The sequence below is a fragment of the Akebia trifoliata genome, unplaced genomic scaffold, assembly GCF_017979445.1.
Source record: "Akebia trifoliata isolate Shusen 1 unplaced genomic scaffold, ASM1797944v1 Contig00372, whole genome shotgun sequence".
NCBI classification, from domain to species: domain Eukaryota; kingdom Viridiplantae; phylum Streptophyta; class Magnoliopsida; order Ranunculales; family Lardizabalaceae; genus Akebia; species Akebia trifoliata.
The window spans coordinates 37,946-99,986 of record NW_028236992.1 but is presented as its reverse complement, the minus strand read 5'-3'; the positions used below and the strand labels follow the sequence as shown (position 1 = coordinate 99,986).

Genomic DNA, 62,041 nt, shown 5'->3' with positions numbered 1-62,041 from the left:
TAAAAAAAAACTCTAATAAAATTGATATTGATCCCAAAGAAATCAATATTAACCTCTAAGAAATCTATTTCTAACGAGTAGCCATAGAGTTCTCACTAAGGACTTGATAACGGATTCTTTGATTTATATTTCCATATTAATTACTTATTGGACATTGGGACATAAGAACAACAAGGGAAATGAGATTTCAATACAATAATTAGCAAAAAAACATAATGCATCCCAAAAGCACAAAATTAAATTAAAGAGAAGAAGAAAAAGAAATAAGCTCATCAATAAGGGCAATCCACACATATCATAATGTATCCCACAAGCACAATTTTAAGTAAGAGCGTACCTAATATTGTTGTGAAATGTGCTCTCTATGTAAGAGTAATGTCGTGGATAAAAGTATTAAAATTAAAAATCATATATTGAAACAAGTTAACAATACATTAAAAGAAATCAGAGAAAAAAATATGTAATTTGAGAGTATGGTTTTAAATCTTGTACGAGATTTGTTGCCTTGTTGGTCAATGTGCGTCTTTTATTTTAATGGGTTTTGCTTTAAAACTCCATTTTCTTTAGGGTAATTATAAAAGCACCCCACAGATTAATAATGCAATCCACACATAGCCGAATTATTTTTCTAACATGGGTTAAAGTTTTTGGAATGAGCTGATTTTTGGTAAGGGTGATCTCTACGATTAATAGATCATCCTCACAAATAATCAACCCATTCTAAAACTTCTAACCCCATCAAAACTGATTTACAAAAAAAATGGACAATTTACGATTTTTTAACTTGTTTTAATGGGGATATAAGTTTTGAAATGAGCTAATTTTTTGTGAAGATGATCTCCTCATCATAGAGATCATCCTTACAAAAAATTAGCTCATTCTAAAACTTTTAACCGGTATAAGACAAAATAATTCGGCTATGGTGTGGATTGCCCTTATTAATTCGTGGGGTGCTTTTATAATTACCCTTTTGTTTGGACTGAAATGATGTTCTTCTCAAGCTAAAAGGCAAAAATTAACCCATATCAGATTCTACTTGTTTGGTGGTAAAAATTCTATTTTTTCTTCATCTTCATTAAGGGTTTGACAAACACATTGTCTTCCTTAATTTCCTTGATTGTTTAAAATCATGATTTAAGAGAGAAAATAAAAATAGGATAATTGGAAAACAAAACCTGAGAAGATTTTTACCGTGCTCTTCTTTTTCTTCTTCTTCAAAGATAAGAGGCAAGATCGCAAGTCACAAGTGAAGTAGCAACTCGCAAGAGCCAAGAGGAGAGAAATGAGAGGTTAGACTTGAGAGGCAAGAGGAGAGACGAGAGACGAATCGAGTTGCAAACTCGTTCTCTAGCAAGTTGCAAAGAACGAAAGAAAACCCTAACTTTATGAAATTGAAATTAGACCCCTTATGTTTGTTAAAAATATGTAATACTTCCATTTTCTTTTTAAAAGTTATAAAAATCTTTAACTTACGTGAAAATATTACATATAAACCCTTAGTAAAAATAAAATTCTAAATCCCCCCCCCCCAGCTCTGCCCCTGATTATTACAATTTTCTAGGATTCATTATTTGACAATCCCAAGAAAGTATATACTAATTTCAACTAGGGCTGGCAAAGGATAGGTTTGGTAGGATGTTTGGCATCGAATTATTACCAAAATGTTAACAATCCTAAATATTTTCCTATGATCCAAATCTGATCTAATCTAATCTAATCGGATCAATGAATTTTTTAACCAAACTCAATTCGATTAAAAGTACATCAGTCCAATGTTAGAATTTTTGGATTTATAAATCCAATCATCCATTGTGTCAATCGTTCAAAATCAACTATATATCTCAAAAACCTATCTTGTTCATGATCTAATTAAATTAAATTGGATGAATACCTTGTTGAGAGAGAGAGAGAGAGGGAATGCTAATGTCCAATACTTTGTGGGGACTTTAGTATTGTCGAATACCTTTTTTTTAATAATAATACCCCTCTTCAGTTTGTCTTTTAGTGAAAAAGACAAGGTTATGTTAGTCTTTTATACAATAAATATTTATTAATTTACATAATAAATGCTATGAGAATTTAAGTATTTTGAATTAAAAGTCTTTGTTTTAATAAATGTTTTGGCAATCAATGCCAACATAAAAAATACATTTATTAATGACATAATAATGTATTTATTGTGTAAAAAAATAACATAACATTATCTTTTTCACTAAAAGACAAAACAAAGATGGGTAAGAAGGGTATAATTGAAAAAAAAAAGTATTGGACAATACTAACGTCTCATGAGGTCTTGGACGTTAGCATTCCCCATATATATTGCATTGGGTCGACTAGGATTTTTTGTTAGTGATGGTTAATGACCAAATTCACTAGAGGAAGTCTCCAAATTATTTGGTGCCTTAATGGGGGTGTCAATCCATTCTTTTACAAATGAAAGCAAAGGGCCTAGAGTTCCATTTTTAGTAAGATTCTTTTCCATGAAGATTTTCTAATTAAACCTAATGAAGACTCTTTCCAATTTTCTACGACTTAAGGTTTTCCAAATATTGACATACTTTTATTAAAGAATCCAATTAAAATAACATTTGTAGGCCATTGGGCAACAACCAAAATTGTGGTCTAACCTTATCTCACTTGGCTTGTAGTGCAAATTATGCTATAGTGTATTTTATTTAAAACTTTGTGCTTTTCAAAATGACTCATTTATTAGATTTTTTGTCAAATACAGTATTATACATGTACACGATTTTTCAAAACATATCAATAAGACCAATCAGTCATATACTATAATATTGTATTTCAGTTAGATCATCAATATGAATCATGGTGGTTATATGTCATCAATGTCATACTTCTCTCCATGCATCACACCATTGATAATATTTCTTCGTACAATCCAAATACTTGTTATCATAATTCAAAAATCATAATATATATAGAGAACACTAGGGCTATAAATGGATACTAATCGAATCAAATGTGGTCATATCCGAATTCGAATATGAAATTCTTTTATAGCCTCCGAATTCAAATCTAAATTTGAAGGATCTTATGAATCAAGGCTCGAATTTGAAAAATCTATCAAATATCTGATAATATTCGACCCGATAAAAAACCTCAAAAAATCGATTCAATCTATACCATCATCTTCAATTTGTACCAAAAAAAATCTTGATTTTCCTCGCTCTTTTCAACTTCAAGAGTTGTCATCTTCAACCTTACCATCAAATAAAATTTGATTTTTGGGAAAGAAAAAAAAAATGGTGAAAATTTCAAGTAAAACATCAAGTGTTTAGCAAATCAATCAACGTTGAAGATGAGATTGAAGATATGGATTTTCAACAAAAAAAAAAAATCAAGGTTTTTTTTTGGTTTGAAGTTGAAGCCTATGGATTTTGAAGGAAAAAATAGAGTTTTAATTTGAGATTGAAGATGAGAGAAGAGAGAGAGAGAGAGAGAGAGAGTACCTACATGGATGTTTGTCGGCTGGAGAAAATGTGGTCATCGGACGTTGAAGTGATTCGCACACATGAAACCACTTTGCTTTGCTGGTTTTGTCCTTTAGGTTTGAGAGAAAAGATGAAGAGGGGTAAGGAAAGTTTTGTTATATAACATATGTATTTAAATTAGGTTGGATATTATCGGATTGGATTTCGCAGCATTTGGATCTTAAAATAACATCCGAATTCGAATCAAATATTCGAAAAATTCGAATAATATCCAATTTTTTTAATCGAATTTGGATTTGGATTTTCGAATATCCATTGACAAGCCTAGAAAACACAATTAGAAACAGGAAACCAAAAGAAACATATTTATTAAGTATATTATATTAGGGTAGCGTTCAAGGGCAAACTTTTTAGCAAACTTTTTGGCAAAACATTTTCAAAACATGGGTTAGAAGGTTTTGGAATGGGCTGATTTTTGGTGAGGATGATCTCTATGGTGAGTAGATCATCCTCACCAAAAATCAGCCCATTCCAAACTCCTAACCCATGTTTACCAGTTGAAAAATCGTGGACCGTCCATTTTTTGTAAACTATTTTTGATGGGGTTAGAAGTTTTGGAATGGGCTGATTTTTGGTGATGATGATCTCCTCACTGTAGAGATCATCCTCACCAAAAATCAGCCCATTCCAAAACCTCTAACTCATGTTTTGAAAAATGTTTTGCCAAAAAGTTTGCTAAAAGTTGGCCATTGAACGCCCCCCATTATATTAATATCAATTACCAAACCACCTAAACTATTCCATATTCATCAAGGTTTCTCCAAAAGTCACATTCTGACAATTATGTTCCTCTTGTTGGACTTGAGTTAGGATTAAACGAATTCTAGCCGCATCAAATCATCTTTGTGGATTTTCTTGGGCAACTAACTTATAAAGAGAATCGTTTAGGACATCTTACTAGGATGCCACTCACTCATTCCCCTGTCGCACTTTCAATTTAATAAGATTTTCTTGTCTACAACGCATGTACGCAAATGATTTCTTTCATCAATTACATAAAACACACAACTTTTCTCCATTTGTTTTTGTTCCTTAAGGTGTGTGCAACGAAGTGAACCCCCTTAGGGGCATGAGTGGAACGGTCCTCATTAGCAGCTGCAGGTTATCATCCAAGCCTAAAGCTGAGACAAATGTGGTTACCCCAAAGGTCAGTAAGGGGCGAGTGAGTGCAGAGAAGGGTTAGGTTGGCTTTCCGGCGAATGTGGTTGTTCATGTAGCTGAGCATATCATCCATCTCATGTAGACGAGAGAGAAGCTTAATAACCAAGTTTATAACCAGAACTTATTTAACTAATGCCACCAATCGTAAGTTTCTCTCTTGGAGGAAAAAGTGGTGGATTCGGAAAAGAAATACAATCTGGAACAACAAAGGGAGGGATCTTTTATTTGATGGATGGGAAAATGATGACCATTGAAAAACCTTCATCCCAAATCTATAACCCTCCACCTCATCCTTTACTTCAACCAAATAGAAATTATATATGATTTACAAGAGAAATTTAACATAATATGTCGCTAGTCAAATGTTATTGCTTCACAATCCTAGATAACTTCCATTCCTTGAATCGCTCTATGGACACATTCCACATCTAATCTTAAATTGTTTCATACCATGGTGATATATATATATATATATATATTTTATTATTATTTATTATTATTATTTTCTAATTGGGGAAAATGATAATGAATCGAACCCGCTACTACATCTTTTGACAGCAGAGCTGATGGTAGACCTTATTGTTTTATATATAATTCTCATTTTCATTTTTTTCCTTCTCTTTTAATAGTTTGATTACCCTTCCCCATTCTTAAAAATCACCTCTGGTCAAACTCCATCTCTATTTGGTCAAATCCTAGACCCGTCTTTCACTTGTACACTTCCTAGTTCCTACATATCATCCCTCGCCTCATCTTAATTGGCAAAATTCATCTTGTTCATCGCAAATTCTTAGTAGGTTAATATCTACATTTAAAACTATAACGACCATAATTCTTGCAATCCTAGCATTGTATTCGAGATCGATCATTCAAATCTTCATTAATAGTACCTTCTCTCCTCTTCCTTTTTGTTCAACACCAAGTCCTCTTTGCCTTGTTGTGTCAAGCAATAATATTTGTTCATGGCTTGTATACATCCTTTAAATTAATCCATAGTCATAGTCTCCAAAGTCTTTTGATTCTATTGGAAAAATTGACCTTAAAATCGGGAGTAATTCAATGAAGGAAGAAAAATAACTTCTAGATTTAAATTTGATTTGATCTCTTTTAGACAAATATTCTCCTCTACTAGTTAGAACCACAGTATACAAGGGGTCAAAGAACAAGTGTCTTCAAGGTACAGAGAAGTCTACACTTAAGTTACTAAATCGGATTATGTACGATCTAATTTAATCTAGAACACTCGGGAATAATTAGAAATTAGGGATGCCAAGTACTTAAGCTTAGAAAAAGAAAAACACATAAATTTTCAGTGAAAAAATATGATTTCTAATTGACTTTTTAGAGCCATTTTTGTATCTGTTGACCAAGAGCCATGATTTAATGTATTTTATTTTAATAGTCGTTGGAGTGTGTCTAATCTCAGATCTAATGATCCAGACCGCATCCTATCGAAGGTATATGTCTCATGCCTTTTAATCAACACATATTAGTTGAATCTGCATGATCTAATGGCTTTGATAGCGTCTAATCAATTGTCATTTGATCTAATAGATCTGATAGTCCCTGATCGGATACCAATCATGAATCAACACACCTGATCAATTCTGATCAGGTACTAACTTGATCCAACACACTAGAACGTTCTCAATCAAGTATTATTTTGATCTATCATATCCGATCGGTTCCCTATCGAATCCTAACATGATCATGCGGTACAGATAGCACCCGATCCATCATATTACACCACACTCGATTTATCACACGTGACGGATCAACCATAATCACTGGATGGTTTCGTATCCTAAAAAATTTAAGACTCTACAACTCCTCGCGACTATGCGAAGTGCAAAGTGTGTTTCAAAGCGCTCAATGCGCCCTAAACGTCCAATCACCCTTTCGCACGATACACGTGCACGTGTGCGGGTGTTGCTTCTCACCACCTTATAGCACCGGATCAAAGTCTTAAAAGTGTGACACAAATACAACTAACTATATTGACTACTACTTATAAGATACACCATTTTCTCACTTGTGAGCTTATATACACAAAAATTCTCTAAATCTAACTTAAGAAAAAATTAAAAATTAAACCACAAAATCTGAATTTTTATTTTGAAAATATTCAACAAACCTTCACTATTTCAAAGTATAAATAGAAATATATATATATTTCTAAAACATCGCTGCGCCACTTAAGTGGCTACCTACGTAACCAAATAGGGATCAAATTTTCATATTTTTTACAACTAAATAACGATTAATCAATTACATTGATTTAAAAAATTTTGGCATCATCGTAAAGACTAGTATATAGATGAGAGGTATCTTTTGGATTTGAACATTCACTTGGTGTAAATAATCATAACTTTGTCAACGTGCTGTGGTGAACTTATCTTGAACCAATAACTCTTATAGACAAATCAGATTCTTCTCACATACTTTTCTCTATGAGGTTGAGTGTTCAATTTGCTTTGCACAATAATGGCCATGTATTATATCCTATTTTCATGAGCACTATTAAAAACGGTCTAGTTTTCGTAGGGAATAACCTAATTTTCTCACTCATATAGGTAAGTTCACTTGGAGTGATTCTACAAGTCATTACTTAAAATTTCAAAACTTATTAAGATTTGCATCCATATTTTATCTTGCAGAAACTAACACTAGATATTAAAGATAGGGTAAATTAGTTCTAGTGTCCTGCTAAACCACTCATTTGACTTGTTTGTATCTGTTGAATCTTGTCTATCTATTTGAGGACAAAGATTGAGTTCCCCTCAAAAGTAATTGATTTATTTTTATAGACCTTAACCTCAATCCTTTTGAAGTTTTAGATATCATATCTTTTGGAAGTTCTTTAGTTAAAGGGTCTACTAAATTCCTATTGGATTTCACATAGTCGACTGTAATTATTCCACTTTTGAGTAATTGTCTCACAAATTATGTCTAAGGCTTATGTGTTTTGATTTTCCATTGTACGTTTTACTTTTAACTTTGTACAATATTGCTTGGCTATCACAATTAATCATTATAACTGGAGTGAGTTCTTTTCATAATAATATATCCATTAATAGATTTCTAAGCCACTCTGCCTTTTTATATGAATCTACCAATGCTATCATTTCTAATATCATGGTAGAGTCTGAAATACAATTTTGTTTTTTAGATACCCAAAAAATAACAACTCCACCTAATGTAAAGATCTAGCCAGTTGTAAACTTTGAATTGAACTTGACATTATTCCAACTTACATCTTGTACCCTTCAGGTACATTTGGATATCCTTGATAATGTAGTCCACAAATATGTCAGAGAAAGACAAGTTGTTCTCATTCCAAGAAGGACTCAAGCCTTGGGTTCAAACAGAGCTCTAACGGTAACGTGTGTAAGATCTCGTGTCTGCAATTGCAGTAGCCGAGTGGTTGACTGATTATAATCCCGTGGAAGGGAGCCAACAAAGTGTATACCCTCAGTCAAAGGGGTATTACTCACAGCAACATGAGCACACCAAGAAGTTCTCGAATGGCAAGAATGGAGGGCACAGACAGAGTTCTAGTCAGGGATCCTCACGGAATTCCTCCCCTTCACAGAGCAGAAGTACCTCGTCAGTCAAGCGTCGTCACAAGCATGTATGCGTTTTGTGTGGTAAGCTTCACAAGACATTTAAGTGTCCACAACGAGCCAAACTAACTACACTATTAGCATCCTAGAGTGACCCTAGTCACGAGAGTACTAGTGGACGAGATGATGAAAATTCTCCTCACATGGGAGCCTTGCATCTATTGAATGCAATGAAACAGACATCTGAGACTCAGCATAGCCGGAAACGAAAGGGTCTTATGTATGTTGATATTGAAGTTGATGGCAAGACCACCTAGGCAATGGTTAATACAGGAGCTACACACAGCTTCATTACCCTTGTAGAGGCAAAGCGTCTCAATATCCGGCTCGATAAGGATTCAAACCGTATGAAAGCTGTAAACTCCCAAGCCATTCTTATCTAAGGTTCGGCCAAGTCAGTGATTGTCAATATAGGTACATAGAAGGGTAAGCTTGATTTACTTGTAGTTCACGAGGGAGAAACATCACTACGGTAGGCCGATCATTAGCGACGACTTAGACCAGGAGACCTACTTTCGTAGTGAGCTCTAAAATCTATTCTTGTAAGTTGGCTAGGGTTCCTTGGGTATCCTCCTCGAGGTCATCTACTCTAGCTTTGAAGGTCACGGATTCTTCTTCCACCATGTTTTGACGACCATCTAATTGCACAATACCATCAACGAGATCAGATAGCATGGCCATCTTATCTTCTAATGCCTCAATATGTTTCTTGTTTGTACGTGGTGGTAGTGTGTTTGGAGCGGGTTGGTTCGCAGTACTTGTAGTTCCTCTTGCCATCGTTCGCGTGAACTAAATGCAAACTGGGGAAGAGCTAGGGGATAAAACCAACGTGAATTGACGTCTTCGAGAATTTTGTCGACAACACGCTCTGGTTGAATAGCTGAATGAGAACATGTATGTGTTAGAATGCTGCTCGCGGGATCTCCTGGATCTGCATGATACGACTTGAGACTTCTTACATGGATGACAGAGTGAATGCTGCGTAACCTGTACGATAACAGAATTTAGCAAACCTGTACGTCCTTGGATTGTGTCTCCTTTAGTCTGAAACAATAATGTGAGAACTTAAATCTTGCTGGCCTGTGATAAGTTCAAAAGTACTCTTGTTGGAGAAAGAATTCTTCTGAAAGGTGGAATTGAACAAATTCGTTCAATTCTCATAGTTGGTATTGACAAGATGCCAAAAATACTCCAATGCAGAACTGAATCTCTCCGTTGGCCAATCTGATTGATGATGTCCACTAGTTAGAAAGTCAAGCTGGAACCCAAGTAACTGCACGGTCCATCCCATAACTTTCCTATAACTCTTGAATCTTTGATGCTGACAATACTCTGGGAACATCCCAATTCTTGTTGACACTCTGACGAAGTAACTGAGGGGTTTCATTTACAACTTGAATCTAACAGTAACCTAATCTCAAACCCAATTTTGAAGAGTGCTTGGCTGTCCCAAGCTTATCAAACAAGTTGGCACTTTACTAGATCGGATACCTGTTCTTGATGGTGATCTTTTTCGATGCTAGATAATCGATACAACGTTGCAAAGACCCATACTGTTTCTTGCTCAACTCAGCTAGTCTTGGAGGATTCTTCCTGAAATGCTTCTCTGAAAGAGGTGTGGCACGAGGTAGCAGTTCAGTCAGATGATCTATTGACCTACGTGGCTGTAGTGTCTTCAGAAGTTCCTTTGCTATTACGTCATCAACTCCTGCTAAAACCTGTGTAACTTGTGTAGGAGTTGAACTATGGTCATGTTCTTCGGATTTAACTCTCAAGGTAGCAATGTACGTTAGTCACCTTGCTTCAACCCTTTCTTCACCCGAAGGGCTAAAAATAACTTTCCCTCTTCCTTGCCTGTGGATACGGGAACGAAGCTTGGACATTCACCTAACATGTCCAATGTGTTAACAAATGACATTGGTATAACCCTATTCTGTCGCATAAAATCCATCCCAATGACAACTCTGAGCTCATCGAGCGAAACTGCGAGTAAATGAAGCTTACTCTTCCATGTACCTATCTTGACTGTCACTGACTTGGCCGAACCTTGGATAGGAGTGGCTTGGGAGTTTACAACTTTCATACGGCTTGAACTCTTATCGAGCCGAATATTGAGGCGCTTCGCCTTTGTAGGGGTAATAAAGCTATGCGTCGCTCCTATATCAACCATTGCTTGGGTGGTCTTGCCACCAACTTCAATATCAACATACATAAGACCCTTTCGTTTCTGACTATTCCGAGTCTCAGATATCTGTTTCATTGCATTCAATAGGTGTAAGGCTCCCATGTGAGGAGAATTTTCATTATCTCACCCACTTGTACTCCCGTGACTAGGGTCACTATGGGATGCTAATAATGCAGTCAGTTTGGCTCGCTGTGGGCACTTAAATGTCTTGTGAGGCCCACCACACAAAATGCATACATGCTTATGACGACGCTTGACTGGCGAGGTATTTCTGCTCTATGAAGGGGAGGAATTCCGTGAGGATCCCTGACTAGAACTTTATCTATGCCCTCCATTCTTTCTAGTCGAGAACTTCTTTGTGTGCTCATGTTGCTGTGAGTAGTACCCCTTCGACTGAGGGTATACACTCTGCTGGTTTCCTTTCACGGGAGTATAATCAGTCAATCGCTTGGCTATTGCAATTGCAGACACGAGATCTTGCACATGTTGCCATTGGAGCTCAGTCTGTACCCAAGGCTTGAGTCCTTCTTGGAATGAGAACAATTTGTCTTTCTCTAACATGTCACGGATATCAAGCATCAAGGCAGAAAACTGCTTGACGTACTCGTGAATGGAACATTGTCTTTCTCAACTTTATGCGGGCAATGAACTCCATGTTCTCTGGTAAGAACTAGTGCTTCAACTTTCTTTTGAGGTCCTCCCATGTATCGATAAAACATTGGCCACATTCCATCTAGGTGTACTTCGTTCGCCACCATGGTTTAGCGTTACTTACAAGATACATAGAAGCAGTTGTTACTTTTACCTCTTCTAAATACGGACGAGCGGCACGGAAGTACTACTCCATATCGAACAGGAAATTCTCGAGCTCTTTCGCATCGCGAACACCATAGAAGGTGCGTGGCTAAGGGACTCGCAAGCGCGATGGAGAAGCATCATTACTAGTAGGCCGATTATTAGCGATGGCTTGGACCAGGAGACCTACCTTCATAGTGAGCTCCATAATTTGTTCCTGTAAGTTAGCTAGGGTTCCTCGGGTATTTTCCTCGAGGTCATCTACTATAGCTCTGAAGGTCACGGATTCTTCTTCCAGCATGTTTTGGCGACCATCTAATTGCTCAATATCATCAATGAAACCAGTTAGCATGGCCATCTTATCTTCTAATGCCTCAATACATTTCTTGTTTGTACTTGGTGGTGGTGTGTTTGGAGCGGGTTGGTCTGCGGTACTTGTAGCTCCTCTTGCCATCGTTCACGTGAACTAAATGGAAACTGGGGAAAGAGCTAGGGGATAAAATCAAATACAACATTTCAATGCTCAGTACTTGGATTACTAGCAAAACGACATGACACACCTACTACGTGTGCAATGTCAAGTCTTGTGCAGTGCATAACATATATAAGACTCCTAATAACACTAGCATATTCTTAGTTGAGCTTTAACACGACTAGTATTCTTCATTAACTTGATAATATGATCCATAGGGGTAGGGGATAGATTATGATCAAAATGACCATATTTCTTCATAATTGTCTTAATATAATAAGATTGAGACAAAACCATTGCATTGTCCATCCTTAAGATTTTAATTCCTAACATTACGTTAGCATCCCCTAAATATTTCTTATCAAAATTAATAGATAGAAACTTTTTGGTTTCTTCTACACAATCAAGGTTAATTCTAAAAATTAACATGTCATCAACATAAAGACAAATAATGACACCAACATTATTATCAAATTTTGTACTAAATACATTTGTCAGCGTCATTAACTTTGAAACCATGAGACAACTTTTTTGTTAGATTTCTCATGCCATTGAAGAGGAACTTGCTTTAAACCATAAATAGATTTAATTAGTTTGCAAACTTTCTTCTCTTGACCTGATTTAATAAAACCCTATAATTGTTCCATATAAATTTTTTTTCTAAATCACCATTTAGAAAGGCTATTTTTACATCCATTTGATGGACAACCATTTTATGAATGGAAGCAAGAGAAATAAGTAGTCGAATAGATGATATTCAAGTTACTGTAGCATATGTGTCAAAATAGTCTATCTCGCGTCTCTGTTTAAAGCCCTTAACAACTAATCTAACTTTAAACTTATTCATTGATCCATCCACGTTCAATTTCTTTTTTAAAATCCACTTACACCCTATAGGTTTCTCACTTGAGGGTAAGTTTGAGATAACCCAAGTCTAATTTGAGATAATCGAGTTCATCTCATTATTAATGATTTCTTTTCAAAATGATGATTCTTTAGAGTTCATAGCCTTAGAAAACATGGAGGGTTTATCTCCCTCTACATTTAATATGAACCTAGTAATATTCTTGACTTCAAATTTATTTTCTTCAACAAGATAAATCAGAAAGTCAGGTCCAAATGTGCATTCAACTCTAGGTCTCTTATTTCTCCTAGATTCAGGATCTTGTTGGTGATTAAAACCTAGGTCACCATTAGTGTTATCTTGAACAGGTTGATTAATCTATTTAGGAATAGGATTTTCAAAAATAAGTTTATAAAGACTTGACTTAGTCAAATTCTCAAAAAATTCTACATCTATAGATTCAATAATATCACCAGTTTTCAAATAAAGAAAACGATAAGTTAGGCTATTTTGAGAATAACTAATAAACACACACTTATAGGTTTTTACTCCTAACTTTGGTCTCTTAGAGCTGTATTTTCTTACATAGGCAAGGTGACACTTTGAGACGATTGAGATTAGATTTCCTTTTGAACCATAGTTCATAAGTAACATTATGTTTCTCTGTTGGAACTCTATTTAAAATATAACAAGCAGAAAGAATTACTTCACTCACTAACGAATAAGATAAACCTGAACTAAGAAATTCCATTTCAACTAAGGTTCTGTTATTTCTTTCTGCAACTCCATTTTGTTGCAGCGTGTAAGAACCCGTAACTTGATGGATAATGCCATGAGTTTCACAGAAATTAATGAACTCATTTGGATAGTATTCACCAATCCTATTAGAACGTAGAATCTTAATTTTATGGTTAAGTTGATTTTCAACTTCTACCTTAAAGATTCGAAATTTATCAAAAACTTCATCTTTAGTTTTCATTAAATAAATATATGCATACCTTAAGTGATCATTAATGAAGGTAAAAAATATATGTTGCCTTCACGTGTTTGACTCTTAAGGTCGCATATATCACTGTGAATAAACTCTAAGATAGTAGAAATTCTTTCAATAGTTTTAAAAGATTTTCTAGTTATCTTAAATTGAACACAGGTTTGGCATTTAGAAAAGTTCTCTAAATTACACTTAGAAATAAGTCCTAGATTAGTCATATGTTTAATTGAACCATAATTAATGTGTCATAATCTACCATGTCATAAACATAATGAATCAACAATATATACAACAAAAGAAATTTCATTATGCAAATTTAGGCGAATCGTGCCTTTACAAGAATAATTATGTTCCACAAATACATTATTTTTGACAAGGTATGCCTATCTGATTCATACACAAGTTTGAAACTTGATTTGTTAAGTAGGTCTCTTGATATGAGATTCTTGGTGATATTTGGAACATGGAAGACATTGACAAGAAGGACAATTTTCCTAGAAGTGAATTTAAGCTTTAAAGTCCCAATTCCAAGAATGTTGGAAAAAACATTATTTGTCATTTTCACTTTTGCACCTTCACCACAAGTTACATAACTTGTGTAGAGACTTCTATAATTACAGAAGTGTTCTGTTGCTCTAATGTCAATCCACCAATCATTGTTGTTTGACACAATATTTGCTAGTGAACGAGCATTTGAAATTATTGCAACCATTGCTTTCTCTGTCACTATCGTATTTCCCTATTTCTTGAATAGCTTCTTTCAATGTCGGCATTCTCGTGCATAATGACCAAGCTTATTACAATAAAAATACTTACTATTTTTATTTTTGTTTTTATCAACTTTCTTCTTTAATGAGGAAGTCTTCGTAGTTGGGCTTATCACCCTCAATCATGTTCACTTTGATTTTCTATATTTAGTCATCTTTATGCCCCCTATTACGAGCATCCTCTTCTATACGAACATGATGTTGTAAAGACTCCAAAGTATACTTCTTCTCGTCATGTTTCATCTTATTTTTGTAATCTTTCTAGGATTGAGGAAACTTTGAATTGATAGCTCCTACTTGAAAATCTTCTAAGAGATTGATCTCGACAATCTTAAGATCCCCAACGATTAATTGAAGTTCATATACTTGGGACAAAACCGGTTTGTCGTTGGACATCTTAAATTCAAAAGAATTACTAATAAGAAATTTTTGGTTACTTGCCCTTCTATGTTATATTTATTTTCCAAATCTTTCCAGAGTTGATAGTGCTATAGATATCATAAATCAAATTAGAGAGTGCATTGAGATTATGATTTTTGCATAGGAAGTCATCTGCCTTCTGCTTCTTACACCTCTATACAACTTTCTTCAAAAAATAATCTTCCTATAGAAACAGAGAGCAATAGGAAACTTAAAAGTTTGACATATGCAACAACACCACAACTCTTTAGATTTCATGGCATAAACCACCCAATTAAAAAAAAAAAACTCAAACTCTCAAGTTTAAAATTAATATTCAACTGTAAAATATAATTTTAATAAAGTTTGCCCATCCTCTTTGGGGTTAAGTGGGTAGGAGAGGAAAGGCAATACATTTGGAAGGGTTTTATTAGAAAATGAATGGTAGAGTGAAGATAATAAAGTTGGAGGGGTATTTTGGAAAAATAATAAAAGTGAAAGGTAATAAATTCAAAAGTTATTCTCTTGATTTGTAGTGAGATTGAATCTCAACCCCTCTTCACAAGGAAAATAAAGGGAGTGGAGTCCACTGTGTTTTATTATATGGATTTTAAGTTCTTTCTAAAGTTCTTAAATTTTGTTCTCTATGTCCAAGTGGCAACCAATCCTATTTTTGGATGACACAGGTGAGGGTGTCGCCGAAGGGATGAAACTAATCCAAGCACCAAGTACTCATGCAAGAGGATCATTGCTACCATTCGGAGTCGTATGAGTGTCGCCAAAGGGAGCCTACAAAAATAATTTTATTTTGATTATTAGTAAAAGGAAAAATGTGTTAAATATGCAAAGTTTAAGTAAACACAGTAAAAACAGAGTATACTTGACTAGATACTCCATCATGTAATAGAGCACTTATCTCAATGGGTTCACCACCACAATGTTGACTAATGTTTGCTGCCAATGCTTCCATACCCTGATGAAGGCAGTTGACACGTGCTATTGCCAAATTGGCAGATGATAATGCCTCGGCAGCAACTCACTAATTGCTTATGGGTAGGTCGAGGCCCCCACAAAGTAGCAGGACTAACCTCCAACCCCATCGTCCTGACATGGTTTTGTGCCCATCCTCTCCCATGACTTGAAAAAGGATGTTGTCCCTGGCTGTGCTACTTTGGGGGTCCTCCAATAAACAAAAGACAATCAATGTTAACACAATTTAACATCTTCCGTACCCACCTTCACGTAACATGTTTTTATTTCAAGGCATTGAGACTTCCTACTCACCTATTTCACATTCTTTCTTTTTAAAGAGTTTACTTAAATACATGGCTTCCGAATGCTTCTGTCCAATATATGACATTGACAACAACCATTATGTACATAAACTCAAGTACAATCATATGGCATGAAAAATAAATGAGCAATGCTAGTACTGATATTTTTCATTATGTTATACTCCATCCAACAATAAGTCAAGTTCACTCCATTCCAACAAGTTTAAAACTATAAACTATAAAAAGGATTTTTGACTATAGAATCTGCAATACATTCAGAATTTAGTAAGGATATGGTAGTCAACCAAACAACTTCCAGCCATTAAATTCAGTAGAAGAATCAAACTAAAACACAAGATTGCTCTGTTTCTACTATCACAAAATCAAATATTGTTAGTGATAATGAAAAGTTTAGTTGAAGATTCATTCACTCAAAAGTTTTTTCAATAACCAAATTCTGAATATAACCCACAAAACATTACACCGAGAATTGGTAGAAAAGTCTTTTCAAATAGGGATCTAATTATGTTTATGATCAGTGCCACCATTGGAGATATCTCAAATATTGTCCAAAACATGCAGGGGAATGTCTGAGCTTTGTTTGTTTTAGACGAGTGAGAATCCTCTATGCCAATTGTTATCTATCTTTTAAGGTTTACCATGTAGGACATGATTTTAAGATACATTATAATCACATACGTCCTCCTGACATCTCCTCATGAAACTCTTCACACCAGATTTGTGGGGCATCTTTTGTTTTGAGTGCTTTGTTCTATTTTTATATTCACACATCTACAAGTTGAAGTAAGAAAATGATGAAACATTTTATAATATAACACCATTAGTTTAAATGAATTTACATGTAACTATAGACATTACTTGTACTTGGCCGACATTGCTCTCACAAAATTGTACAAGACAGTCCCACTATGTTTGCTTGACGTCCAATGGGCAATTTTTCTTAGCCGCATCCGGATCACCTTTAAAGGTCATATAGTGTGTCTTTTTCTAACAAGACTTGTAGGTTGAAGCATTCAAGAACCCAATCCTTTAGGGTGATGTTAACGTCAAACACATCCTACATCGCATTTAGGAAGCAATACGAGAACTATTGATATAAAAAATTGACATTAACAACTGTAATACTTTATGTAAACTAGATTTTATGTTACCTGGATAGTTTGTCAAATGGTATCCTTCTTCTTGAATGGCATATGCCTCCAATCGGCATGCAAGCCAAATAACCGAGGCTTGCATACCACAGTGCCTAAGAACTTCAACAGCTCGCAGGCCATGTTGTCAATAGGTTGTCCCCTGTCATTAATCTCAACCCATTTATTTGAAGCCTATGGATCAATATTCCACAATGACTCAAGATGTGAATTTCCTCGCACACATTTCATATGGGAACCTGTAAGAAAACATGCATGAGATGGATTAAACACTATTGTGTAAGTACCAAGCATCTTTGCTATTATAATGAGAGAAGGCGGGGTGAAATGGCAGGATAACTAGAGACACAAAAAGAAATAGATTCTTAAAAAGCATGTCTAAGATACTTGCATTTTTTTCCCTCTCATCTCAACCATAAAACATTCCACTGCTAGTAGTAGGCAAGAAATTATTTTCTGAAATATAATTTGTTTCATTAAACTTAACGAAATTATTTTATCTTACTTGGTGTGGATCGAGTAAGTACCAAGCATCCATGGGAGGATGGAACTTTGATCTATTCCATTCTCAGGGTGTTTTAACCGGTAGAAGTTATTCCAGGAAAGTTGGATGCATAAAACAAAAATAATCTACAGAGATCTTTTAGTACTTGGGGGCTGAAGAACTTAGTTGTATTTGGTGTGCTTTTGCTATATATATATGGAGTAGTTTGTGTACTTATGCGGCAAACTAAAACTAAGTGTATACTAAAATATTGTAGTGTGTTATTTATATACTTACGAATTTAGCAATTGTGTTTTGGTAATTTGTGCTTACTAGTGATATAATTAGGATTGTCGTCAGTTGTAATGTTTGTATATTTGCCTTGACGTTTTGTTTGCATCCAACAACTGATAAATAGGAAGGTAAAAGACTTTCTCATTTTTGATGATGGGTGGGGGCAGTAGTGGTGGAGCTATTCCTATTGTTGAGGTACAACTAATTGAGTTACACGACACATGCAAGTGCGCTTCTATGGGTAAATTTGAGTTTCATTTGGTGGATGTGTTTCAAATTCATGACCAATATGAATTTAGTAAATTGAAGGAAGAAAATCAAATGGGAAAGAAAACTATAAAAAGAAAACAAGATGTATGCCCTTGATAAAAGATTTTGTTTTGTAGTCGTTACCTATAAAAATAAAAGAAAGTATTTTTTTTTACTTGAAAATCCAGAAAAATGACTGTTAACAACAATCGTTTTTTTCGACTGTCGAAAGTAGTTGTTTAAAACGACACCTTTCCTACTGTCTGCATTTATCGCAAATAAAAACCGACTCACTTTAGAATGATTGCTCATGAGACGTTTAGAGCAGTCATTTTCCATAGAAGCGATTTTTTGGGGCAATCGTTTATGGTGCATTTTGATGTAATGTCTCCTGATCAACTACTCTAATGATGTAGTCCTTACAAATAGATTTAGGTATGTGTCTGTCTCATAAAGGTTTAGTCAATAGTTATGTGCGTCATGTGTTTGTTTCTAATTCTAGCATATGTGCCAGTCTAGTAGAAATACAGGAGTTGGATGATCCCATGTCTATCAAAACTCGAGCTTGTTTGTTAGAAATTATGATGTTACCTTTAAGAACCTTGTCTAATATTGGAATTTTATCATGTATCAAATTGTAAACTCTCCGTTGAGGTCTAGGGAGAATGCTTGAACTATTAGCATGGGTTATAGATTTGGGCAATCTCTCCTAAAGTGACCAACTAGTCCATACCCATAACATGTAATTTGCCCAGGTATCTTATCTCTAGGGTGTGGGTGGTCTGAAACTCTGCATTTGTGGCCTAACCATCAATGGTGTTGGACTTCCCAGTATTGGTGTTCATTGACTAAACTGTCCAGGCTAAGCTCCTACTAGTCGTCATATATGAGTAGTTGGGGGTCGATATGGTACATAAGTCTGTCCAAAGGCTGTAAGTCTTACAAACATAGACCTCTTAACTGGATCTAATCAACCCTGGAACTGTCCTGTAAGGCGACTAATATGTCCCTTAGCAGTCTGTAACTCTCTCAATCCTCTGTGCTCTCTTCACCATCTCCAAATAATTATTATTTTCAAAACCAACCATTTTGCTCTTTAAAAATGGCTTTAAACACCTGAAAAATCTTGTTGCCTTCATTTTTTTGTAGCCACCAAGTCTGGTGTATACCATGACAACTGAGTGAACTTGGTTTCATATTCGATCACAGTTCGTGTTCCCTGGATAAAGTTTGTAAACTTTTGATACTTCGTTTTCCTAGCTATCTTAGATATGAGCTTCTCCAAGAATAATCTCTGGAAGCCATTCCATGTGGTCTGTATATCACCTTGTACATTTTTGACTGACCTCCACCAGTGATTAACATCATCTTCTAACTTAAAAGAAGTTAAAGTGACCTTCTGTTCATCTATGCAACCCATGATAATCAATTACTCATTTGTCGTTCGTATCTAGTCTTCAAACTTTGCGAGGTCCATTTATCCTATAAAAGATGGTGGTTGTAGCCTTCGAAAGTTCTATAGTAGTATTCATGGCTGCAGTTGTCCCTAAGGTAATGGAGGCCTCATCATAATTGGTGGTTGCATAGGAGGTACTAGTTATGGGGAGGAACCTTGGGTGGAATAACTTCTGTCCCGTGTGGGTGAGCCTGGCGTCCCCTGATCTCAGCCATCTCCTTTATAATCCTAGCTTGGGTTTCTGTGAGATAGCTATGGCATCTAGTAACTATCCCATCTGATCATCATTGCCCTGTTTGGCAGGTTGACCATCATCCATTGTTCGTTTTCCTCTTCTTCTCCCTATCATATCATTAATTGTTGTAGACACCCCATTTTTGCATCTGCCTAATTTGACAATTTTCACCTAGTTGTTGTGGGTTCTTGATGATGAGTACTAGATTTAGCAAGTACAAACGCTTAGGTTTGCCACACATTTTGGTAACCTAGAGACATCACAACTCTAGGAAAATGTGACTTAAAGACTTAGAAATAATCATATTGGGACATGAAGAAGCTGCATGATGAAATTCGCAAAAATTAATAAAATGACAAAAATACCCCTTGTGGGTCCTGTACCTCTGAAAAGTTTTAAGAATACTTTGATTACTCACAGAATGTGATTGCGAGTCTAACGAGACTAAAAATAAAGAAAACGGAGATGTTTACGAAAAATTATAAAAATAACCAAAATACCCTTTGACGACTACTTGTAGTAACCTTGATATTGGTCCTTTGTCGATAATAGTTTTTATCAATTTCACCTCGATTTCAAAATAATAAAAAAATTGATAAAAATTAAAGAAGGGTGCTAATAGTATTTCGACAAATTGAACCAATCACTAATCAATCAATTGAAGAAATTCATGATCAAAGGTGAACAACCAACACAAAAATTTTAGAAAAAAGTTCACTAATTAATGTGAGATACGATCAAGTCATTAAGCCATTGATTTTAAATTGATCCAATCGACGAATTTACCCAATCATAAGCTATGGGAATGGCATGAGTAGCAAAGTGCGGGATCGAATGTTTTTAGCAATCTCATACATGGTAGGTTCAGCTAAGGGGAAGTAAGAAATAAAAAAAAAATTTGATAAAGGGAAACGCGTTTGAGAATTGAAGAAAATAAACAAAAATTATAAATAAGGAAACTAAATGAAAGAAAGGAATTTTATAGAAGGGTTGGGCAACTACGCATTTTCCTCTCTCTAGAAAAAACGTGAAAAAGGTTGTTTTCTTTTCTCTTCAATCGTTCCTTTAAAAACAAAATAATAAAAAGAAAAAAGCAAAGAGTAAGTAAGGGAGAGGGTCACTCAAAAAATATTATCAAAAGGAGTCATTCGTTAATCACCAATCCTTAATCTACCTTCAATGGGGTTTCAGGTTACTATTGCGCCTAAACTCAAACTTTCACCACCTAGTTGGGGTGGACAGTCAGGTCAATTTAGAGAAACGCTAGCACCAAGTAAACCGTCAAAAATGGTCTTAGAATCCAAACTTGCAGACATCCATAAGATCTTGGAAGTCTTCGTAATGGACATAAATAACATAATAAAGGAAGATGGAAGTGTTAGAACAAATCTCTAAGTCAACGGGAAACCCCCCTGATGATCCAAAGGGAAAGAGACCAGAAGGTAGCGTAGCCAGGAATCCACAAGAGATTTATGAACTCAATGGAAATGAAGAACCCTTCAATGAAAATCCAATGTTAGCCAACAGAATGGCTCAGTTGGAAACAATTATGAAGAGTATAAAATGGATTTATGAGTCAAATCCCTAGGATCCGTTTGCCTGAAAAATTCATAATGCTAGAGATGGAAAAGTTCAATGGAGTAAGTTATGCAAGAACATATCTCAAGGTGTATTTCATTAACATGCGTACCATGGGCCTCATCGATGAACATATGACATTATTAATTCAATGTACTTTATCAAGATTGGCACTATGATAACTGATATTTCAAGGCCCATCTGTAATTGGGACATGGGAGAATATGTCAAAATTGTTTCGCACTAGTACAAGTATAATACAGAAATCAAAACCTTCCAAAGGGACTTGGAATCAATTAAATAGAAAAATTGGAAAACTTTTACTGACTTCATCAGCCGTTGGAGAGATAAGGCTAAACAAAGATGGGATAGGCCCTTAGAAAAGAAATAAATAGCTATTATTCTAAAAAATCTCACTCAGGGGTATGCACAAAATCTGGTTGCCTAGTACCTTCCCACATTCAAGTCTTTGTTACAAGCCAGAGTAAACTTGATGATGTTTTTGCCTCTGGAGTTCTTTCCAACCCTGCTAACAATAAGTTCAAAAACCCCTTAACTAATTCCATGCCCAACCCGACCTACTAATCATGCTAGTTAATGACATCCTTAAACCCCTCGTCAATTCGCTAACCTAGGAATGACCCTTATGGTAGTTTTTCATAAATTATTGAAGAAAAGGCTTCTCATCCCTCTCTAACCCCTACTTTTGCCAAATCCTCTACCAACTTCACACAACCCTAACCTATTTTTGCAAGTTCCATCAAAACCCTTCCCATCATACTAATCGATGCATTACCCTTCGTCATGCCATCCAAAATCTCATCGATGTTAAGAAAGTCACCATCTCTACCCCAACACCACCAAATGTCACCACGAATCCATTACTCGTCTATCAACCTCCACAAACCCTAAACATGATTTTCAATACCCAACTATCATTCGATCCCATTCCTCTCATCCATCCAATTCATTTCAAACCACCCAGTTACCCCTGTTAAACATTATGAGCCACTTGATCTGGCTTTAGATGAAGTACAATGTCTATCCCCACCCCATTATGATAATCATTATTCACCCGCTACCTCTTGGCAAAAATGAACCGAGAAAACCTATTTTCTTTGATGGATGAAGATCCCTACTTATTGGTCGAAGAGAACGAGTCGTTTTTCCTTTCTTACGACTAAGTCATGCATGTGACATGAGGGGGAAGAGTCTTTAAACCATTAGAATTCAGTGCCAAAAATCTCGTAACCTTGGTAAAGAAAGAGAAGGTGGACCTCATTAAGGAAACAATCGAAGAAGACGACGTCGCCATCAAATAGTTGAAGAGATGAGGTGCCAATATTTTAGTTTGAGGTTTGCTAATGGCTTCCACTACTCATAAGGAGATTGTTTTCAAAGCACTAAGCGCAGCTCAAGTCTTCCTTGATACTTTGCCAGATCAGTTGGCAAGTATAATAGGGACCACTTATGTGGAAAATATCTTGTCCTTTTTAGACTCAGATTTCCCAAAAAAATATTTAAGCCACACGAAGCCATTGTACATTACAGTCGACTATAACAAAATGAGAGTCCTTCTAGTTTTGATAGACAATGGAAGTGCACTGAATGTTTGTCCCCTGAAGACCGCAACTTGTCTTGGGTTCAAGCAAAAGGATTTCAAGCTGACTAGCCAGGGTGTTAGGGCTTACGACAACACCAAAATGGATGTGGTGAGGAATTTGCATCTCTAACTCTCCACAGGTATAACAGACTTCCATATGGAATTTCAAGTCTTAGATATTTAATCTTCATTCAATCTATTATTATTAGGGAGACCATGGCTATATTAGATCAATAATATATCTTCTACATTGCATCAGAAGGTCAAATTCATAAACGGTAGTTTGGTGATCACCATTCTTGGGGATGCCGAAATTATGGAAATCATGAATGACAAAGAAACCAAGAACAAGCCATCGCTCGAAATTCAACCAGAACATCAGGGGGTACAACTAGTTGATTTTGAATTTAAGAAGATTTGCTCGGTTCAATGGGATAAGTGCAAAAGAGTTTTTCCCCATCCAGAATACATTCAATTGTTGTATGGCCAGTATGTTAAAAATATGAGATTTTTCCTAGGTATGGGCTTAGGTATCAGACAATAAGGGATCAAAGTTGCACTGGTTATTCAAGAGATGGTCGATGCATTTGGACTAGGGTACGAACCCACGAAAGAAGACTAGGCCTAGTATTGGAAGGCGAAGTGAGGTAAAGCAAATGCAAAAGGGGGCACATTGTAGATCTAATCAACATGAAATCCTATTGAAAAACTCTCAATGGGCACTTCATGAAAGTAGGAGAAGATTTCCCTTATTGTGGTTTCCCATAACCTTTTATTAATCATCTCACGGGTGCCGACTTGCCGAGATTTGAGTTCTTCTTTAGGATGAATTGGTCTGTAAAAGGAAGAAGACAAGGTATCTGAAGAACCTGAAGAAGCTGACGATTGGCAAGTAGTTGTGGATTCTCTCAATATCACTCAGATGTATTTCAAATACGGTAATTTGTTAGTCTTGTCAATTGAGGGTGGTACCCAAAACCCACAGTCTATAATCAAACCCGTTGTTGGGTCTCTATTTAGTTATATCATTGGATGAGTCTGTTACTTTATGTTGAGTCCAGTCCTATTAGTCTCATTGAGTCTTTTGTCTTTGCTAAATCTGTCGAGTCCATAGTGAGTTTTGTTACCCCATTTACTTTTACAAAATAAAGGAATTTTTTATTATCTCGAGTGTAATAATGAATTAACTAATAACATAGCTTCGAAAAGAGAATCTTCTGATGAAGAACCACCCTCTGAAATCATTAAATTACTCAAACAAGAAGACGAATGTCGAGTTCAACTTGTAATGGAAGAAAAAAAATGGTTAATCTCAGAACCGAAGAAAATCCTTAAGAGGTTCAGATTGGTTTCACCTTATCCCTCGAGGAACACCAGGAGATGGTGAATTTGCTCAGAAAATTCAAAGACATTTTCGCGTGGTCTTACGAGGATATGCCAAGAGTAAGCGCTGACATCATTCAACATCAAATTCTGTTGTATCCCAATGCTCGAGCAATTAAGTAAAAACTCCGACATATGAAACCAGAATAAACACTGAAAATTAAGGAGAAATCCACAATATAGATTAATATTGGATTTTTGGAAGTGGTAGAGTACCTGGAATAGATTGCTAATGTAGTTCCAGTTCTTAAAAAAGATGGGAAGGTGAGAATGTGTGTGGATTTCAGGGATTTCAATAAGACAAGTCCAAAAGATAGTTTTCTGTTACTCCATATAGATGTGTTGATCTACAATACGACGGGACATGCTATGTTTTCATTTATCGATGGATTTTTGGGGTACAATAAAATAAAGATAGATCCTTATGAGATGCAGAATACATTGTTTATCACGCAACGGGGAACATTATGTTACAAGGTTATACCCTTCGGATTGAAAAATGTTGGAACCACTTATCAGAGAGCAGCAACAACCTTGTCACATGACATGATACATAAGAAAGTCAAGGTTTATGTAGATGACATGATAGTAAAATCCAAACAACGAATGGGTTATGCGGTTGCACTAGAAAAATCTCTCATGAGGATTTAGAAGTATTAATCGCATTTCAATCTACCTAAATATGTATTTGGAGTCATTTCGAGAAAATTATTGGGATTCGTGGTAAGTCCAAGAAGGATTGAAGTAAATCTTGGAAAGATAAAAGCTATCCAGAAAATGGCATCTCGTAAGATCGAAAAGGAGATTTGGGGGGTTCTTGGGCATAATTCAGTATGTCAGTAGATTCATCGATCAATTCACCAATGTCTACGAGCCTATATTCAAGCTTCTTAAGAAAAATGAACCAACTGCGTGGATTGAGTGGTGCCAAAAGGCATTTAATCAAGTTGTAGACATGAAAAGTTCACAATGAACCTCAATGCTACATTGTTTGGAGTCGCCACCATTCTTTTTTAGAAATGGGTGTGAATGGGCACCCGAATTGATCATTTTGAAAATCATTTTTTTCATGGCATTGTAGTGACTCTCATATGTTGGAAAGGGCACGGTCTACCTAAGATCTAGGTAAGGAGGTCCGGTTAGAGGATGGGGAAGGTGTTAGGCACCCCATCCTCTCCACCAATGGTGGTTACCTTGCTTGGCCATTTTTATTTTGTAAAACTCAAGAAAACAAATATTAAAGTGCATGAGAATGTATGGTAAGAGTGGTGTGTGCATTAAGTGGAATTTCCTTAAAAAGGGATTTTGATTTCAATGTGACATTAGGGACATTCTATGGAAGAGAATGACCCATATATCACATTAAATTTATGAAATGAATGTTGGTTTGAACTCTTAGAGAGACTCCATAATGGAGTTCCCTTGAAGTCACGACCTTGATGCATGTATGCATGGCTAGAAACTTTGTGTTTCACCCCATCAAGAGGGTAACACATTTCTTCATCATTGTCATGCATAGGTGAGTGTGTGCATTGTGTACAAGATGATGCATGAGATTGGGATGAAAATGGCTTCAACCCCCATCCTTTCGATCGAACCTTAGTCCAATCTACCGGGGATGGGAGAGTGTGTGCATTACATCCTAAAGGATTTCTAAAAGAGAAAATAAAATAGAGGATTAGAATAAGAAGATGCAAGCTTTAAAATAAATAACTACATCTTAACCCCACCTTGTCCCTTAATGAACTTGAACCTTGAAGAGTAGGCTTGAGAGATGAATGAGATGGTTGAGGGTTGAGGGTTGAGTTGAAGTTTAGAAGATAAGAGAATGAGTAGAAATTTTTGTAGAGTTTTAGGTTGAGAGATGGGGGCTTGAGAGCATGCCTTGCTCATAGGAAATGAGGGTATTTATAGAGTTTTTGGAGAACTTTTGGGGATAAAGTGGTCCAACCCTAAAATAAAGAACATGGACATGAGATTTAGGTTATTTCTTTTTGGATTTTTCATTTGTATGAGGGTAAAGACGACATTTGTGAAGAAACCCTAAAAGCATGCTTTGATCCTTGGTTTTTTGGTAAATAGAGGTGAGAGAACAAAAGTACTTTTGGGAGGATGAATGAGGGAGTGACATGTGTAAAGGTGGAGTGGTAGGTAAAAAGTAGATCTTGGTTTATTTGTAAATAACTCATAAAGCAAGGGTGGAAGTGTAGTTTTGAACTGGACCAATGGGAAAATAAAAGTACATTTGGGAGGGTGAATAGGAGGATGACATGTGTAAAGGTGAAGTGGTAGGTGAAAAGTAGACTTTGGTTCATTTGTAAATAACAAATAAAGTAAGGATGGAAGTATAATTTTGAAATGGACCAATGGGAGAACTCCATGTATGTACTTAAAGATTCCTACCTTTTGAGGGCATAATGGGAAGTCCTCTCACCTTTATGGATTATTACCAAAGACCAAATAACCTTTTTGGTTTGATTAACTTTTTGAGAAGGGTATTCTTGAGTTTTCACAAAGGGGAAGTTGACTCTCCAATTAGATGATGCATTGGGTATTGGGAGCTTATGAGGTATCAACATGTGTCATCATATAAGGGTGGTGAGATAATGGACTTGGGTTTGGGTTTGGGATATGGACTTGGATTTGGACTTAGGATGGACTTGGTTTTGGGTTAGGATATGGACTTGGGTTTGGGCTTAGGATGGACTTGGTTTTGGGTTAGGACATGGACTTGGATTTGGGTTTGGGATATGGATTTGGGTTAGGATATGGGTGATGTGAGCATAGGTTTAAGTGGATTAGGGACAAGGTATGGGCATGCAATGATATGAGATGAGATGATGTATGTATGCATGAAAATGATGCAAAATAGCAATGTGGGTCCGTCGAAAATCTTGAGTTCTAAATCGGAATCAATTCGAGGAAATTTGGATCTTCCTAACTGATTCGTGCAAATTGGGGTGTCTACAGCTACCCCTCTTTGCAGGAGTTGCTTGTAAAGAACTGCAAAGAATAAATTAGACCATTTATTTGCACGAATCCAAATAATTTATTGCATGACGATTAACAACGCCGGATGGATTGAAAATTTTTGAAAGATGTGGCTGCCCAAGCACGGGGTCTGATAGGGTTAGCCTTTTTGAAACTCTTGATTTCGTGGCACGGAGCTCGTTTGAAATCTTAGATACCCCTTTTATGATTTTTGAAAGTGATTGACGTTTTGAACCATGCAATGCAATTTTGAGATATTTTTCCTTTTTCCCTCATTGGTTTTGAATTTCGAACTTAGTTTCCTCTTCATAGAAGTTATAGGATCATCTTGAGTGAGCTTAGTGTAGTGTGACCATCCTTGAGAGAGACTTGCATGATGATATGATATTAAGTATTTGGTGTGTCGTCATGTATTGGATATGGGGAGAATCATCGTTAACCAAGCTGCTCAGATCGAAGCCTTAAAGGATGACTTGATGCCTGGTACGCTTTCCAGGGAAATACTTGAATGGCTCTTTGCCCGCTATTCCTTCTTGTACCCTGCTTTTAATGAGAATGTAAGCACTATTTGAAATGAATGAAATAGGTTTTTTACATAGTAGCCTCAGATATATCTACTGCTTTCGAAAACACTTGATTTAAGAAAAATCCTAGATTCTTCATCATAGGCCAAAATAGTGATTTTGATGATGCATTTTTATTTTTTTAAAAGATTGCCTTTGTCGAATAATCTGTGACAGACTGTGTTTGAAAACTTTGAAAGTTAACGATCATGGTGCCTTTGCCAAATGTCGAGGATACAAGTGTCAGCTAATCCTTAGCCTCTTTAGAGTCATCCCCGAGATTGATAATTTTGACTCAGTTATCTTCGTTGTATCCGTTAGAATTTTGAGGATTTCGAGATTTTTGCCGTTCACAGTTTATACTCTTGCGGGCCAGGAGTTTTTAATTTTTTTTATTTTATTTTTTTATTTTTTTCATTTTTTTAATTTTTAATTTTTTTTTTCTGCCCCTGGCGCCAGTTACGGTTTTCACCAGACCGATTTCCACATTTTTGGCATCGACGCCCTTTTTGGTTTTCATCATGCCGGTGGTTTTGATCTTGCCATGGACTGATTTTTTTACTCATAGTGCCTTGCAGGTTTTCACTATGCCCTTTCAGTCATGCTTACTTATGCTTTTTTTTTTTTTTTTTTTTGCTTTGAATGTCTTCTCGATTTCTTTATGTCCTTTGTGGCTTGGTGACTCAAGTTGAGCTGCGAGATCAAATACTCTACTCTTCTAGTGGCACTCTTTCTTGAGTAACAGATCTGGACTCCCCTCTCGAGTTCCTCCGACGATTTTCATGGTGCGGTGACTCAAGTTGAGCTTCAAGATCAATGACTCTACACTTCGAGTCGCTCTTTTTTTTTCAAATATTCGACCTAGTCTCCCCTCTCAGATCTTCCAACGACTTTGGTGGCTTGAAATCCGATTTAAGTGGCAAGATAGACTGCACTGACGATGTTTTCCATGACGTGCTTCCACTGTGATTGAGTTACCTTGAACCGTTCCCTGATCTGAGAGGACTTTAATTAGGACGAAACGTAGGCTTAGGCTAGGTTGTGAAAGGATATAAAGAAGGTTGAGTCTAGATTTATTGAGGGGTAGATTGGACACGGGGTTTGTCTATTTTTGTTTCGAAAATATGATTTATGTCTCCTCCCCTCGTCAAACGAACTTGAAGATTTGGGTAGAGCTTTGATCAGACATTCGTGATTTTTGACTTTTTGATTTTTTTTTTTTGTACTTTTAGCCGTTCACAGTTTATCCTCATGCGAGCCAGGAGTATACTTTGGTATTTTTGTTTTGACTTTTGACGATTTTTTTTTTTTGTGGTGGTGACTTGCCCCGGTCCTAGGTTAAGAAATGAATGTGATGGCTCAAAAAGGATTAACTAAGGGTAGATAATTGTTCAGGTAGTAGAAAGATGGCCCCTCTTCATTTCAAGGAACGACTTTAGGCGTAATATTTTTTCACGGTATCAGCATTGATCGGTTGTGGAAAGACTTCCTCATCCATTTCTGTAAGGATTAGCGCCCCTCCGGACAGTACCTTTTGGACGACGAATGGCCCATCGTAATTCGGACGGAACTTTCCTCTCGCATCTTCTTGTATTGGCAAAATCTTCTTTAAAACAAGATCTCCTGGCGAGAACTCTCTAAGTCGAACCTTCTTGTTATAAGCTCGTGCTATTCTCCGTTGATAAGTTTGCCCATGACAGATTGCTGAAAGTCGTTTCTCCTCTATTAAGTTCAACTGATCGAATCGGGCTTGGACCCATTCTGCCTAATCCAATTCAACTCTTTAAGATCGGAGGGAGGGAATCTCAACCTCAACGGGCAAGACTGCTTCCATTCCATAGACTAGTGAATAAGGCGTTGCCCCAGTCGAAGTTCGGATTGATGTTCGATAAGCATGTAGAGCAAATGGTAACATTTCGTGCCAATCTTTGTAAGTAACGGCCATTTTCTCGATGATCTTCTTGATGTTTTTATTAGCGGCTTCAACTGCTCCATTCATCTTTGGTCTGTAAATGACCGAGTTGTGATGAGTGATCTGAAAATCCTTGCACATTTTGGACATGTCTTTGTTCTTGAGATTTTTGGCGTTATCGGTTACTATCCCGCTTAGGACGCCATACCGACATATGATGTTGTTTTTCACAAACTTCAACATATTGCCCCTTGTAACATTGGCGTAAGATGCTGCTTCTACCCATTTTGTAAAATAGTCGATGGCAACTAAGATGAAGCGATGCCCATTGGAAGCTTGAGGATTGATTTGTCCGATGACATCCATGCCCCAGAGTGAGAAGGGCCAAGGAGACGTCATATTGTGCAATTCTAAAGGTGGTGCATTGATTTTGTTGGCGTAGATTTGACACAAATGACACTTCCGAACATGTTGGTACCCATCGCTTTCCATAGTCATCCAGTAGTAACCCATTCTCATAATCTTCTTTGCGAGCATATGTCCATTCATGTGAGGTCCACATATTCCTCCATGCACGGTCTCGATTAAGCGTTGAGCTTCTGTCTGTGTTACACACCTGAAGAGGACCTCGTGATGCGACTTTTTGTATAAGACTCCGCTACTCAAGAAGAACTGTCCTGCCAATCTCTGAATAGTCTTTCGGTCCGTCATCGTAGCATTGGGTGTGAAAGCTCGATCCTCTAAGAATGCCTTGATGTCTGTGTACCATGGTTTTTCCTCTGGTTCTTCGATCTCCATAGGTAAGCAATACGCAGGCTCGTCTTGAATACCAATCTCAAGAGGGTCGACTATGGTGTCTTCGGAGATACTGATCATTGAGGCCAGAGTAGCCAATGCATCTGCAAATTGGTTCTTAGCCCTCGGCATATAGGTAAATGAGATTCGGGTGAAGTTTGAACTTAGATCTTCGAGATATTTATGATACGGAACCAGTCTCTGCTTTCGGGTCTTCCATTCTCCCGTTGTCTGGTAGACTACCAGACTTGAGTCTCCAAATACATCCAGTTCATCCACTTCGAAGTCGATCGCTGCTTTCAACCCCGCAATGCATACTTCGTATTCAGCTTCGTTGTTGGAACACTGAAACCTTAATCTGACTGCGATGGGGATATGAGTTCCGTCTGGCTTGACCAGGACTGCCCCAATTCCATTTCCCTTTTGATTTACTACTCCATCAAAATACATTTTCCAACTAGATTCTTCATCGTTACTCTCGGCTTCAGCAAACATAATGGCCTCATCAAGGAAATTTGTCTTTAGTGGCTCATAATCGGGTAAAGGGTGCTCCGCTAAGTGGTCAGCAATGGCTTGTCCTTTAATGGCTTTTTGAGTGACATATGTGATATCGAACTCAGATAATAGTAACTGCCATTTTGCGGTGCATCCCGTTAGCGCCGGCTTCTCGAAGAGGTACTTCAAGGGATCCATTCGAGTAATGAGCATGGTCGAGTAACTGAGCAAGTAGTGGCGTAGCCGTTGTGATGCCCAGACAAGGGCACAACATGTTTTCTCGAGAGTCGAATAATTCACCTCGTAACTTGTGAACTTCTTGCTAAGGTAATAAATGACTTGCTCTTTTCGACCTGTTTCATCATGTTGTCCCAGTACGCAGCCCATGGAGTTTTCTTGCACGGAAACATACATCAGTAGAGGTCGACCCGATGTAGGAGGAACTAGAACAGGCGGATTAAGCAAGTATCTCTTAATCTTGTCGAAAGCTTCTTGACAGTCTTCATTCCATTCTTTCGGCTCATTCTTTTTCAGTAGTTTGAATACTGGCTCACAGATCGGGGTTAGTTGCGCGATGAACCTACTAATGTGCTGAATTCTCCCTAGGAATCCCCTGATCTCTTTTTTTGATTTGGGTGGCTCCATATTTATGATGTACTTCATTTTAGCTGGATCAATTTCAATGCCTCTTCTACTGACAATGAACCCCAATAGCTTCCCTGATGTAGCCCCAAATATACACTTTGCCGGATTAAGCCTTAAGCTGTACTTCCTTAATCGATCAAACAATTTCTTCAGGTTTATCAGATGATCCTCATCAAGGTTAGATTTGGCTATCATGTCGTCCACATATACCTCTATCTCCTTGTGAATCATGTCATGAAATAAGGCAGTCATGGCTCATGGTAAGTTACCCCAGCGATCTTAAGATCGAATGGCATGACCGTATAGTGAAAGGTACCCCAAGGTGTAATGAATGCAGTCTTCTCTTGATCTTTTTCTGCCATTTTTATTTGATTGTAACCCGAGAAACCGTCCATGAACGAGAACATACCGTGCCCAGCTGTATTATCGACCAGAGTGTCGATGTGTGGTAATGGAAAGTCATCTTTCGGACTGGCTCTGTTCAGATCTCTGTAGTCCACGCACATACGTACCTTTCCATCTTTCTTTGGTACATGAACGACATTAGCGAGCCACTCAGGGTAGGTGGATACTGCGAGAAACCCTGCTTGGAACTGTTTCATTACTTCATCATTGACCTTAAGTGTCCATTCTGGTTTCAATCTTCGTAATTTCTGCTTGACTGGCTTACTTCCCGATTTGATAGGTAACTTGTGGACAACGAGATCTGTGTCTAAACCAGGCATGTCTTGGTAGGACCATGCGAAGACATCTTGGTACTACTGTAAGAATTTTGTCATCTCTTCTTTTTGTTCAATCGTTAATAGGGCTCCGATTTTAACAATCCGTGGGTCATCTTCGGTGCCTAGGTTCACTGAGTTTGTATCCTCTATATTTGGCTGAACACCCTTCTTGTGACGTTCTATGAGTTCCTTGATTTCTTTTGGAGGATATTCAACCTCTTCCTCTAACTCTTCTTCAATCCCCATGAGATCAAAGTCGAGCTCAGAGTCAAAGTCGTATTCTTCTCTTTCATACTCTGTTATGTCACAAGGCTCATTCAACTGAGGAGGAAATTCTTTGAAAACCTTGGGTATTTTGAAGATTTCTGATTTTTTTGAATTTTTGAGAATATTTGATTTTTTTGAATTTTGAAGGGTTTTTGATTTTTTTGAATTTTGAAAATTTTTTGATTTTTTTGGATTTTGAAAACTTTTTGATTTTTTTGGATTTTGTGGACTATCTGTATTCCTGAAACAAGATAAAGAAAAATCATGCAAATTCATTAGCAACGAAGGTGAGCCCCCAAAACAGTCTTGCTTCGAGGACGAGGGCTCATTTATGGTCCTCGGGCAGATGAGATTTTGCTAATGACATTTTTTGTTTGGAGGCCGTAGGGATTCTGGACCCCATGGCGGCCTCGTAAGTGATTGGGTATTCCTCCCAATTCTTGAAAACTTGCCCTTCTTCTGCAGGGCGGATAAGTTGGGAAGGTGACTCCCTTGATGGTTCAGATATAACCATCACTTCCGGGTGGCTTTCGTCAAATCCGGGAGCAGGAATTTGTAGGGTGGGTGGAATTATGACAGAGCCCCAATCGATTTGAAAGGGGAACAGTGATTTCTCTTCTTCGCATATTGCGACTTTCGCCTTGGCGGGCTCTCCTTCTTCCTCCTTTTGACTCCATTCGGAATCCCCGCTGAACAAGATGTCCATACCATCTGTAAAGGAATGTGGGGACTCAACGAGCGAATCTTCTTACGAATAAACGGGCTCGATACTTACAACTCTTGGTTCTCCTGTGTGGTTTGTCGGTGGCAGTTCTGCTGAGTCATCTGACTTCTTCAAGGATGGTGGGAAGCTGATGTTGATGTGTGGTACTTTGCCCAAGTTCCACACATTAGGCTCTAGGTTTTGTCTTCGTGCAAGTCGAAGCTCCCTCTTTTTATCCTTCATATCAGAGATGTCCTTCCTCGTAGGCTTGAATCCAAGACCAAAGTAGGGAATGTGTTTTCGTATGCTGATCAGAGTGGCCCTGCCTTTTCCCTTAGGCCCTAACCCTTGTTTCGGACGATGTCCCGCCTTCTTCATCACTCGTCCGACCATTAGGTTTGCTTTTGACCACCTTGCCCTTGTCTTCTCTTTTCCCCTTTGGATGTGATTGATAGATGTAAACTGAAAGGCGTGAAACCCCTCTTTATCCCCGGTCATCTCTACATCGATATAAGGCACATCCGGCGATCGATCGGCTGGTATAAGATTTTCTGCGAGGACCGATATCATCCTCTGCCCCATGATGAATTTGACTCGCTGGTGCAAGGAAGAGGGGACTGCCCCTGCGGAGTGGATCCAGGGTCTTCCTAGAAGTAGATTGAATGCAGAGGGTATGTCCAGAATCTCGAATGTCACTTCAAACGTGCATGATCCAATAGTGATTGGGAGATCTAGTTCCCCTAACGACTCAGTTTTCCTACTATCAAAAGCCCTTACGGTCCTTCTAGTTGGCCTGAGGTAAGATAAATCCGCGTTTAACTTGTGCACAGTTTGTAGAGGATAGACATTAAGAGCTGAACCATTGTCGATCAATACCCTTGCTACCATCATACCTTTGCACATTACCATAATGTGCAATGGTTCAATGTGTCCACATCCTCCGCCAATAAGTTCATCATCGGTGAAGGTGATCGGATTTGGGGCCATGATCTGACCTACTGTCTTTTCCAACTCTTCTGACGAAGTGGTCTCAGGTACATGCGCATTACTAAGGACTTTGAGTAGTGCTTCCCGATGATGCTCTGAGTTTAAAAGCACGTCCAAGATGCTGATTTGAGCTGGCATTCTGTTCAACTGCTCTACTATGTTGTACTCACTCTTTCGAATGAGCTTGAGGAGGTCTGTTGCCTCCTTGTCAGTTATCCTGCTCTTTTTCTTCTCTGGTTCCCCTTGAAGTGTTTGTTCCTCCTCTACCAACTTTCCTTTCCCTTTTTCTTTTCTTCTGTCCTCTTCCTCGTTCTGCCTTTTTAGTTCTTTTTTTGACACTTTGTAGCACCTCCCTGATCTAGTCATATGTCCAATGTCCGTGATCATCGCCTCTTTCGGCTTCTCAATCCCTGCGGATGTCACAATCATCGTCTCATAACTCCATGGGACGGTTTGACTTGAGCGGTATGGAAATGGTTTAGGGGATATAATGGTCATGGGTTGAGGATCTGGCTTTACATGGAGGATAAGAGGTGGCGGGTTGGGCTTGACGATTGATGTAGTAGTGTTTGGGATTTGTGGGTTAGTATAAGATAGGATGAGGGGTGGTCGGGAGGAAAAACTTGCAGTTTGAGGGGTCGGTGCAGTGTAGGGTATGACAAGAGGTGGTCGGGAAGAAGGGTCTGAAGTCGGTATGGTGCAAGGTATAATGAGAGGTGGACGAGCGGTAGAGCTTGAAATTGGTGATGTGTAGGGTATAATGAGAGGTGGTCGTGAAGGATTCAAAGTTTGGGAGTTGGAGTGGATGGTGAGATTGGCCAAATTGATTGGAAGTTGGGATGATGATTGGTTGGTTGTATCTGGTGGTAGCGCATTGATACTTGATGATGTTGGTTCTTTCCTCAGATTGACTCTAACCTTAGAGCCAATTGGTGCTATCAGAACTGAAGGGTTGAAGCTTGGTTCATCCCTTTCTATGGCATTGACTGTCGGCCCATTGCCTCCCCCATTATGTGTTGGTAACGGGTTCTGATTGATATTCTATTGAGGTGCTTGGGTTGCCGGACCATCTAGGATGATCATTTTCCTATCGATCAGATTTTGAACTTGGTGCTTCAGTTGCCAACATTGGTCGGTGGCATGCCCTGGCGCACCCATGTAGAATTCGCAGAATTGATTGGGATTGTACCCAGGTCCCTTTACCGTCTCTGGGTTTGGCTGCCTCTTAGTGAGATATTCTCCTCTGAGTAGTGCTGGGAGTAGTTCTGATAGAGTCATAGGCAGACGAGTGAATACTCGAGGGATTCTGTTGGGTCTACGCTGCTCTATTTGATGATTCTGGGCAAACTGTGGGTTCTGACCAAATACTGGATTTTGTCCGAATTGAAATACTGGTGGAGCAGGTGCAGCTTGAGGTGGGTTCACCTTGAAAGGGACCTGAGGTATTAGCGGCCTCTGGTTTGGTGTAGAGATGAAGAAAGGACGAATAGGTTGCACATTGTTAACTTGGGCCTCATCTTTCTTCTTGTTCAAGATTGCTGGTTTCCGTTGAATAGATCCCCCTGTTGGGGCTCCTAGACTAGACAGGTCATAAATCAGACCTGATCGAATACCGTCCTCTACTAGATCCGCCACTTGGACCAATGACGAGAAGCTTGCAGTTGTATGACCCACTAGATGCGTATAGAATGAATGGCCCAAAGTTGAGATGAATATGGTGTTCATTTCTTGTTCAGTTATAGGTGGTTTAACCTTAGAAGTCGATTCTTGCCACCTTTGGGCATATTCTTTCACACTTTCCTTTGGCTTCCGAGTCATCTTGGCCATGTCATTTCTGTCCAATCCCATGTCCATATTGAATCTGTACACTTCCGAAAAAATCGTAGCCAGTTCTTGCCAGTTCTTAATCCATGAATGATCTAACTGAGAGAACTATGAGAGGGCCGCCCCTGTTAAACTCCTTTGAAAGAGCTGAACCAACAACCTGTCATCATCACCAAATTGGCACATAGAACCACAGTAGAGTTTCAAATGGGATAGAGGGCATCCAATGCCGTTATACTTTTCGAAGTCAGGACACTTGAATTTCGGTGGTAGTGGTGCATTTGGGTAGAGGCAAAGATCTCTGAATCTCATCCCGCTCATAGAGTCCTTGCCTTTCATCTTTCTAATCTCTTCCTCGACTGCCTCAAGCTTGTTGGCAAGTTTCTCTTATGTGGTACTCCTTACTTCAGCTGCCCTAAATTCATATTCTTCCTCTTGAATGACCTCATGTCGTGGTTGATTGCAGTGAATGTGAATTGGTGGTCCTTGATTGGTAGGGACGGTGGGTGGTAAGGTATTCGGTGCTTGCGGAAGTTGTTGTTGCAGTTGTTCAGGTATAGCCTGATTCGAACCGGATGCTTGATGTTGTACAGCTTGAATGATGCTTGGATTCGCCATTAGTAGATCTAAAATTTTATCGTGTTTTTCCAATGCCTTCACTACTATATCTAGCTTCGAGGTGAGATCTGTTATTACTTCTGTCATTGTCTGTTGAGGTTGCTCTGAAGTGCTCATGATTGGTTGCGAGCGTAGAAAATATGGAGGATTATCAGGTGGCAAGTACTTCTTTCTAGGTCGTTTGGCCACCTGTGGATAAGAGGTTAGGCGTTAATATATAATCTACATAATGAAGATGCATGATGATTTATTAGGTCAGATCGGTTTAATTGGTAAAGTTGCATTAAGAAAATCCTGAATTTGGTTGAGGTTGGATTTTTTGTCAGCACGGAGTTGGGGTTCATCGGCATGGATTGAAGGTTTGTCAGCACGGAGCTGGAGGTTCATCGGCACGGAGCCGGAGGTTTATCGACGCGGAGCCGAAGGTTGTCAGCACGGAGCTGGGGGTTTATCGGCACTGAGCCGAAGGTTCATCAGCACGGAGCCGAAGGTTTGTCAGCACGGAGCTGGAGGTTCATTGGCACGGAGCCGGAGGTTTATCGGCACGGAGTTGACGGTTGTCAGTACGGAGCCGAAGGTTCATCAGCAAGGCGCTGGAGGTTGTCAGCACTGAGCCGAAGGTTCATCAGCAAGGAGCTGGAGGTTGTCAGCACGGAGCTGGAGGTTTATCGGCGCGGAGCCGAAGGTTCATCAGCACAGAGCTGGAGGTTTATCGGCGCGGAGCCGAAGGTTCATCAGCACGGAGCTGGAGGTTCATCGGCACGGAGCCAGAGGTTTATCGGCGCGGAGCCGAAGGTTGTCGGCACGGAGCTAAAAATGCATTTTATAAAAGGTAGATTAACTGATAGCTCTGATTTGGGTTGGGTATGAGTTGTAGCCCTGACTCGAAATATACGTGGGCCATGGACCCATCTGAAAGTGGGTATAGGTCATGGATAAGAGTCATAGACCCGGTTAGAAGTAGATAAGGGTTGTGGACCCATTTTGAGGTGGGTATGGGTCATGGACCCGATTGGATACGGATATGGGTTGTTGCCTCATTTGGATATGGACATGGGTCGTGGACCCAATTAGAAGGATATGGGTCGTGGACCCAGTTTGATATGGATGTGGGTCGTGGACCCAGTTGGATATGGATATGGGTCGTGGACCCAATTAGAAGGATATGGGTCGTGGACCCAGTAGGATATGGATGTGGGTCGTGGGTCCAATTGGAATGATATGGGTCGTGGACCCAATTGGAATGATATGGGTCGTGGACCCAATTTGATATGGATATGGGTCGTGGACCCAATTAGATATGGATATGGGTCGTTGACCCAATTGAAAGTGGATATGGGTCATAGACCCATTTGGATATGGTATGAGTCGTGGACCCATCTAGAAGTGGATAGGGGTCGTGGACCCAATTGGAAGTGGATATGGGTTGTGGGCCCATTTGGATATGGTATGGGTCGTGGACCCATTTGGATATGGTATGGGTCGTGAACCCATCTAGAAGTGGATATGGGTCGTGGACCCAATTGGAAGTGGATATGGGTTAAGGGCCCATTTGGAAGTGGTATGGGTCGTGGACCCATTTAAAAGTGGATATGGGTCGTGGACCCAATTGAAAGTGGATATGGGTTGTGGACCCATTTTGGTGTGGATACGGGTCGCGGACCCAATTCAGGGTGGTTATGGGTAAGGTTGATAGTGTGTCACATTGGGTCCGGATCAACTTTGATAGGTAGAGTGGAGGCGAGCTCCATTTGGGTCAAACACAAAGTGGCGAGGGGTAGACCCTAAGTTTAACGAAGAAATGACTTATTTAATCATTTTCAAGTCCTAAAACTTAAAAGAAAAATAAAGTCCAAGAGAAAAGTTGTCAAGACTGATGTAAGGAACAAAATGAGCAAAAAAAAAAATTTTTTTTTTTTTTTTTTGGGGTCCGTTTTTAATGAACGGACCGAAGAGCTTTTGTACTGGTCCGCTCTTTAAAAACGGACCAGAACCTTAGTAGGCGTTTGGATAGGACTCCTTGGCTACTTCTGACTCTTGCGAGGAGTTAGAAGTCGTTTGGATGCGTTTGTATGAACTACTCCCTCGAAGAGTTACTCCGCGCAAGAGCAAGAAATTACTCTTTATGAAGAAGTCAAGAAAACCTATTTCTCAAAACTCTTCTTGCGGGGAGTCAAAATCTAACGGTTCGTTTTACCAAAATACCCCTAACTTTATTAATTTTCTATGAAAATATTTCTAATTCATTTGCCCTTAAATCAAACAAAAGAAACATTTATTAATATTAAATTATTTTTTTTTAATTTTAAGTATAATGGATTTAAACACATTATATTAATATTTAATATTTAAAATATTATATTATATTATATTAATATTTATTATATTATATATATTAATATTTATAGTTAAACACATTATATTAATATTTAATATTTAAAATATTATATTATATTATATTAATATTTATATATTATATTATATTAATATTTATAGTTAAAATGTCAAAAATAATATAGTTTGAAGGCATATTATGACACTAAAAGACAGTTTGTCAATTTTTTTTTTAAATTTTGAGTATAATGGATTTAAACACATTATATTAATATTTAATATTTAAAATATTATATTATATTATATTATAATAATATTTATTATATTATATTATATTAATATTCATAGTTAAAATGTAAAAAACAATATAGTTTGAAGGCATATTATGACACTAAAAGACAGTCTGTCAATTTTTTTTTTTAAATATTATGTCATATTATGTCAAAAACAGTCAGTCAAATTTTTTTAAAAATTTTAAGTATAATGGATTTAAACATATTATATTAATATTTAATATTTAAAATATTATATTAATATTTATATATTATATTATATTAATATTTATAGTTAAAATGTCAAAAACAGTATAGTTTGAAGGCATATTATGACATTAAAAGATAAAAAACAGTAACTGGTATAATATAAGGGTATTCTGGTCATTTTTCTAGAAGTCATGAGAAGTCAGTATGGTTCCCAAACAGACTTCCAGCACAAAAGTACTTCTGCCAGTACTTCATAGAGTTGATTGCCAAACGCCATTTCTGCACAGAATTACTTTTCCAGGTCCTCCATGGAGTACTTCAGCTTCTGTTATTTGGAAGAGTAGTTCTACTCCTGGTATCCAAACATGCCCTTAATTTTTGCAAAAAGTTTTTATTTTTTTTTATTTTTAAAGATTTTGAGGCACATAGCCTCTGTTTTTTGGCTTGGGGTACAATTATTTTTTTTATATGATGCAAAGCATAAAAATATATAGAGATTTCCCCCTTCACCTAGGGGGACATGTAAGAAAATAAAAAAAAAACTTAAAATCTATACAACTTTGCCCCCTTGGACATTACAACTTTGCCTTCAAGGGCTAAAAAAAGAACATTACAAGATACCCAAGGGTTGATACATCTTGACATTTGTGTCCTATGCCTCTAATCGTATTTTGATGCATGCGGCTATAGGTGGTTTGAGGTTACTCAATCTTCAAACCTCCATGCACATTGAAATGTACACTTCTTAGGTTGGTGATTGAGGTGGATGTTCTCCTCCCCGCCTCCCCAAATGAAGGATCTAGGGGGCTTGAGAGTACCGGCATCCGGGGTAAGATTTTTAAAATAAGAGAAGGTGGTTTGTGCAATGAGATATGAATCGAATGTGCACAAGTGCATTACAAATGTGTATCAACCCTTACAACCTTGAACAAGTACAAACAAAATAAATATCACATGCATTCCCGCAAAAAAGAGAACATCATAAGCACAACAAAGTAAATCAACCAACAAATATGTTAGTAACAAAAATGAAACTAAAAAATAAAGTTGAATATTTTTTTCTTTTTTTTTCAAAAGAAAATATGAAAGAAAAGAAAATGGCCAAGTCAAATTGGTTTGGACCCACTTGGTCCCCAGTGGAGTCGCGAAGTTGTAGACATGAAAAGTTCACAATGAACCTCAATGCTACATTGTTTGGAGTCGCCACCATTCTTTTTTAGAAATGGGTGTGAATGGGCACCCGAATTGATCATTTTGAAAATCATTTTTTTCATGGTATTGTAGTGACTCTCATATGTTGGAAAGGGCACGGTCTACCTAAGATCTAGGTAAGGAGGTCCGGTTAGAGGATGGGGAAGGTGTTAGGCACCCCATCCTCTCCACCAATGGTGGTTCCCTTGCTTGGCCATTTTTATTTTATAAAACTCAAGAAAACAAATATTAAAGTGCATGAGAATGTATGGTAAGAGTGGTGTGTGCATTAAGTGGAATGTTCCCTAAAAAGGGATTTTGATTTCAATGTGACATTAGGGACATTCTATGGAAGAGAATGACCCATATAATCACATTAAATTTATGAAATGAATGTTGGTTTGAACTCTTAGAGAGACTCCATAATGGAGTTCCCTTGAAGTCACAACCTTGATGCATGTATGCATGGCTAGAAACTTTGTGTTTCAACCCATCAAGAGGGTAACACATTTCTTCATCATTGTCATGCATAGGTGAGTGTGTGCATTGTGTACAAGATGATGCATGAGATTGGGATGAAAAGGGCTTCAACCCCCATCCTTTCGATCGAACCTTAGTCCAATCTACCGGGGATGGGAGAGTGTGTACATTACATCCTAAAGGATTTCTAAAAGAGAAAATAAAATAGAGGATTAGAATAAGAAGATGCAAGCTTTAAAATAAATAACTACATCTTAACCCCACCTTGTCCCTTAATGAACTTGAACCTTGAAGAGTAGGCTTGAGAGATGAATGAGATGGTTGAGGGTTGAGTTGAAGTTTAGAAGATGAGAGAATGAGTAGGAATTTTTGTAGAGTTTTAGGTTGAGAGATGGGGGCTTGAGAGCATGCCTTGCTCATAGGAAATGAGGGTATTTATAGAGTTTTTGGAGAACTTTTGGGGATAAAGTGGTCCAACCCTAAAAATAAAGAACATGGACATGAGATTTAGGTTATTTCTTTTGGATTTTTCATTTGTATGAGGGTAAAGATGACATTTGTGAAGAAACCCTAAAAGCATGCTTTGATCCTTGGTTTTTTGGTAAATAGAGGTGAGAGAACAAAAGTACTTTTGGGAGGATGAATGAGGGAGTGACATGTGTAAAGGTGGAGTGGTAGGTAAAAAGTAGATCTTGGTTTATTTGTAAATAACTCATAAAGCAAGGGTGGAAGTGTAGTTTTAAAATGGACAAATGGGAAAAGAAAAGTACATTTGGGAGGGTGAATAGGAGGATGACATGTGTAAAGGTGAACTGGTAGGTGAAAAGTAGATCTTGGTTTATTCGTAAATAACTCATAAAGCAAAGGTGGAAGTGTAGTTTTGAAATGGACCAATGGGAAAACAAAAGTACATTTGGGAGGGTGAATAGGAGGATGACATGTGTAAAGGTGAAGTGGTAGGTGAAAAGTAGACTTTGGTTCATTTGTAAATAACAAATAAAGTAAAGATGGAAGTATAATTTTGAAATGGACCAATGGAAGAACTCCATGTATGTACTTAAAGATTCCTACCTTTTGAAGGCATAATGGGAAGTCCTCTCACCTTTATGGATTATTACCAAAGACCAAATAACCTTTTTGGTTTGACTAAACTTTTTGAGAAGGGTATTCTTGAGTTTTCATAAAGGGGAAGTTGACTCTCCAATTAGATGATGCATTGGGTATTGGGAGCTTATGAGGTATCAACATGTGTCATCATATAAGGGGTGAGATAATGGACTTGGGTTTGGGTTTGGGATATGGACTTGGATTTGGGCTTAGGATGGACTTGGTTTTGGGTTAGGGATATGGACTTGGGTTTGGGCTTAGGATGGACTTGGTTTTAGGTTAGGACATGGACTTGGATTTGGGTTTGGGATATGGATTTGGGTTAGGATATGGGTGATGAGCATAGGTTTAAGTGGATTAGGGACAAGGTATAGGCATGCAATGATATGAGATGATGTATGTATGCATGAAAATGATGCAAAATAGCAATGTGGGTCCGTCGAAAATCTTGAGTTCTAAATCGGAATCAATTCGAGGAAATTTGGAACTTCCTAACTGATTCGTGCAAATTGGGGTGTCTACACAAGTGAAGGAATATCTCTCAAATCCATCTGTCTTGGTTCGACCTACTCCGGGTGAACCACTTCTCCTTTACTTGTCAGTCACAGAGATATCTATGGGATGCATGCTGGGATAGTACAATAAAGACAATCGCAAGGAAAGGGCCATCTACTACATCAGTAAAAAGATGTTAGAGTATGAGTGAAAATATTCTCTACTCGAAAAGGCCTACCTGACATTAGTATAGGCTACTCAAAGGCTTCGACACTACATGCTCCCTCATTCAATTGTCCTGTTACCTCAGATAAATCATCTTAAATACCTTTTCGGGAAACCTGCATTGATAGGAAGAACTGCATGATAGCTATTGTTGTTATCTGAATTTGATATCACACGTGTCACGCAAAAATATATGGAGAGAAGAGCGGTGGTAAATACTTGACTTGTTATCTGGTAGTAGAAGAAATAAAACCCATTGATCAATTTTTGGATGAGAATATCTTGAATATTAGGGAATAATCACGAATCCAAATATGGTAGTTATATTTCGATGGAATTGCAAATCAAAAAGGGTATGGAATAAGAGCAGTTTTATTCTCACCTAAAGGGTGCCACATACCAATTCCTATTAAGTTGGCATTCTTCAACACCAAGAATACAGTTGAATATGAAGCATGCACCATTGGACTCAAGGCTACCTTGAATTTGAACATCACAGAAATTGAGGTATTCGAAGATTCAACATTGGTCATACATCAATCATTGGAAAATGGAAAACTAGGGATGAAAAATCGAAGGCTTATCATATCTACTAAACTTGATAAGGAAATTTAGAACCATTTTATTCCAACATTTTTCAAGGGAAGAGAATAGATTTGCTGATGTTTTGGCCACTCTCTTCTCAATGATTCATTTACCTCTGGGGATGGAGTTAAGGCCTATCACTATCGAAGTCAAAGACAAACTAACATATTACCATCAGATCGCAATCGCTGGCCGACTCCCTGATGGAAAACCATTGTATACAAACATCAAAAAAGTGTTGGAAAAATAAAAGTTCCCAGTTGAAGCATTGAGAAAAAAAATGACAAACTCTACAGAGATTCGCATCTCAGTTCATCTTGTGGATAGGAAACTTATACAAGAGATCTCATGATGGAATCCATTTATCATACGTCGATGAAAATCAAACTAAACAGATAATAATAGAATTGCATTCCGAAGATTGTGGACCTCATATGAACGAGAAGATGTTAGCCAAGAGAATTATGAGACAATGGTATTACTGGCCAATGATGGAAATAGATTGTCACCATTTGGTCAAAACTTGCCATAAATATCAAATACATACTAATCTCATACTCGTGCCCATGTTTCAACTAGTCAGTCTGACTTCGCCATGGCCATTTTTTGTTTGGGAAATTGATATAATTGGTAAAATCATAATTAAAACGTTGAATGGACATGAGTATGTTATGGTGGCCATTGATTACTTCACTACATGGGTGGAAGCTGCCTCTTACGCCATCCTCACTTTATCCAGAGTTTCCAAGTTCATCCAAGTAAATATTATCAGTCGGTATGGGGCACCTTCTGAATTGATATCTGATAATGGGTCACACTTCAAAGTCGAGGTTATCACTCTGTATTCAAAATTCATTATTCAGCATCATAAATCATCTCCTTACCATCCTTAGACTAATAGAACAATCAAAATAACCAATAAGAATCTCAAGACAATCATCAAGAAGATGTGTCGATCACATCAGGATTGGTTGGAGAAATTATTGTTTACACTCTGGGCATATCACACCTCGATATGGTCCTCTACTAGTGTCATTCATTATTTTCTAGTGTATGGAATGGAAGTAGTCTTAGCAGTTGCAATGGAAATCTCATCCCTTTGGATTTTGATGGAAAGTCAGTTTTTACAAACAGACTGGATCTCTCACCGGTATGAAGAATTGAACTTGATCGAAGAGAAATGACTTAGATATCTGTACCACGTGCAAGCTTATCAGGGAATAGGTCCCCATTTTTTACACATCGGTCTGGGCATTATTTCTGTCGAGGTCAGCATATAGGGATAAATCTTTGAGCCAAGGATTGTCGGAGTTTTTTATCTTGACACTTCTCTTGACTCAACCTTCTGATTCATTCCAAGACTTGGGAGATGTCTTTAGAAAGTTACTCATGTGTTTGACTAAAAGGTCAAAGTTCACAACTTGTAAGTTGGAGATTTGGTACTCAAAGAGAATCGAGCATCGATCTTTGACCCTGGGGGGAAGTTCAAGCCCAATTGGGGAGGTCCTTTCATCATCAAAGAAATACTGCCTAGGAAAGTCACCAAACTTTAAGATCACGATGGCGTTGAATTGTGAGAACCAACCAAGCTTGACTAAATCAAGTGGTATTACATCTAAGGAGGCCGTCTTCGGCAAAACCAATTTTCATGATTACCCAGCTCAATATTTCCTTTTTTTTGCAGCCTTTTCAAAAAATTAATTAAAAAATTGCATTTTTTCTCAACCTAGTCACCCAACCTAAGGGAAGGAATATATTTGAATTATGTTTTGGTCTAATCCCAAAAGTCTTGGGTACGTAGGCAACTTGAGAAGTTACTTCAATCTCGACCACATCAAAAAAAATATATATATATTCCAAATAAACAAAAAAAATCCAAAGAAAAAAAAAAGATAATGTCAAAATGGGGAAAATATTAAAAGAAATGTGACTCAAGGGGCATTTGGGTTTTGAGCCTCAAACTCCTTTTGTTTCTAAGCCCAGTCCTATGCCCACCTATGGAATTCCTCCTAAGTACCTGAAAGTGCCCTCGATCCGCGGGGTGCGAGGATCCGCTTTTGACCCTTGAGGTTTGGGAGTCGCCACCTAGTTATTATGGTCTAGGAACCAAACTGACTCTAAAACGGATAAACACTAATCTACCATAGAAAATTTGAATCCGGGGATCATGTTACGGGGTTGGAAGGTGTTAGGCACCAACCCCGCCCGGCCAATGCCGGTCTCTACTTATTCCAAATATAACTACATCGCTAATGCCAAAACCTAGATTAAAAAATAAATGAAAAACCTTACCTTCGATCTGCAAAAGTACTATTCCCTCAGATCTGGTGAAAACAGCTCCTTGTACCGTACTCCTTACTTTATTCTGTCTCCGGATCTGATTTCTGATCTCCGAGGCAAGGTATCTCCTTCTTGGATCTGGATGCTTTGAATTTGTTGTGGATTTTTAGGGTGTTTTTGAAAGGTTTCTAGGTGTTTTTTAAGCTAAAATCAGAGTAGGGTGTTAGGGAAGGAGTTGGGGCTCCAAAATTAGGATTTTGGGGATGTTGTGGAGGCTTCTTCACCTACTTTTGCTAGGGTTTTTTCTTTGATACGAAAATAGAGTGTGGAGGCTCCTATTTATAAAGTTTTTAGAAGCATTAGGGTTTGATTATGGTTTCTTTTTAGGGTTTCAATTAGGGTTTAGACTTTGGTCTCATGAGATGGACTTAGTCTTTAGGGTTTTAACTTTAGTCTTAGGAGATTGACTTGATTAGTTTAGATTAGGATTTTGATTTAGGGTTTTGACATTAGTCTTATGAGATTGACTTGATTAGTTTAGATTAGGGTTTTGATTTAGGATTTTGACTTTAGTCTTATGAGATTGACTTTAATACTTGACTTTAGTCTTACTTAATTTAATTGACTTTAATTTTGACTTTAGTTTTATTTGATTGACTTTAATATCTTGACTTTAGTCTTGCTTGATTGACTTTAAATTTTTGGAGAACCCCTCTCTATTATATCTTTAATTCTTTGGACCCCCAAATGGAGGGGTCCTTAAAGAAATATCTTGCGAACCCTCAACAATTTTGCCTGAAATCCTGATTGATCGATTTTTTTGTTCACATTTTAAAATTAATTTTATTAATGTTTCACTTTACATTATTTAATGATTTATTTATTAATTTCGAAATCTTTAATTTTTAAAATTGTGAAATTACCATTTTACCCTCAGAGAGGATTTTTTACGTTTTAAGTCATTTTTCCATGTTCCAGGATGTTTTGGAATCAGTTTTTCGTAAGGAATTCAATGAGAATGTTGGTTTTTGTCATTTATGAAGTTTTTTTGTATGAACTGGTCGTGAACTTTATGAGGGGTATTTTTGTAATTTTGTCGAATTCTGTTAAAATTGGTGAAATGATTTATTTGGTTCCGATTTGTTGTTTTATGTGTTTGAATGGGTTTTTCTAAGCGTAATGTAGCCTCTAGGATTGTTTTGATGTTAGGGGTATTTTGGTAATTTGATCAATTTTTAGTGATTTTACGTGAAGCTTCTTTTTGATTTGCAAGATGATGATTTCTATGTTTCTAGAGTCGTATTTTCCTAGCGTAGCGTGATTTCTAAGATTTTGTCAGTTCGAGATACCTCATCCGAATTTCTGAAACACATCTAGTAACAAAATAAAGCAATGGAATACACATCCATCATTGGGAATCATTGCGATCGGGTTGACGAGTTGATTAATCAGGCGAGTGCAAAAATGGGGTTTCTACAGATGCCCCTCTTTTGCAGAGGGTTGAAGCAAACTAGATAGCAAATCTATTTTGGTAGATAGTGCGATATCTGAATGCCAAAGCTAGTGACAGTTCATTTTGCAGCCTGATTTAGCAATTCGTCGAGGCGTTCGGATCCTTGAAGGTAAAGCTCTCCCCGAACTAAAAGGTTGTCAGGTCCTTGAGCGAGAGCTCTTACTGATAGTGTCAGATCCTAGAATTTTAGAAAATTCTCCTTGACTAATAAAACAAATGTGGAAGTGTGTGCACTATGTGAAACTGAGTAAAACAAAACTTGAGAAAATTTGAATGAGATTTGAGACAAATCTGAGCAAAAGTTGGGAGAAAGTTGAATGTCCTACTCTACCTACTCTAAGTGAAAGAGTAATGAATTTATATTTTTTTTGAGAGTCCTACTCTACCTGCCCAGGGTGAAAGAGTAATGAACTAATTTTTTTTGGGAAGTTCTACTCTACCTACTCGGAGTGAAAGAGTAATGAACTAATTTTTTTGGGAGCCTTACTCTACCTGCCCAGGGTGAAAGAGTAATGAACTAAATTTTTTTTTTTGGAAAAGTTCTACTCTACCTACTCTGAGTGAAAGAGTAATGAACTAAGCTTTTTGGGAGTCCTACTTTACCTGCCTAGGGTGAAAGAGTAATGAACTATTTTTTTGGGAAGTTCTACTCTACCTACTCGGAGTGAAAGAGTAATGAACTAACTTTTTAGGAGTCCTACTCTACCTACCCAGGGTGAAAGAGTAATGAACTAATCTTTTTTTTTTTTGGAAAGTTCTACTCTACCTACTCGGAGTGAAAGAGTAATGAACTAAGTTTTTTGAGAGTCCTACTCTACCTGCCTAGGGTGAAAGAGTAATGAACTAATTATTTCGGGAAGTTCTACTCTATCTACTCGGAGTGAAAGAGTAATGAACTAAGCTTTTTGAGAGTCCTACTCTACCTGCCCAGGGTGAAAGAGTAATAAACTAATTTTTTTGGGAAGTTCTACTCTACCTACTCGGAGTGAAAGAGTAATGAACTAATTGTTTTGAGAGTCCTACTCTACCTGCCCAGGGTGAAAGAGTAATGAAATTTTTTTGGGAAGTTCTACTCTACCTACTCGGAGTGAAAGAGTAATGAACTAATTTTTTTGGGAATCCTACTCTACCTGCCCAAGGTGAAAGAGTAATGAACTATATTTTTTTTTTTGAAGTTCTACTCTACCTACTCGGAGTGAAAGAGTAATGAACTAATTCTTTTTGGGAACGAACAGGAGATTAACCTCGTATTTGAATTTTTTTTAATAAAAAGTTAGATTTTATGAAGGTCCGGTAAACATTTTAACTCTCTTTGAATCTGAGGAGTTTTCAAAATTGTTATCAAGAGGGTAACCTTTAATTCAAAGTTAACCTTATCCTTTGGGGTTGAAATTGACCAGGCATCAGAACAAAAATGCCCCTAGTTTGACAAGGAACATTGCACTGGGGATAATCGAATATAATTTGAAAATAAATGCCCCTAGTGTAAGGGGGGAAACTGTACTCTTTAGAAAAAGGAAGTGCCCTTGTTATGAAAGTTTGAAATCCTTGATTACCGCAAGCGCAATAAAGGTTTAACTTTTAATTTTGACTTTTTATATTAAAGATTTTGAGTCAGGTTCAAAGAAATTAGAACAAAATATTTCTTCTAAAAGTCATCATAGAATTTGTTCTTTCTCCCCGTCGGTTCACTTAGGGATATGAAACTCTTCAGATCAATCATAGACGAGATACTTGTATCCAATGAGTCTATATTTGGTTCAAACTGGGTATTGAAACTTGATCATTTGAACTTCTGATGTTTTGGCTCAGACTGTCTTTTCAGCTTCTCAACTCAACGGATTTTCTTTTATTTTTTCATTGCTCTAAATTTTGCCTAGATTGCCTTTTCAGGTTTTCAATCTAGCGAGCATGCCCTAGCTTTTGCCTAGATCGTCTTTTTAGGTTTTCGATCTAGCGAGCTTACAATTTTTTCTCTTTTCTTTGCTCTGATTGTTGCCAAGGTTGTCCTTTCAGATTTTCAACCTTGCGAGCTTGCCTTAATTTTTGGCTAAGCCGCCCTTTTTGGGTTTTCAACTTAGCAGACTTTTTTTTTTTTCTTCTTCCCTTCTGAACTTCTGGAGTTGATGTCTGATCATGCTTTGCTATCTTCCTTGACTTCTCGCACGGTACTTAAGAGGACTTTCATGGGTAAGCTTAGGACTGGGTATAAAAAGAAATGGATTTTGAGGCTCAAAAACCCGAATGCCCCTTATGTGGCATTTCTTTTAAAATTTTTTCTTGAACTTTCTTTCCCATTTTGGATGATATTTCTTTTTCTTTTGAATTTTTTTCTTTTTAGATTTTTCCTTTGTCGGGGAATCTATATATATTTTTTATTTTGATGTGGTCGGGCCTGAAGTAACTTCTCAGGTTGCCTACGTATCCCAAATTTTTGGGATCAGACCAAAACGTAGTTCAGATATTCCCTCCCCTAGGTTAGGTAATCGGGCTAAGAAATAAAAGGCACAATTTTTTCTCTTTTTGAACAGGCTACAAAAGGGGTTGAGAAAGGAGAATAAAGAACTAGGTAATAGGAAAATTGATTCGGCCAAAAATGGCCTCCTTAAATGTAGTACCGTTTGATTTGGTCAAGGTTAGTTGGTTCTGGTAACTCGATTCCATCATGATCTTGAAGTCTGACAGCTTTTCCTAACAGTATTTCCTTAATGAATGAATTTCTCCAATTGGGTTCAGACTTTCTCCTATAGTCGAGGAGGAGTGTTCAATTTTCTTTGAAGTCTGATAGTTAAATCCTTGACTTGTAAATGATGAGCTTTGACCTCTTTGTCAAATGCACGGGTGACTCTTCTTAGATAAGCTTGCACATGATACAGGACTTTAACTCGTTTTCTTCGATCAAGTTTAATTCTTCATACTGCTGTCGAACCCAATCTGTTTCTAACAAATGATTTTTCAACAAGACCCTTAGAGACGAAATTTCCATTTCAACTGGCAAGACTACTTCCATGCCATACACTAAGGAGTAGGGAGTAGCTCCAGTAAAGGATCGAATTGAAGTTCGATATGTCCATAGCGTGAATGATAATTTTTCTGACCAATCTCGATGTGATTGACACATTTTCCTGATGATAGTCTTGAGAGTCTTACTAACTGCTTCAACCGTTCCATTGATCTGAGGACGGTAGGGTGGTGATTTGTGCTTCCGGATCTTCAACTTTAAACATAGAGTAATGATTTATGCTTTGAAGTACGACCCATTATCAGAGATCAGTTCAAAAGGTACTCCTATATCGATTGATAATATGTGATTTGAAATTCAAGATGTAGTAAGGATTAGTGTTGATACATTTTATAACATCTTCTTTGATTCCATCGATATAGACGAGTATCTATTCCGTGTTGAACAACACCCAAGCTTGTACCTAACATACCCTCATATGATCACACGAACAAGTCTTTTGAAATTTCTGAGTAAATTCATTATCCCCTGGTGTTCCTTTAGCGATAAGATGGCTTCTATTTGAATCTCTTTAAGAATTATTTTTTGTTTCAAGGTCAAAGACCTTTCCTTTCTCGATTAAAGGTTGAGCCCGACTCTTATCTTCTTGTTCAGAAACGAAATCTATCAAATTATTAGTTAATTCGTTAATGCGCTTGAGGTATTCAAAAATTTTCTTTATCCGATCAATTTCAGATGGGACAACAGACACCTCTATAGACTCGATGAACTAACTTGACTCAATAGGAAAGAGTAGACTCAATCTAAGGAAGACATGACCTTGCTGGAAAAAAGGACTCGAGCTAACCCAAATGACTCATGAAAACTCAAGATAAGTATTCACACGAGTTTGATTAGGACTGAGGACTGAGATATTGCTTATAACCGGTAGGATTGAAGTACTATGATCTTTAAAGAACAACTGGACGATGTTGAGGTCATTTCTGACTGTTGATTTGATATTGACGTTTACTCTAACTGACCGGATTTACAACCCTAGCTAGACGATGGACGATTGAGCTTAGACACAATGATAACCCTTAAACCTCTTTGAAGGTGAATTTAACCAATTTCAGTGTCACCCCCTTGATAACATTTTAAATGAACCCTGAGATTTTATTGAATTCTGTGCACCAATCCATTAAACAATTCATCCGCTCAATGATTATTCAGAAGGAAATATTTTTATTGTACTCTTGAAAATTATTGGAAATAATGTTTTCATTGAATAAAACTTTCACAAATCTGATTATTATTTTTTTTTTGCAAGTCATTTTATTTTTAGAAAAACATATTTTGATAATTTTACAAAGTCCATGCAAAAATAGATCTTTTGTAAATCATTTTTCCTTCATTTTCTTTTCTTTCGGAAAACATTTTCTTCTGAAAAAAAAATTTTCTCTGAAAAATAGTTTGTTATTTGGAAAGCATTTTCTCTTGGAAAATCTTGTTCTTATGGAAAACATTTTCTGGAAAACACTTTTTCTTACAAAATATTATTTTCAAGAGAATAACACTTTTTTTGGAAAACGTTTTTTTTTAAAGAACACTTCTTTTGGAAAACACTTTTTCTGGAAAATACTTTCCCTTCCTAAACCATTTTTGCTCTTTGAAAATTTGATTTCTACTTCGATTTAAATGGTCCGTCCCATAATGATCGTTGGATCGAGATGGACTGGGTCAAGTTTAAAAATGGATTTTTTATTGGGTTGGTGTACCCAATGATACTGTAATTTCAAATCAGGTTAAACAACAAAAAATTTATCCTTGAGGACAAACCCGCACATTCTTGATCTCATCATTCATTTACATTCATCTCATCATTCACATGCATTCTGATCTCATCATTCACATGCGTTCTGATCTCATCATTCACATCACTCACATACATTCATCAATCATATGCATTCATTCAATGAACAACCCGGGAACACCCACGATAAGTTCGAGTCGTGACCTACAAGGAAGGTTTCTAGACTCTAAGCTTACTACGTGCAATGCATTTTTATCTGGCCACCCTTGCCCAAGCACACCTATATACCTCTCGATACGTGATGACTTGGTTTGATATACCGTATAGGTGATAATCTAAAACCTCAACTCACTTCTCTGAAGCCAAAAACAGCTAGTTTGATCTCCAGTTGAAAGGTGGCGCACAATGCTGAGCAAGGGCCCACTTAAATACCTCTCGTCTAGAATAGACGTAGTCTATCCCCCTCGTACAGTAGGGTACAGCGGGGCAAGATCTTGCTTAGGCACCGATTTTGACCAAGAAGTGCAATTGATATACTTAGATTATCTTTTATACCTACGGGTACGAGTCAAGAGTTGTAGCTTTCATAAATGGTTTGGCATCCCACGAGGGGACCGACCACGTACTAGTACTATGTTGGCAATCGGGACATGTGACTGTGTGGCTTACAATAGGTCAAAGGCTCAGGTCGCTCCAGCTTGAGTGCATCAATATACTTCTCAGAATCACCTGATCAGACGATATTGATGCCCCCAGTTTGATATACCCTAAGGTACGTGACTGGAGTTGTGGTTTTCATGAATTACGTCGCATCTCCGAGGAGACCGGGCCACGCACTAGTGCCACGTTGGCTATATGGGACGTGTAAGTAGGTAAAACAGTAAACGTGCATGTGGTGTGTGCAAAACAGGGTGGGGTGTGCCCGGGGCCTTTTTCAAACACATGGGCCCATGGGCCAGATTATGTCATCACATATGGATATCAAATGAATATTGATCAAGAAAATAATACAAAACCCATCACATCGAAATTAAGATGAAAGCAAACACATCACAAATATATCTGTAGAGATCATGGCACATTATATGGGCATATAACACAAATAATAATTAATCTGATCCAACATTAAAAAGGCCCACAAATTTGTTGTCTATGGTCCAATCTAGGGTTACTTTTGGGTGATCCAAAATAAATCGAGATTCCAATAGATGTTACATTGATGATAGAATGACAATGGTTGAGATGAGCTCACTCTCAGGAACATTAATTGTGCTAACATTTGATAAATTCGAATTTTCTGTGAATTTGGAAAATACAATCCGAACTTACATCGACGATATCTAAGGCTCCCGATAACGAAATTGAGTGAACTCAAGTTTTAAATTAATCTACTAGATGAGATCTACATTTTATTAAGAGGTGCCTAGACTTAATTCTCAACAGAATGTTCTGTAAAAACGTTTTAACGTTGCTGTCCCAACCTTCATTCAGAAACAATTCCAGATTTACAGATTGAACTTGCATCGATGATATTTAAGGCTTCTGATAACGAAATTGAGTGAACTCAGGTTCTAAATTAATCTACTCGATGAGATCTACGTTTTACTAAGAGGTTCCCAGACTTAATTCTCACTACAATATTTTGTAAAAAAGTTTTAACATTGCTGTCCCAACTTTCATTCAACAACAATTCCAGATTTACAGATTGAACTTGCATCGATGATATCTAAGGCTTCCGATAACGAAATTGAGTGAACTCAAGTTCTAAATTAATCTACTCGATGAGATCTACGTTTTATTAATAGGTTCCCAGACTTAATTCTTACTAGAATATTTTGTAAAAATATTTTAACATTACTGTCCCAACCTTCATCATTCCATCATTTTCATATGTCAATTTTAATCTTTCATTATTTAGGGGTCATCAAAAAGTGATCCTTAATTGGAAAAAAAATGCAATACCCAAAATCATCTACAATCAAGACAAAAAAAAAAATTAAACAGAAAAAATAAATAAAATAAATCCAACGGAATTAAAAAAAAAAAACTAGGTCATCTTGGCAATGCTCCCATACTTGGGATTTTTCAAGTTTGATCCTCAATAGTCCCCAGCAGAGTCGCCACTGAAAGCGCCTTCGATCCGCGGGGTGCGCAGATCCGTTTTTGACCCTTGAGGTTTGGGAGTCGCCACCTAGTTATTATGGTCTAGGAACCAAACTGACTCTAAAACGGATAAACACTAATCTACCACAGAAAATTTGAATCCGGGGATCATGTTACGGGGTTGGAAGGTGTTAGGCACCAACCCCGCCCGGCCAATGCCGGTCTCTACTTATTCCAAATATAACTACATCGCTAATGACAAAACCTAGATTAAAAAATAATGAAAAACCTTACCTTCGATCTGCAAAAGTACTATTCCCTCAGATCTGGTGAAAACAGCTCCTTGTACCGTACTCCTTACTTTGTTCTGTCTCCGAATCTGATTTCTGATCTCCGAGGCAAGGTATCACCTTCTTGGATCTGGATGCTTTGAATTTGTTGTGGATTTTTGGGGTGTTTTTGAAAGGTTTCTAGGTAATTTTTAGGATAAAATCGGAGTAGGTGTTAGGGAAGGAGTTGGGGCTCCAAAATTAGGGTTTTGGGGAGGTTGTAGAGGCTTTTTCACCTACTTTTGCTAGGATTTTTTCTTTGATTCAAAAATAAAGTGTGGAACCTCCTATTTATAAAGTTTTTAGAAGCATTAGGGTTTGATTAGGGTTTCTTTTTAGGGTTTCAATTAGGGTTTAGACTTTGGTCTCATGAGATGGACTTAGTCTTTAGGGTTTTGACTTAGGGTTTTGACTTTAGTCTTAGGAGATTGACTTGATTAGTTTAGATTAGGGTTTTGATTTACGGTTTTGACCTTAGTCTTATGAGATTGACTTGATTAGTTTAGATTAGGGTTTTGATTTAGGATTTTGACTTTAGTCTTATGAGATTGACTTTAATACTTGACTTTAGTCTTACTTAATTGACTTTAATTTTGACTTTAGTTTTATTTGATTGACTTTAATATCTTGACTTTAGTCTTGCTTGATTGACTTTAAATTTTTGGAGAACCCCTCTCTATTATATCTTTAATTCTTTGGACCCCCAAATGGAGGGGTCTTTAAAGAAATATCTTGCGAACCCTCAACAATTTTGCCTGAAAGCCTGATTGATCGATTTTTTTGTTCACATTTTAAAATTAATTTTATTAATGTTTCACTTTACATTATTTAATGATTTATTTATTAATTTCGAAATCTTTAATTTTTAAAATTGTGAAATTAACATTTTGTCCTCGGAGAGGAGTTTTTACGTTTTAAGTCGTTTTTCCATGTTCCAGGATGTTTTGGAATCAGTTTTTCGTAAGGAATTCAATGGGAATGTTGGTTTTTGTCATTTATGAAGTTTTTTTGTATGAAATGGTCGTGAACTTTATGAGGGGTATTTTCGTAATTTTGTCGAATTCTATTAAAATTGGTGAAATGATTTATTTGGTTCCGATTTGTTGTTTTATGTGTTTGAATGAGTTTTCCTAAGCGTAATGTAGCCTCTAGGGTTGTTTTGATGTTAGGGGTATTTTGGTAATTTGATCAATTTTTAGTGATTTTTATCGTGAAGCTTCTTTTTGGTTTGCAAGATGATGATTTCTATGTTTCTGGAGTCGTATTTTCCTAGCGTAGCGTGATTTCTAAGATTTTGTCAGTTCGAGATACCTCATCCGGATTTCTGAAACACATCTAGTAACAAAATAAAGCAATGGAATACACATCCATCATTGGGAATCATTGCGATCGGGTTGACGAGTTGATTAATCAGGCGAGTGCAAAAATGGGGTGTCTACAGTACCGTACGAAAAAGTCAAGGAAAAATAACAAGCATAATAAAGTTCCAGAATCTCAAAAGGAAATCACAAAGAAAAAAATAAGAAAAAAAAATCTATTGGGTTGAAAACCTGAAAGGGCGACTTTGGCAAAAATTAAGGCAAGCTCGCTAGATTGAAAATTAGAAAGGACGAACTTGACAACAATCAGAGCAAAAAAGTAAAAAATGGTAAGCTCGCTAGATCAAAAACTTGAAAAGGCAATCTAGGCAAAAGTTAGAGAAACAAAAAAAAATCTCAATCTAGTTGAAAATCTGAAGACAATCCAAGCTAAAACGTTAGAAATCTGAATGACCAAGCTCCATCGACTTTATCATCATGCAGTTAATACTCGGTTTGACCTCGAAAGTAGCAAGTATCATGTTTATGATTGATCTAAAAATTTTACTTTTTTGTGTGAACTGAAGGGGGAGAAAAAATAATTTTCAAGATAAATCTCAAAAGGAAATATTTGATTCCAATTTTTGTGCCCAACTCATGATCTTCAATAATAAAGTTGAAATTAAAATTTAAACCTTTATTTCGTTTGTGATAATCAAAGATTTCAAATTTTCATTTTCCTTTGCTAAAGTGTGTGGTTATCCTCTTTATACTAGGGGCATTCTTTTTCAAACTGTTCAATTATCCTCGGTGCAATGTTCATTGTCAAACTAGGGGCATTTTGTTCTCAAAAGCTTGATCAATTTCAACCCCAAAGGATAAGATTAACCCTGAATTAAAGGTTACCCTCATTATAACAATTTTTGAAAATCCTTGAGATTCAAAATAAGTCAAAATATTGGCCTGAAATTCATGAGATTCAATTTTTTAAATAAAAAAATCAGAAAGTGTTCTTAATCTCATATTTGATTTGCCCATAAAATAGTTCATTATGTTTTTACCTAGAATAGGTAGAGTAGAACATTCAACTCATGCTCAGTTATGCTTCGATTTTACTCAAATTTTGCTAAGATGTTCCTCAAATTATGCTCAGAACTTACTCAAATTTTGTTTAGATCTTACTTAGATTATGCTTCGATTTTACTCATATTATGCTCAGACCTTGCTCAAATTGTGCTTAGATTTTACTTAGATTATGCTCAGACCTTACTTAGATTATACTCAGATTATGTTCATACTTTATTCAGATTATGCTTAGAACTTACTCAGATTGTGCTTAGACCTTACTCAGATTTTTCTCAAGTTTTGCTCAGTTCAATTTTAATTTTTCTTGGGTTTGGCCTAAATTTTATTTAGATTTTGCCCAGTCATCTTACTAAGTTTTTCCTTGTTAAGTTCATTATCCTCCCATTATGAATGCACGAAATGGAGACGTGATTTTTTAAAATCATCATTACACTATTGCATACATGTGCACTCTCATTGCATTTGCATTAGTCAAGGAGAATTTTCAAAAATTTGAGGATTTGACATCTTTTAGTCTAGAGAGAGTTTATCCTCAAAGATCTGGACACCTCGATAAATTGTTAAATCAAGCTGTAAAATGAGTAGTCACTAGTTTTGGCATTTAAATGTCGTACTACCGACCAAAGTAGATTGGCCATCAATTTGCTTCATCTTCTGTTAAAAAGGGGCATTTGTAAACATCCCATTTTTGTATCGGTCTAATTCAAAAATTTGTCACCTTGTTATTGTGGGTTCCTAATGATGAACGTAAAGAACTCAAAATTTTGAGAGTACCTTTCCTAATTTGTCTTGTTTCTAGTTCTTTCGTCTCTCTTGTTTGTTACTGTAGACACCCCATTTTTGCATCCGCCTGACTTGGCGATCCGTCACCCGGTTGTTGTGGATTCCTAATGATGAGCGCAAAGAACTTGAAAGCTTGAGAGAAGTATCCTTTTAATTCCCTTTTGTCTTGTAATTCTATTCCCTTCTTTTTCTTTGCTACACGACATAGAATTACGCACGCTTAGGATCGCTACATCTTCCACCCAACTTAGCAAGCACGTACACTTAGGTTCGCTACACAGTTCGATAACTTAGAGACCTCGCTACGCAAGGAAAATATAACATTGAAACTTAGAAATAATCACTTTGGGACCAAAATAAATTTCGCGCTAAAATTCGCAAAAATGAACAAAAATCGATAAAATAACGAAAATACCCCTCATGAATTTCTGACCTCCAAAAAATCTCAAAAGTACCTTCATTGCATTCAAAACATGATTTTGAGTCTGACGAGACCCAAATCGATGAAATCAGATAAATTTATGAAAAATCGCAAAATGACCGAATTGCCCCTCAACATCCAAATCCGATCTAGAAACCTTGACGCTTAGGAAAACGCAATTACAAAATTTAAAAAAATACGAAAAAAAACCTCGACTAATCAAAATTAAATTAAAACTTAAAATAAAAAAATCAATTAAAATTCACAATCAAATAAATTCAAATTGAAAATAACCATTAAACTAAAATTAAAATTTAAACAACTTAAAATTTAAGATCAACTTAAAACTCAAATTAAAATTCAAAATTAAATCAAAAATAAATTTTAAAATCAAATTAATGACTAATTAACCAATCCTAATTAAAATCCAATCAATACCCAACTAAGTCAATCAATGAATAAAAAAAAAATCAAAATCCAAGCTCGAATTAAACTCAATCGACCAATCAAGACTCAAAAATCAAGATTAAAGATAAAATTAAATCAACCATTCGAGGATAAAAATAAAATTCAAATCAATCATTCAAGATTAAAAAAAATAAAATAAATAACATTAATCAACCATTCAAAATTAGATCACATTAGAAATAAAAAGAAAATAAAAATAAAAATAACCAACCAATCACAAACCCATCAATGAGGGACAACTAAGGTGAGTAGTATGGGATCAATACCCACCATTCTTCTAAGAGAAACGTGAGAAACAAACAAAAAAGGAAAATTGAAAATGAAAGAAAAGGGAAAGATTGAAGCAAAATTGGTAGAGGATTTCTAAGAATGGAAGAAAAGAAAATCTTAGGTTTGTAAGATCGGTCAAATGAAGGGAAAGAAAGAAACTTCTAAAAAATGATATAAAAAAACCTCTATAAAGAAGCCATTTCTCACGTCAAAAGGGGCTCCAACTAAAAAAAGCACTGGCTGAACCCTTCCCTATCATCTCCTGCTCTGTTGGTGTTTTAGACTAAAAAGAGCAAGGAACAGACAACAACACAAAAAGGGGAAGAAGGTTGACGTCTTTGACACAAAAAAATAACAAAAAAAGATAAAGGAAAGAGAAACGTGAGAAGAGAGAAGAAAAAACAAAAAAAAACCAACTTACAGGAGCCACGTACAAGCTTCAAGCTCCTCCACGTCTTCTTCTTATTCTTCGTTTTCACCTTCTCCATTAGAATCGCAGTAGCCCCGTTCACGTACAGCCATCTTCTCCTCCAAAAACTTCATTACAATACCCATCGTGCCATCATCTTCTCCACCTTGACAGCCACCTTGACTACCACTGCTGTTGTCTTTATCACCCAACTGAATACAACCTTCCTTCTATCTCCTCTTCCCATTCACCATTAAAATCAGCCCCCTACCTTCACATTCTATTCTTCGTTTTAGCCCTTCTTCAACCCCGAACACCCTCCATCTGCAGCCTTCATTACAACACCCAAGCCCCCACTCCATTGCAGCCATTATAGCAACCCACAACAGCCCCCTGAAGTCTTCAATCTCTTTTAACGCCTAGCCACCACGCCACCTCTTAAGCTGCCCTCTTCTGCTCCAACATCAGCCACCATAGCCCTCTTATTCGCTTAAGAACAATCCTACAGCAACCACTACCATCCTCTTTCCTCTCAAGGAGGACTTCATAATAGTCCAACTCACCTTCGATTTCTATTCTCTCTTCTTGAACCACCCACAACAGTCACCTCTATTCATTCTCTGCACGTGTCACGTCAGCCCAGAACTATCACCGTTGAAGCTCTCATCTATAGATTTTTGAAACAACATTCACACAACCGGGTTGTTGTTCAAATACTCTGAAAGAATCTCACGGAACTCAACCCTTGCAAGTGGTAAGTTCAATTTTTTACTTTGTCTCTTCTTACGCCTCTTTAATCGTTATTTTATGAGTAGATTTTATTCATGAGTATTAATTCGTGAATTCTCACGAGTCGACTCACTATTTTTTATGTATTTAGAAGTTTCAAAATTGGATTTCTTTTATCAAAGTGGCATGCTAGTCGACTCGCTATTTTTTATGTACTTAGAAGTCTGAAATTTGTTTTTTTTATCAAAGTGACACGAGTCGACTTACTATTTTTCTATGTGCTTAGAAGTTTCAAAATTGGATTTTTTATCAAAGTGACACGGGAGTCGACTCACTGATTTTCATGTATATGCGAATTAATTCATCAATCAATTTATTAATGTTTGCAACGTGTCCCTTTGAAAATGACCTCGATCCGCGAGGGGCGCGGATCTGCTTTTGACCTTTGAGGTTTGGGAGTCGCCACCTACTTATTACGGTCTAGGAATCGAACTTGGACTCTAAACGAATAAATCAACTAATCTACTACAGAAAATACTGAGTCCAGGGATCACATTACGAGGTTGGAAGGTGTTAGGCACCAACTCCGCCCAGCAAACGCCGGTCTCTACTAATTTGCAAATAAACTACATTGCTAAAAGACCTAAGTAATAAAAAATAATAAGAAATAGATACCTTTTTGAAGATAACGGTCTTGTTCCCTCAAATCTGATAGAGTAACTCCTTGTACAATATTCCTCGCTTCGTTCTATCTTCGAATTTGATTTCTGATCTCCGAGGCAAGGTATCTCTTTCTTAGATCTGGATTCTTCGGATTTGTTTATGGATTTCTGGGTGTTTTTGAAGGGCTTCTAGGTATTTTTCAAGTTAAAGTTGAGGTATGGGTGTTAGGTAAGGAGTTAGGACTTCAAAATTAGGGTTTATGGGAGGCTAGAGAAGCTTTTTGACCTACTTCTCTTAAGATTTATTATTTGATACGAAAATAGGATGTGGAGACTCCTATTTATGAACTTTTTTAAGTGCCTTTTAGATAGAGTTAAGGTTTAATTATAATTCTTTTAGAAAGAATTATTATTTAGTTAGAATTCTATAAATAGAGTTATTATAATTAGAATTCTATTAAATAGAGTTATTATTTAATTAGGATTGCTTTAAATAGAATTATTATTTTATTAGAACTCTATTAGATTTTTGACTTTTAGTCTCATTTGATTGACTTCAAGATTTTGACTTTAGTCTTACTTGGTTTACTTTAATATCTTGACTTTGGTCTTACTTGAGTGATTTTAAGATATTGACTTTAGTCTTACTTGATTGACTTTAATTTTTTGAAGAACTCTCTTTATTATATCTTTAATTCTTTGGGCCCCCAGATGGAATATCTTGGCAACCATCAACAAGTTTGCCTAAGAGCCTAATTGATCGATTTTTTTGATTCAAAATTTTAAATTAATTTTATTAATATTTCACTTTACATTATTTAATATTTTATTTATTAATTTTAGAATTTTAATTATTAAAGTTGTAAAATTACCGTTTTGCCCTCGGAGATGACTTTTTGCATTTTAAGTTATTTTTCAATGTTTCAGGATGTTTTGGAATCGATTTTTCGTAAGGAATTCAATAGGAATGTTGGTTTTTTCATTTATGAAATTTTTTTTGCGAAATCATTGTGAGCTTTATGAGGGGTATTTTAGTAA

The 62,041-nt window shown here is 37.0% G+C and overlaps 1 long non-coding RNA gene across 1 annotated transcript; it reads right to left on the bottom strand.

Moving 5' to 3' along the window:
• Positions 1 to 17,047: 17,047 nt before the first annotated feature.
• Positions 17,048 to 59,920, bottom strand: LOC147381532 (uncharacterized). Its single transcript, XR_015174492.1, has 3 exons — positions 59,387 to 59,920; positions 17,196 to 17,434; positions 17,048 to 17,101 (listed from the first exon to the last, which is right to left on the bottom strand). It is a non-coding gene; the product is annotated as an uncharacterized LOC147381532 (long non-coding RNA).
• Between the last annotated feature and the right edge of the window lie 2,121 nt (positions 59,921 to 62,041).